This window comes from Spea bombifrons, chromosome 9 (assembly GCF_027358695.1).
Source record: "Spea bombifrons isolate aSpeBom1 chromosome 9, aSpeBom1.2.pri, whole genome shotgun sequence".
NCBI classification, from domain to species: domain Eukaryota; kingdom Metazoa; phylum Chordata; class Amphibia; order Anura; family Pelobatidae; genus Spea; species Spea bombifrons.
The window spans coordinates 13,032,050-13,102,506 of NC_071095.1; the positions used below are offsets into that span (position 1 = coordinate 13,032,050).

At 51.6% G+C, this 70,457-nt stretch overlaps 3 protein-coding genes across 4 annotated transcripts in view; 2 read left to right on the top strand and 1 right to left on the bottom strand.

Moving 5' to 3' along the window:
• The first annotated feature begins 7,732 nt into the window (after positions 1–7,732).
• SEL1L (SEL1L adaptor subunit of ERAD E3 ubiquitin ligase) lies at positions 7,733–16,924 on the top strand. Of its 2 annotated transcripts, none has more exons than XM_053475460.1 (21): positions 7,733–7,884; positions 8,420–8,448; positions 8,858–9,368; positions 10,077–10,244; positions 10,602–10,707; positions 10,844–11,006; positions 11,508–11,561; positions 11,639–11,698; positions 11,799–11,880; positions 12,329–12,483; positions 12,666–12,722; positions 13,019–13,087; positions 13,210–13,287; positions 13,415–13,477; positions 13,713–13,800; positions 13,900–14,048; positions 14,451–14,616; positions 14,944–15,018; positions 15,364–15,536; positions 15,874–16,002; positions 16,246–16,924. In XM_053475460.1, the coding sequence occupies exons 1-21, from the start codon at positions 7,797–7,799 to the stop codon at positions 16,480–16,482; spliced, it is 2,700 nt and encodes an 899-aa protein (XP_053331435.1). In that variant the 5' UTR covers positions 7,733–7,796; the 3' UTR covers positions 16,483–16,924. The 2 variants fall into 2 exon arrangements, with proteins under 2 accessions (XP_053331435.1, XP_053331436.1); XM_053475461.1 differs by having other exon boundaries at positions 14,947–15,018.
• Positions 16,925–20,734: 3,810 nt separating this feature from the next.
• On the top strand, positions 20,735–49,862 carry LOC128504283 (stonin-2-like). Its single transcript, XM_053474322.1, has 17 exons — positions 20,735–20,814; positions 27,982–28,106; positions 28,388–28,555; positions 28,862–29,041; positions 38,151–39,977; positions 40,347–40,549; positions 41,075–41,138; positions 41,543–41,751; positions 44,619–44,762; positions 46,125–46,226; positions 46,468–46,642; positions 46,781–46,845; positions 46,972–47,047; positions 47,372–47,505; positions 47,626–47,949; positions 48,039–48,128; positions 49,517–49,862. Exons 2-17 carry the CDS (start codon positions 28,037–28,039, stop codon positions 49,622–49,624), a joined length of 3,939 nt encoding a protein of 1,312 aa, XP_053330297.1. The 5' UTR covers positions 20,735–20,814; positions 27,982–28,036; the 3' UTR covers positions 49,625–49,862.
• Positions 49,863–54,261: 4,399 nt separating this feature from the next.
• The window catches only part of TSHR (thyroid stimulating hormone receptor), a 25,949-nt gene continuing 9,753 nt past the window's right edge, over positions 54,262–70,457 (bottom strand). The window contains exons 3-11 of the mRNA XM_053475033.1: positions 65,173–65,244; positions 64,902–64,976; positions 60,203–60,277; positions 59,877–59,948; positions 59,678–59,755; positions 59,342–59,410; positions 57,185–57,262; positions 56,189–56,377; positions 54,262–55,997 (exon numbers count right to left, since the gene is read on the bottom strand). Of these exons, the coding sequence (XP_053331008.1) occupies positions 54,605–55,997; positions 56,189–56,377; positions 57,185–57,262; positions 59,342–59,410; positions 59,678–59,755; positions 59,877–59,948; positions 60,203–60,277; positions 64,902–64,976; positions 65,173–65,244 (2,101 nt within the window). The 3' untranslated portion in view covers positions 54,262–54,604. The remainder of the gene's footprint in view (positions 55,998–56,188; positions 56,378–57,184; positions 57,263–59,341; positions 59,411–59,677; positions 59,756–59,876; positions 59,949–60,202; positions 60,278–64,901; positions 64,977–65,172; positions 65,245–70,457) is intronic.

The following is a 70,457-nucleotide window of genomic DNA, read 5'->3' on the forward strand; positions in this document are numbered from 1 at the left end:
TCCGGTTCCTCTTTTTCCGGTTAGTGGAAATCCCGGCAGCTTTTGATACCGTCGGGAAAGATTTTTCCATTTCACGCGCCCCTCTGACGTGTGCCATATCACTCTGCACCTGCACATAATACAGTTATCCCCCCCCCAGCGCTGCTGTGCGCATGCACAATAACGAAACGCAGCCAGATTAAGTTGCACGTCTTGGGAAGTGAGCTCCGTCGTTACGTTAGTCGGTAATAATCGCATTAAACACACATTTCTCCCCCTACATAAATCTGAAAGCATGTCGCGGGTCTGACATCCGAGATCTCGTCTGCTCCAAACACAAAAAGCTTTCAATCTGAAAAGCAAGGGAAAAATGACGCAGAACTTTTTATTTTTAATAGAATTTTGAACATTTTACTGAAATTTAGCTGTAGGAATTCCGCTCGGGCACAACGAGCCCAAATCATCAGACCGGTAGGAATCTTCTGTATGGAGACAAGCGATTTAGGCTGGGGTTCTTTAATAAGAAGGTAGCGAATGAGCGGAATGCGCCGTCTCCGTCTGAAAGAGTAACCTGGGAAATATCTGGGCGTTTTGTCTTTTGTTTTGCAGAAAGCGAGAGGTAAAACCTTACAAGTTACTAAGCGACACTTTCCATCCGAACTGCGGGAAGCAAAATGAGGAGCTGCGATCTGTGGGAGATGATTTATGGGAGAGGCGAGGGAATGAGCAGGGGGGTAAATGGTGCGCTCCTGCCATCTGGTGGAGATCACTCAGCATTGTGCGGTCTCAGTAAAGGGATGAAACTGAAAAGTATCCTGTTTATTATGAGCAATGGTTTGCTGGTCCATGAGTCTGCTGGACCACTGGTCAGATGGTCTGCTGGTCTACTGGTCAGATGGTCTGCTGGTCCACTGGTCAGCTGGTTCGCTGGTCTGCTCGGTGGTCTGCTGGTCCACTGGTCAGATGTTCTGGTGGACTGCTAGTCTGATGGTCTGCTGGTCCGATCCCCCCAGTAATAAAAAGTGAGATTCGCGGCCGACTCTCCCAGTGATCAGGGTTTATAAATTAACCGTGTAATTAATCCATTATTCTTCTAGCAATAGGGCACAAAGTCTGGGCTCCGCCCCCAGTCACGCCTCTAGCCCCGCCTCAATCCAAAGTGCCCCTCTTTGCCCCTGAAGGTAACTAAAAGGTAATGAAGGTAAATCTTCTGACGGCTCTTCCAGGCAGACGTTACACGCTCGGTATCCACGTCCTTTAATGTCCCTTTAAAGATGGCCCCGGTGGCCCCTCCATGCAGTGGCAGCGGAATCCCCCCCCCCCCGTTTCTCTGTTACCCCAGCTCCGTTCTGGCGAGTTCCCTTCTGGATTCTCCGTCACTCGGTTCTGGAGCCGAATCCGGAATATTAAACCCGCATTTCTGGAGCCGAGACCGGAGCGAAGACCTAAGGGCTGTGTGGAGTCATTCGCAGCGAAGCTGCCCCCCTCGGCACAGCGGCCATTTCTGGGGGGGCCCCGTTTTAACGAATATTAATTCCATATGCTGCGGCTTATTAATATCGTCCGCGGCTCTGCCTTCACGTATAAAATGCTGATTTATTGTTGCGCCACGAAGGCTGCCAGCGTTTAATTGCATGCAGGTTAATTGCTGGCATTCGGAGCTTTATGGCGGGATCAGTCCCTTTCGCTGCTCCGGTAATGAGTTTCTAATGGCTGCTCTGCCTCCCGGCCCCTCGGTGAGTAGAGCCCGAGGAGTCACGTTCTGTCTGCCTGTGAATCACCCATCTCAGGGCGCAGATGAAGGGCAGTGTATTTGCCCCTGCTCCTCGCTGCCTGCCCCATCCTGCCCAGGTCTGCTGCCGTGTTAGGGGTTGGTGGAAGGAGCTGCGTCTTGCATGTTGCATGGACTGCATGGGACCGGGGCCACTGCATGGCGCAGCGAGTCGCAGTGTCGCTGCAGACGGGGGGCAGGATAGTCGCAGTGTCACTGCATGCGGGGGGCAGGAGAGTCGCAGTGTCGCTGCAGGCGGGGGTGCATGAGAGTTGCAGTGTCGCTGCAGGTGGGGGCAGGAGAGTCGCAGTGTCGCTGCATGCCGGGGCAGGAGGGTCGCAGTGTCGCTGCATGCCGGGGCAGGAGGGTGGCAGTGTCGCTGCATGCCGGGGCAGGAGGGTCGCAGTATCGCTGCATGGCAGGGGCAGAAGAGTCGCTGCAGGCGGGGGGCAGGAGAGTCACATTGTCGCTGCAGCTGGGGGGGCAGGAGAGTCCCAGTGTCGCTGCCTGCCGGGCAGGAGGGTCGCAGTGTTGCTGCATTTCAGCATAAGGGAAGCCATTGTTTCAATGTATCCAGTGGACAGTTCCAGCTTCTCACCCAGTATTATGCTGCTATGTTTCCACCTGTGACCATGCAGGGCTGTAACATTACACAGTAAACATGCAGGGCTGCTGTGTGCATGAAGCGGCGGTTCTGACTCCCCTGCAGTCGGGGTTAATGGCGCCATTAGCCGAGATCTGAGGCTTCTTATGCTTTTTCTCTTCTCCTTTGATCCTCTCTCGGGACCCAATTAGCCGCGCATGCCGAGGGGACGCTTGGAACTTTCCAAAGCATTCCACAGTTACGTTTCCGAGCGGTTTATTCAGCCCCATCGCGCCTCCGTCCCGCCCCGGTGCGATAATTAACATCTTTAATCTACATAATTAAAAGCCACGTATGAATTATGGCAGATTAGGACCCCTGCCGGGGAGAAAGAGCGTGCCACAGTAACCCCTTCCATGCCGGACCCAACTGCTGCCCCCACTATTCCTTTCACCAGCCGAGAGGGGGCACCAGAAACCCCAAATCCTGAGGATCCTCCTTGGTCTCTGCTTGGCGATCCCGTGTTTGGGTTTATTTCATGCAGCGCTACTGCTCTAAGCGCAACGCGGTTTCCTTTGCGTCTCATCCTTGCTTTACGGCGCCGTTTGTAGCACCGCATAGGCGGCTGCACAGTGGCCCCTGCTTTTCAGTGGCCGTAAAGTGCCGTCGTGCTCTTACAATCAAAGTGGCAGAGGTCTCCGCGGATCCGACCCCCATCCGAGGAAGCCTCATTTATTTTTTAAATATTATGTATTTTTAATGGTTTTTCATTAAAAATAAAAGCCGTCGGAGAGAGGAGGTGAGAGGTGCAGCCGCCCGGTGTCGGCGATGAATTACTATATGTTTTATCTCTCTCTTTTACTCATTATAAGCCCCCCCCCGCACATCTCTCAGGCCGGTGAATATTTAATGACGCCGGCTGAGATGTGCATGCGCTGCCCCCGGAGACAGATTCTCAGCTTGTAAATGTTAGAGGTGGGTTCTAGAGGTGTCTTTGCTGAACAAATGACTTGTCAAACACGGCCCTCGGGAAGAAGCTGAACCTGGGCAAGAGAGACGCAGAGCTCTCGCTGCCACCGAGCACCTGCCCCGGGGGGGGGGGTATTTCTGCGCTCAAGTCTTCTATGAATTATTGCTTGGCTTTAATTGACATACGAGAGAACATAGCGGGTATTCTCTAACGGCATTTATTTTCTTCCATAGTCAACACTACGCCTGGCTGTGTTGAGCCAGACCGCAATCTGGTAACGAATGGGACGGCAGGACATCATTCCTTCGCCCGCGCGCCATCATTTTCTGTAAAATGTGTTTTTTTTTCTTTGGCCGCCGTGATATTCAGACTCCGGGAAAGTGGGTCAGATCTGCGCGGTTAGGAAGTCACGCGTGTGATTGGCGCAGAAATGTTCCCGTTTCCGCTGTGTTGCTGGCGTGCCGGCTCATTGAAGAGGAATGGCTGCTCCCAGCGTGATCCGTCACCGTATCCAGCCCGACCTAAATATCAGAGCGTCTCCGAGCCGCGCAGGCCGGGGCGTCTCTGGAACAGTCTTTTTATATCTGACTCGTATCGGCGGCCGTGGCGTCCAAAACGGGTCTCCGTCCAGAACGTAGAGAATACGAACCGTGTGTCCCGGCTCCGGGAGGATCTGGCTCGCAGGGTATCATCAGGAAGACCCCCCGAGGCCGTTCTAAAGCCCACCCTGCCGGAAGGGACCTGATTCTGTCACTAAGATGATGCTGGCTCTCCGCGTCAGTCACGGTGTTTACGTGGAGTGCGGAGGGCGAGACGTCTTACAGAGAGCGAGATTCCTTTAGACCGCAGAGGCACGGAACGCCGCATTACATGCCGCTGCCCTGTTTGTAGGATTTGTAGGACCAGCCTGGGGGGGGCAATTGCAGTTTGCCCCCTGGGACCAGCATTACTCAGTACCCCATAGTATCATGAGAAGTTAGGGACTCGTTCTCTAAACATACGAGATAAATGCTCTCCTCGCCTGCCGCTGCGAACGAGACGCTGCAGCCCCATTCATCCGCATCGTTCCCGTGATCCGTCCGCCTCGTAGGATCCGCCGACCGATGCGAGCCGTTAGATGCAGCGTTTATATCACGTATGGCGCAGGCTCGTCCGGGCCCTTCAAGGCATTTATACCGTCCACGCGCACACTACCCGGCTAGACTACTACCAGCACCCCCGCATACTGTAGCATTGGGTCGGAGGGACGAAGGACACCGGCTTACGGCATCCGTCCGGCGTGCCCGGCAGCCACTGATAGTAACACAGTAACGGCAGCAGCGGCAGGTCGGAGGCCGCGTCCGGGAATAGATATGGGGGATCCCTGGTTATTGAGAGCCCCCATTCTGATTCTCATTTCCTCAGCAGCGTCCCCTGCGGCAGCCGAGGAGGGGACCGGATCAAGCCGGTGGGGACAATAACCCAAATAACGGGACGGAGGCTGGTATTATCTCCCTCGATCTGCTCACTTCTGGGCTTCATCTATGTCATATACCGGGGGGGGTTGAATGCCTCCAAAGTATGCCGAGCGGCATAGAATTCCCTGCCGCTGCGCAGGATGCATCGCGACCGCTCACAAACATCTCTCCACGATGCTCCTTATAAAAGCACAACGTTTGCCTGCGTCATTCCATTAGAGTCTGTAAACTCGGGGGAGTTGGGAGGTATTGGCTGACGGTGCAGCCATCAATACCCTTTAATAACCGTGTGCGGCGCGAGAGATGACAGGCAGCCGAGTCCTTAGGAGAAAAGCAGAACTGAATGATTAACCCTTTGCAGTGATTTAAATCCTCTCGATGTCCACTGGGGACCCAGGAATGCAGTGGGGGGCCCATCGCGATGACCCCCCCCCCCGAGCTCCAGCTTACTGGTGACCATTAATGTTTACCCCACTCGGCTACGACTGGCTACATGTTACGCCGGGGATAGAGAGGAGGACGACAGCGAGCCGATGAAGCGTATGAATGGAGCATTATTTACACTCCGCTAATTTTAATTGTTTTAATTGTTTAAAGTGCCGCCCCATGCAGTGAACGAGCGGCTGTGACACGGCGACCGAAAGACAACCGCCCCGCGTCAGCAAGACAGCGAGATGGGGGGGGGCAGCCTTTAATATCTCATGGGTAGAAGCAGAGGGGTTTGAGGATTTTGGATCATTTTTGTCCCTTGCCTTAAACACTCCCATAAACCATTAAATATCAGACATCGTCACCAAATGTAGCCCTCGCCGCGGCTTCGATGACCCGGTGCGAAAATTGCTCGGGGCCCCCAGACTTCACCAAGCAACATGTCCCGCAGAGCTAACCTTAGCCTCCGAACTGCTTAGCAGTGCCATCTAAGTCCCCAAACAGCTTGTCTGTGCCATCTTAGCCCCCAAACAGCTCATCTGTGCCATCTAAGTCCCCAAACAGCTCGCCATCTGTGCCCCCTGTTTGTCTCTGCTATTGCTGTTCGCTGTGCTGTCGCTTCCCGCACGCTGAAATAATCAGAGATCATGCTTTAACCGGGGTCGTCTGGGGCCCCCAAGACTGGTGGTCTCGGTCCCAGTTGCGGCCCATGCAACCATGATTGTAACATCCCTGCTAACACCCCCGGATATTTCACATCCCGCACCAACTTGGGGCAAATGACTAAAACTCTCTGTCCATCTCTGGCTTTAAAAATAACCAAAAAAACTCTTTTTTATAAAGTCTTATATTTTCAGACTTTTGGGATTTCCTCAGTTTTGATGATCAGACCCCACTCCCCAGCGCAGCACCCTCTGTGTCATAGCCAGCTAGATCGTAAGTTCTTGGGGTGCAGGGAGCAGATAGTGTGAAAAGTAACGGCTGTGCCCTGTGACCTGCAGGTGAAATTCATCAGGACACATATCATTCTTAATAAATAGATAGTAGTAAATATCGGATCTGCCTCTTAGCAGACAGGTCCCTCTGCGGTTTACGTCACGTGACCGTTTTCTGAATACGGCCGACCTGACCTCACAACCTCAATCGGAGCGCCCCGGCTCACGGCTGTCACGATAACTGAGTTCCTCAGGTATGATATCTGGGCGCAGAAACCCACTTAGCAGCCGGACGGTGACAGCTGGCACTGAATGCTATTACACTCTGTAATGTCTCCTTCCAATTCAATCCCGAGCCCTGCGAGTCCTACAGGTGTCTGCGGCGTCTCCCAGCCTCCCAGCTCATCACGGGCTGTCACAGCAAATCAGTCTGCATGCGCAACAAACACAACGCAGACATGACTGAAGTTTAATGCGAAGGGGAAGAAGCCGAGCGGCGGAGCTGCAGCGCCCCCCGGTGGCAGAGGATCAGACATCGCCTTTACAGGAGCAAAGGGGACCTTTAAATACATAATATTTTCTAGAAAATACCTACTTTTTGGGGTTGGATCAAAAGAATACAAAAATATAGAAACCTAGAAAATTCCTCCACTTTTTTGCCCAAAATTAAAAATGATATGGTCGCTTCAGCACAGCGTTAACTAAATAAAAGGACCGGTCTGCGGCTATTAATAAGGGTTATTTTATTACTAAACATGGTGGCGTTTGCAGAAGATTTTACCCCATTACTGAACACGTGAATTATAGCCGTGGCCGAACGCGGGCGTAATATTAGCTAATAATAAAATAAAAAGTAAATAAACATCCTAAAAATGACTAACCAGCCTGAAAAAGAGACCAGAATAACCACAAGAGCTGGCATTTTAATGCGCTCCGTTTAGGCAATAAAGCTCGTCTTCACCAAATTTGCCGTTTCTTCCTTCTGGTAATAAAGACACGAAGGGTTAAACAAAATCCCCACGCGTTTCGCAAAACTGAATTTCCTCGATTTTATTTAAAATGCTTTATAAATTGTTGCAATTATTATTTTTTGTTTGTTTTTGAAACTATTTATATTTGGGAAGACGTTATTATGAAAGCTATTTATAAATATTTTGAATTGTTTCATTATTAAAGATATTTATAAACATTTAGAGTTGTTTCGTTATTAACGCTATTTGTAAATATTTGGAATTGTTTCATTATTGAATTTATTGATAAACATTTGGAATTTGGAAAAGTTATTGATAAATACTTGTTGTCATGGTAACTATCTTTAAATGTTTCATCATTTCTAAGCTTCCGCTTTTTATGAGCCGGGAACCCGCGGGGAACTACATTTCCCATTAACCGATTAAACGAAGGATGGGGGATAGGCATGCTGGGTATTGTAGTTTGTTTACTATCTTTAGCACTGCAGCCAATCAGTGAGGGCCATGTAGCGGAGTGCTAGTGACGCTCACGAGCTGCCGGATTCCTGCTTTGCCGCGTATGATTGGCTGAGTGGCTGTCCGGGACCTCTGATTGGTCCAGGTGGAGCAGGAACGGCCGCTGATTGGCTGTCTTCGGAGGATTGCCAAGGCCGGAGCCAGGGGCTGTCATAGTGAGTTGCTCAGCTCGGGGCTACCTGAGGATGGGAGGCCGGCGTGTGCGGACCCTGCTGCCTTTTGGCGGCTGCTTCGTGCTCCTGCTGCTACTCGGCTGCCGAGCGTCTGGAGCCGGTGAGTGTGAGTGGCAGGCAACGGGAGAGACAGCCCAGTAACTGATTGTGAGTGGCAGGCAGGGGGAGTGACAGCCCAGTGACTGAGTGTGAGTGACAGCCCAGTGACTGAGTGTGACTGAATGTGAGTGACAGCCCAGTGACTGAGTGTGAGTGGCAGGCAGGGGGAGTGACAGCCCAGGGACTGAATGTGAGTGGCAGGTTGAGAGAGTGTCAGCTCAGTGACTGACAATGACGCTCACAATAAGTGAGAGAGAGAATGAGTGTAAGTGACAGCCTGAGTGTGAGTGGCAGAGAGAGTGACTGAAATTGACGGTTGTGTGGCTGTGAGGGGTAGTAGTGAGTTGGTGATTGTGCAGCAGACTCCCTGCCCCGGGGGTGGTCTGTGGTGTGTGTGGGGCGTCTGTCTCTGGCCAGCTGGTAAGCCCCCCGGTCCCTGTAACGTGGGGTCCGCGAGCCTTTAGCCCCCACTCCTGGTTTTTGGGGATTTTTTGATATTTGAAATGGCACCTGAGATGTTCGCTGTTCTGTTGCAGATGTCGGCGCGGAGAGTGAAGAGACACCGGTGAGTCCCGGATTATACGATGTGTTTACATGTAGACCTAATCGTGGGGGCCGCTTAGACGCGCGCTGGAACACGCAGTGCAGACGTGTGATAACGTAACCCGGCCATATGGGATCTCCTTCACCGTAACGCACAGGTATCCCCTGGGGCTGAGAACGTGCTGACGCGTTTCACTTCCGCTTTATGGTGTTTGGTCCAAATCATTCCAGCAGGGATCCTGCGTGTGACACGTGATCCCGTTCCTGTATGTTAATATCATTACCACGTCATACATGTGCTGCAGACTGACTCCCACGCGTGGCGAGTTCCTTTATGTTACTGTATCTCCGTCCCACGTGACTCGGTTACTGGTTGGTGTTACTGGTGTGTACTGGGTATGTTATGTCTCTTTTGCTTTCTGTCCTGTAAGGTTCCAGAACATGCCGAATTGGAGCGGACGGAGTACCCCACGGGAGACCGGACGGACGATTCCCCGCTCCCCACGGGAGACCGGACGGACGATTCCCCGCTCCCCGCGGGAGACCGGACGGACGATTCCCCGCTCCCCACGGGAGACCGGACGGACGATTCCCCGCTCCCCACGGGAGACCGGACGGACGATTCCCCGCTCCCCACGGGAGACCGGACGGACGATTCCCCGCTCCCCACGGAGTCGGAAGAGACAGACGCTGATAAATCCTCGTGGGAGGAGAATGAGATTTCCAAGGAGAGCTCCGAGCCGCCGGTGTTAGAGGAGGAGGAGGGTGACTCGTCAGACGCGGAGCTCAGAGCGCGGCAGGACGGCACCGTTACAGAGGAGACGCAGCCCGTCACCTTCCTGGATCACTCCTTCCCTCCGGAGGGCGATTCTGAGAGCTCACCGCGCGAGGGAGAGGAACGCGGAGACATCGACACCACGAGCGCCGACGTGCAAGAACACGGTAACTGTAATAATAAATCACCGATCACTTTCAGAGTCTACGCACGCGTGGAAACAAATCGCCGGTGAATAACCCGGAGCAGAAAGCACTTTCCGTGGCTGAAGCCGAGCTGTAAAGAGACCGTCGGCTCGGCTGCGTTACTGAGTGCTCTGGGGCTCAGAGGTTGCGTCAGCCTCGTTGCTCTAATCTGAAACCTTGGCCGGTCACGCTTGGTGGTGCCGCGTCCCCGGGGGCGCCAGGTGGCGGAGGAGTCGCCGTTCCCTGTTAATCTCATTGGGCCGCAGCGAGGGCTTCCTGTAGTCTGCGGTCACCGAATGCTTTCGTCAGTCGAAGCGAAACGTTTTATTTGTGGCATCTTCCGATGTGGCTGTCATGGCGACCTCCGCTGTGTTTAGAGGACGCTGCCCTTTTTACTGTGGGCAGTATAATGATGAAAGTGGAGCAATCGGTTGCCACGGTGATTGCTTCGCTTTTAGAGTTTTGCACAAGCATCATTCTGCATAACCCCCTCACTCCGACATTCCCCATGCACATGCTTGTATAATTCAGTATAGTTCCTGGTTGTCGTATAAAGTATCCAGTTTTCTATTTATTTCTACATGTTCTGTGGCTGTAATCCCATAATGCACTGGGGCGGTACGAGTGAGAGACGTACCGTAAGAAATGGTCCCTTTTTATTCATCGTTTCGTGTTATCTCGCCCTCTCAGTGATCACGGCCATCGGAGGCACGTCATCCGGAGAGCCCTGCCGCTTCCCGTTCCTGTTTATGGAGAAGGAGTACGCGGAATGCACGACGGACGGGCGAGAGGACGGGCGGCTCTGGTGCGCCACCAGCTACGACTACAAGACTGACCTCAAGTGGGGCTTCTGTGAAAGTGAGTTTGTCAACTCCGGGGGGCTTAAAGGGGGTTAAGAATAATCGCTTCAGGTTTTCTGAAGCCTCGTGGCCGTGCCGCCCGTAGATCGGGATGCTGTCCCTGTACAGAGCGCTGCACACGTATTACCCCTAACCTACTCGCCACTCGCATACGACTCTGCGTAACCTTCACTAATATGTAAACTCTGACCCTGCATGCGCTGTTATCGGGGGCCGTTTGCCTGTAAAGCACCCTAATTCTGCTCACAGGATGAGAGGTTTGGTGTTGGGATTAGTGGCTGTCTTTTCTTGGTGTGTCTCTGACGTGTGCGTAGAAACTCTCATGCGTGTGTCACTCAGTCTGTTACCTCCGTAGCGGAAGAAGAAGCCATGCAGAGGCGGCGGATGCAAGAAGCTGAGGCCCTTTACCTGCAGGGAGTGAAACTTCTAAACGAGAGCTCGAAGAGGTCGCACAAGAAAGAGTAAGCTGTGTGCACCACAACCCTAATTAACCCCCTCTTATGTGTTTATTGCGGCCCCCATTGTAACTGCTTGGGGAGAATGATGTGTCTTACGTGCGTCACTGTTACGTGTTCCTGATCATGCCTTGTTGTGTAGGGCGTACCAGTACTTCATGAAGGCATCCGATATGAACCATGTGAAGTCCATGGAGAAGGTGGCCTATGCGCTGCTCTTTGGAGACCCCCTGAAGCAGAATGCACATCAGGCCAAGGAACTTCTGGAAAAACTCACAGAGCAGGGATCACCCAGAGGGCAAACGGTGTGTAAACAAGTGGGAGAGCGAAGTCTCTGGTGATTAAACAACGCGCTCGTTCCCAACCTAACCCCACGAGCTGCCGGGGAGTCTGCGGAGGGTTACGGTGCGACGTGAACCGCCGAGTGTAACGGGACTCTGCAGGCACTCGTTCCCTTTGGAGTCAGCCAAGTCTTTAACTTTTTGGGTGAATAAAAAGTTAACGTTAGAAGTACTGTGTACACAAATGTTGCCATGGTAATTAAAGTCCCAAACCATTGTCCCCTTTATTTGTATCGCCAACGCAGAGGTTAAAATGAGACTTTAGGTATCGCAGCTAGAGAGAGTCCCCTTTTTAACATGTACGGGCTCAAAATACATTGTTTTCAATAGGTTTAGGGATCGCCCATTGTCCTTAAGGGGTTAATATATGATTCCTCCGTGTTGTTAGCGTGATAACTTGTAGACCCGGATCCTTGAGAAACACGCGTGTTGGAAACATGACATTTCTCTTTCTGTGCGTTTCAGGCTCTCGGCTTCCTATACGCCTCCGGTCTGGGTGTGAATTCCAGCCAAGCAAAGGTAATTAAATATACGGACGAGCTCTGGGGGTATTTGGCGTAACGTGGCAGCTTCTGACGCCTTCCTCTTGCTTTCAGGCCCTCGTTTACTATACATTTGGAGCCCTGGGAGGGAATCTGATCGCTCACATGATTTTGGTAAGGCTTGAACCCTTTGTAAACTTCTAGACATTAGGACGCTTGAGTCTTCTGGTTCCCCGCCAACGTGCCTGTTCTCCCGTTTGAATTTTCTCCTCAGGGCTATCGATACTGGGCCGGGATCGGTGTGGTCCAGAGCTGCGAGTCGGCTCTAACCCATTATCGCATCGTGGCCAACCACGGTAAGCGAGCGTCTCCGTTAAACACGCATTCTGTGGGATGGGATCGGAATCGGGTTTAAGGGCGCTGAGTTATCGTAAATCTCTGGTTAATTGTCCTGCTCGCCGAGCTTGTGTCTCCCTGGCCGTACTGTGACCGGTGTCGCCGTAGGATAAGGCAAGATATCGGGAGCAGCAGATCATAAAGCTTTAGAGGCAGCCTTTAATTTACCTAGATTGTAAGTTCCTGCGGGAACAGGGCCCTCCATTCCTCTTGTATCTGTATGTCAATTGCGGTATTGTACCTGTCGTTATCTGTAACATTTTCATCTTTGTACAGCGCTGCGGAATCTGTTGGCGCTTTATAAATAAAGTATAATAATAATAATAAATAAAGTGATCTTTTTTTTTTAAATGAATGCTTTCGGTTGGTTGCGTTACCTTTTGAACATGTCTTCTCGTGTCCCTCCAGTTGCCAGCGACATCTCCCTGACTGGCGGCACCGTGGTGCAGCGCATCCGCCTGGCAGATGAGATCGAGAACCCGGGGATGGGCAGCGGGATGCTGGAGGAAGATCTCATCCAGTATTACCAGTTCCTGGCTGAGAAAGGGGACGTTCAGGCTCAGGTGGGCACCGCCGTCACATTGCGTGCTGGGGTTATAACCCTGCAGGGAGCTACTGGGGAGGGGAGAACTTCGACAGGCTATAAACGCTCTACAGAATGACCCTCGAACCTCTCAACGTCTGTCACCAAGCGGCACCGCGTCTTTATCTCTGTGTCGTAGTCAGAATGTTCTCTGTTCTGCAGGTTGGTCTGGGCCAGCTGCATCTGCATGGAGGACGCGGCGTTGAACAAAACCACCAGGTATGTCCCAGCTCCATGAAGCGCGGTTACACGAAACCAGGTTTCCCCTCTTCCCGTGTACACCAGCGTGCATGTCATGGGACGATATCGGTTATTCTGTAGCTGCCCCTAGAGTTACGTCCACGTTATGGAAGCCGAATCAGAAAGCGGGACTCAGGACCACATCACCCTTTACTGCAGCGTAATGGCTGTCAGACCGTCTGTCCACGGAGCCGTGGGTTGGATGGATTGTTTAGGCGTTCACAAGCCACACATGTAATGCCCGTCTGAAAACGTCCGCTTTTGGTTTCTTGCAGAGAGCTTTTGAATACTTCAATCAAGCGGCTAACGCTGGAAACTCCCACGCCATGGCTTTTCTCGGAAAGGTATCAGTTATCTAGGCCGTTAGCGTTATGCGGAATATTAACCAGTGATTTTGGGGTCTTGTTATCTACCCCTTTGAAATCCTGGGTGCCTCCTCGTGATTCTGTTTGTGTTTCTGTGGCAGATGTATTCGGAGGGGAGCGAAACGGTCACTCAAAGCAACGAGACGGCCCTCCAGTACTTCAAGAAAGCCGCGGATATGGTAACCGGATGTGTTGTGTTTTGTCCTTTTTCCGGGTGTTTTGATCAGTGGGTCGTAATTCAGACCCCCGGGATTGTTTTATCGTTCCTTCCTTGCTTACGTTTTGATTTATTTTCTTGGTGTTTAGGGAAATCCTGTTGGGCAGAGCGGCCTGGGCATGGCGTACCTGTACGGCAGGGGGGTTCCCGTCGTAAGTATCCAACCTGTTTGTAAAGACACCAATCTCATTTATTTATGATGGTGAAATACTGTATGAAATAGCAATAAGCGCGTGAAGACATAAACCGCCGTTATGAGACTAACCGCCCGCATTGGGGATGTTCAGACATTTAAAATGTGAGATTCCCGTCTCTGCCCCTGTGGGGGTATCAAGAATTCTTAATTTATTAAACAATATTATAAATACCCACTTCACCTTTCCACAGGACTATGACCTGGCGCTGAAGTATTTCCAGAAGGCAGCAGAACAAGGCTGGGTGGACGGGCAGCTCCAGCTGGGCTCCATGTACTACAGTAAGCGAACGTGGCGCAGCAGGGACGTGTCCGCTTAGTGCTGCGCTGTGTTTTTTGGGAGTCTGGGGGTAACACGAATATTCCGCCCTCTGTTTGCAGATGGTGTTGGAGTGAAGAGAGATTACAAGCAGGCCCTGAAATACTTTAACTTGGCATCACAAGGGGGTCACATTTTGGCATTTTACAATCTGGCTCAGATGCACGCCACGGGCACAGGGGTGATGAGGTCCTGCCACACCGCCGTGGAGGTAAGTGAATGACGCGTAATGCTGTACCGTGCCTCTTCTAAGGCTTACACCGGAAATATGTTTTATTATTGAAATTCATTGGCCAACGTGTCTAAAGCACTTGCCCAAAACCTCACGTCAATCAGCATCTGGCAGGAATCTGTATTCATGATAATAAGGCTGGAGTTTATATTCGGGTAGCTTTCCGAGACGGCTACATGGGAGGGAGTTTAAAAGTTTTCCCTTTAAGTGCTTCTGCTGGTTCCGGAAAGGATTTGGGGGTAGATGTTGCTGGCCTGGGCTACACGGCTTGCGAGGCACGAGAACGTACTTGTGGGGCTCCTCTCGGCTCTAATTTAAACAAAGCTTTTAATAAACGGGGGGTTTTCTTCTCTCTCTCTCTCTCTCTCTCTCTCTCTCTAGCTGTTTAAGAATGTATGTGAGCGCGGACGCTGGTCCGAACGCCTGATGACTGCGTATAACAGCTATAAGAACGGAAACGCAGACGCCGCCATTGTGCAATACCTGCTACTGGCCGAGCAGGGCTACGAGGTGGCCCAGAGCAATGCAGCCTTTATCCTGGACCAGAGTAAGGAGCCTAACCTTAAAAGAGGCTTCGCTGCCCCCCATGACGTGTTTTCAGAACTATTTACTGTTTCTAAGAGATGCGTTCAGTCCATTCTGGGCAGAATCTCTGATAATTCCCTGCTGTGTTTCTGAAACCTTTGCCTGCTTGATCTGAAGACAGTCTGCAGCACTCTGCTCTGACGCTTTAACACGTAACGGGAGGGATTCCAGTAACATGTAACCCACGTTCTTATCCTTCCTATTATCTTACGCTCCTTGGCAATAAGGGACCCGTAATGTGTTTAGGGTTTCCTAGAGGTTCATAGTTAACCCCCTATTTTTTTTGCAGAAGAGGCCAACATAGTCAATGAAAACGAGACGCTTCCCCGAGCTCTGCTGCACTGGAACCGAGCGGCTTCTCAAGGTCAGTCTGCTGCATAAAGCCAACGCCGACACTTTGAAACGTTCTCCATAAAGCTGGCGGGTAATCCAGGGGCACAATGCTCAGAAAGATCCTAGTCTGAAGTAGCTGGAACTGGCATTTCCAGTCTAGACGGCCTTTTTGGGTTGGATTAGTCTCTGCTGCCATATATTTTTCTGTTAAAACAACACAAATCTCCCCAAAATGTGTGAGATGCCAACAAACGATTAATGCAAACGTTAATTAAGGTTGAAACCAAAGATATTGGCGCGGGAAGGCACCGGCTGTCTCCCATTCGCTGATATCTGCCGAGTCCACGATGTCTCTGAGCTAACGCTCTCTTTTCAGGATATACCTTGGCCAGGATTAAGCTGGGCGACTACCATTATTACGGCTACGGGACAGAGGTGGACTACGAGACGGCCTTCATTCACTACCGCCTGGCCTCTGAGCAACAGCACAGCGCGCAGGCCATGTTTAACCTGGGATACATGCACGAGAAGGGACTGGGCATCAAGCAGGTCCGTCCGTGGGGAGCTGTGGGGGAATTACTGGGAGCCCCAAACATAAGGAGAAAAGCCATAAAGACGTCTCCCCAACGAATTATAAAGCGGGATAAATATTTCCTTCTGCAAAATAGGAACCCCCAGTAATTCACAAACTGGCCTTAGTTAAAGGTGCCGTTCCACCTATATAACTTTCGTAACTAAATTCAGCGTTACAAACCTTGTTCCCAATCTCCTCCCGTTAACTCATAATTTTTTTTTTGTTGTTGTGGCGAAAAGGCAGGCAGTGATAGGTTGTTGCCATAGGAAAAAAAAAAACCTTAAACTTTTGTTCTCGTGTCTCTCCTCGCAGGACATCCACCTGGCAAAGCGTTTCTATGACATGGCAGCCGAAGCCAGCCCCGATGCCCAGGTGCCCGTCTTCCTGGCGCTGTGTAAGCTCGGCATGCTGTACTCGCTGCAGTACCTGCGAGACCTCAACGTAAGTGCTGCTCTCCGGGGCTCTATTAGCTGTGGGGCGCTGGGAGTTGTGGGAATGATTGCTGTTACTCCTGCATTGATGCACAATGTACGTTGTATGCTGTTTGTACTCCATTGTTTTATGATATTTTAACAGAACTCTATAAGAGTCTGAAATCTATTTGTATTTATCGTGCCCATTGTTAACCCGTTCGCTGCCGGCGTCTGCCTCCCGTCTCTGACCTTCCATGTCTTCTCTCCGCAGGTGAAGGAAATGATCTCCCAAGTTGACATGGACCAGTTGCTGGGACCAGAGTGGGACCTGTACCTCATGACCATCATCGCCCTGCTGCTTGGGACCGTCGTAGCTTATCGACAAAGACAGCCGCAAGTTGTTCCGAGACCCCCGGCACCGGCTCCGAGACCGGCCCCCCAGGACCCTCCTCCCGCTGCTCAGGAACAGCCCCCGCAGCCACAGGAAGGCCAACAGCCCCCACAGTGATGCCTCGGGGGCTTCCTAGGACGTTACCTGACAGTTCGAGACTTTTATTCCAAAAGCTTTCACAAGACCGGATCTGGCTTACAACGAAACCACTTGGTCCAACGAGTGACTTCTCAGATGATGCAAGATTTCTGCATATTTTTTTTCCTTTTTTCTTTTCTTTGATGATTTACTGTATAGAAAGATGTCCAATGAGGGATCCCACTATTTATAAAGGACAGTTGTCTCTCGCCAGTCGCACGAACCACGTACGCAATGGCTCTCCTGAACTAGAACTGTTTTATTTTACTTTATACAGAGCCAAACCTGGAGCTTTTTAACTGAAAGGTGGGATTGGGCCAGGGTTGGTCAGGATGGTCCCAGCTGCTGCCCACAATCCTCGCCGCAGCTCTCATCCTCCAGCCTTATCCAAGAACACGCGACGGGAGCTTAGAAAGCGAAATCCTGCTTTATGATACCGATAAGATATGCCATTAGAAGAGCCACCTGCCCAACCTTGACCGTGTTACCGGCGGTGGAGGAGCGCCCGGGGACCCGCCATCTCCTCAGGGCTCCCGGTTATAGAAGAGCCTTTGAGCCCATTGGTCGCGGCTCGACGGCTGCAGCTTGGCATTGAGATGACGATTTGTGCGATTAATGCCTGAACTGTGAGTTTTCAGCTTCAGCGCTTTTAGTCTGGGGAGAAAATGGCCGGATTTATCGCGGGCCTGGCGTGTTTCGCTGTACGTGGCCGCAGAGCGTATGACCCGGTCGTGTTCGTTTCAACATTTTTATGCAAAGGAGAAATCCCTCTCCTCCGCGGTCAGATCCGTGATGGGATCCCGGGTGCCGAAAAGGATACGGAATTTGTTCCAGACGATTATTTCTAGAACTCTCGGGGAGTGCGACCTTTCTGAACGGTTACGCTCGCTGGTAATATACTCAGCGCTCCCCGGAGATAATCTCTTTAACCCTTCTCACGCTGGGAAGGTCAGCCGAGCCAACGTAAGAGGGCGAGCGACGCTCAGGGGAGGTCACGTGCGAGATGTAAATCATGACCCCTGCGTGTGAGTTTTATTTAAATAATAAAACATGAAAATAATCGAATGGATCCTTTTCTCCTGTTTCTTCTTAGCGTAAAGATTGTTTATATACCGGCACGGCTGTCGTCGGCTCGCGTTATTCTCCATTTATTGCCTCCTAAAACCGGCTGGATGTTCGCTTAAAAGATACAAAGTAACCGGTAACGCTACTTTTGTTACAGGATCGGAGAATAAAGCGTTATCTGGGTGGCCGATGACAATTCGTAAGTAATTGTGGCTACAAACCCGGTCATCCCAAACCGCGTCGGGTTATTTTGAGCCCCATTGGCTATAAACGCGAATATAAAAGTTTTATATAAAAGTTAGATGTTTATTCCCCGCCGCCATCTTGTGGGGATGTTTAATCCCCTCACTGGATTACCCTATACCGCCTCTGCCGGGAGACTGTTCCATCTGGTTGATGGAGACTGTTCCATCTGGTTGATGGAGCAGCGACCCTCGTAGGGCGTTCGTTTGGGTGTTCCAGTGACCCCGATGATCCCGGGCGGTGACCATCCTGTGAAGTCGATATAAGGAAATAATCCTCCGTTTTTTATTGCGGATTCTGCCCCGTCCTCATCAATAAGCGGGCCCCTCGGTCCCCATATGAGGGGTTATATGGGTGCTGTCTGTTCCATGGGCCGCCCGGTGCGCTCGCTGATGCCAAAGCCTTGGCGTTCTCTGTTCTTTACAGGATCACCCGCTTATCTACGCAAAGCCGAGGCCCACCGGATGCCTCCGATTCACACAGAGGGTCCCTCTTTCTGACCGCGCTGCTCCTGCTGGCTGCTCTGAACCAGTAATGGGGGCCCCTAGAGAATCCCACCAGCTAAATGTCCTGAACCCGCCTGATTACTGCCCCCCAGAGGGTCCCTGCTGAGTGTATGGGTGCAATAAGCGCCCAATAGATTGTGAGCTTCCAAGGGCAGGACCCTGTTCTCGTTCTAGTCAATGAAATGAAATTGTTAATCTTGTGCTCGTTGTAACAGATATTATTATTTTTTATTATTATTAATACAGCTTTGGGTGTTACTGTTGCAGTTCACCAGGTTACCCTGTAGGTGGCAGTATTCGTGAAAACATCTGATCAAAATACCACCATATACCAGTGCGCTGTACAGTTATAGTACGTCCTGCCAAGGAGCCCAGACAATGTACTGAGTGGGCACCATTCACTGAAAACAACTGCATAAGAAGCCAGCAAATGGAGCACAAAAAGGGTGTGATGTCCTTGCGGAGGAGAATATTATTGTATGCTCCAAACACTGCCCATGCGCATCTCTCACGCGCTCCTTTACAACACGGCGTCTGCTTTATTTCACCAGGACGTGGGGGTAACGCAGCCCCCCGCGTCACATAAGACCCTAAAACACAGGGGCTGGAGCAGTCGGTGGGGTCCATGTGTTTTTACCTTTAATTCGGCCTTTAATTAGCTTTTATTATCAACTTTGTTTGCAAATAACACATTCAATAACAATAATAAATAGTAACAACAATAACCAATAATAATAACTAATAACAATAATAAATAGTAACAACAATAACCAATAATAATAACTAATAACAATAATAAAGAGTAACAACAATAACCAATAATAATAACTAATAACAATAATAAATAGTAACAACAATAACCAATAATAATAACTAATAACAATAATAAAGAGTAACAACAATAACCAATAATAATAACTAATAACAATAATAAATAGTAACAACAATAACCAATAATAATAACTAATAACAATAATAAATAGTAACAACAATAACCAATAATAATAACTAATAACAATAATAAATAGTAACAACAATAACCAATAATAATAACTAATAACAATAATAAAGAGTAACAACAATAACCAATAATAATAACTAATAACAATAATAAATAGTAACAACAATAACCAATAATAATAACTAATAACAATAATAAATAGTAACAACAATAACCAATAATAATAACTAATAACAATAATAAATAGTAACAACAATAACCAATAATAATAACTAATAACAATAATAAATAGTAACAACAATAACCAATAATAATAACTAATAACAATAATAAATAGTAACAACAATAACCAATAATAATAACTAATAACAATAATAAAGAGTAACAACAATAACCAATAATAATAACTAATAACAATAATAAAGAGTAACAACAATAACCAATAATAATAACTAATAACAATAATAAATAGTAACAACAATAATCAATAATAATAACTAATAATAACAATAATAGAGTAACAACAATAACCAATAATAATAACTAATAACAATAATAAATAGTAACAACAATAACCAATAATAATAACTAATAACAATAATAAATAGTAACAACAATAACCAATAATAATAACTAATAACAATAATAAATAGTAACAACAATAACCAATAATAATAACTAATAACAATAATAAAGAGTAACAACAATAACCAATAATAATAACTAATAACAATAATAAATAGTAACAACAATAACAATAATAAAAACTAATAATAACAATAATAAATAGTAACAACAATAACCAATAATAATAACTAATAACAACAATAATAATAATAACAATAATAATAATAACAGATCTAAGCATTTCCTGGACAGTGTTTTAAGTAATCCTGCAATAGGTGACTGTGGCCCCTGCAGCTCCATTAATGAGAGGTGAAGGCCGAGGGGCCGGCATCAGATAACGAAGGCCGAGGGGCCGGTATCAGATAAGGAAGGCCGAGGGGCCGGCATCAGATAACGAAGGCCGAGGGGCCGGCATCAGATAACGAAGGCCGAGGGGCCGGCATCAGATAACGAAGGCCGAGGGGCCGGTATCAGATGACTTTTTACTAAATTAATCTTTAAAAATGTTACTTTTTAAGACCTTTCTGTAGATGGTGACGTCACTCATTAGTGTGAAATTAGTAAAAGAACCTCTTTAATAAAAATGTGTAAATTCACAGGTTTTTTGGCCCTTGTGGCCCTTTGCTTTGCTTTGTGCGGTGTTGGGCGGCTGTATGTAAATATACCGGTTCCCGTCTGTATAATCCCAGTAAAGTCTGCTGTCCCAGGATAGGAAGAGTTAAAACAGCAGGCGGCTGTCCCGACGTTACAAGGCAGCCAATCATCGAGCAGGGGGCGGGGCCTCCATGCTTCTTTTCACCCAAAGGCTTTCAGCTGCTGCGAGACCCGGAGCTTCTGATCGGAGCGGGGATTCGGACACTCATACTCCTATCACTGCCAGCCACTCATACGCCTATCACTGCGAACCAGGTAAGGATAACTCATACTCCTATCACTGCCAGCCACTCATATTCCTATCACTGCGAACCAGGTAAGGAGAACTCATACTCCTATCACTGCCAGCCACTCATACTCCTATCACTGCGAACCAGGTAAGGAGAACTCATACTCCTATCACTGCCAGCCACTCATACTCCTATCACTGCCAGCCACTCATACTCCTATCACTGCCAGCCACTCATACTCCTATCACTGCCAGCCACTCATACGCCTATCACTGCGAACCAGGTAAGGATAACTCATACTCCTATCACTGCCAGCCACTCATATTCCTATCACTGCGAACCAGGTAAGGAGAACTCATACTCCTATCACTGCCAGCCACTCATACTCCTATCACTGCGAACCAGGTAAGGAGAACTCATACTCCTATCACTGCCAGCCACTCATATTCCTATCACTGCGAACCAGGTAAGGAGAACTCATACTCCTATCACTGCCAGCCACTCATACTCCTATCACTGCGAACCAGGTAAGGAGAACTCATACTCCTATCACTGCCAGCCACTCATACTCCTATCACTGCAAGCCAGGTAAGGAGAACTCATACTCCTATTACTGCCAGCCACTCATACTCCTATCACTGCAAGCCAGGTAAGGAGAACTCATACTCCTATCACTGCCAGCCACTCATACTCCTGTCCCTGGGAGCCAGGTAAGGGGGCCCTCATACTCTGCCAGGCAGTGCCCCCCATATACTGAGCCACCCGCTGAGTGCCAGCAGTGGCCCCTGTAAGTCTCGCTCTCACTCCGGAGCAGCTCCCCCTGATAGGTCGTCACATTAGACGTCCTACTCGTTGTACCCACAGGGGGTAAATCACGGAGGCTTATCGGGGGCAAATTATTACTACTGTATTTGGTGCAGAAAAACTTGATTTGTTTTCCGAGGGAAAAATACGGAGCAATTTCTGCCCAAATCTATAAATCCAGCCGCGGGGGTCACCCTCCGAACACTCCAATCAATGAGCGTGCGCGCTGCACGTCGCCGCGGGTTACAGGTGTGTATATATATATATATATATATATATATATATATACTGAATATTGCAAGAGAAAGACAGCGGGCAGGACTGCTTCAGACACATCAGGACAGCTGGCAGCTATTTAATACCAGTTACTGGATGGGCTGAGCGACCGGAACACAGTGCCAGGCATGACACACGCATGACGCACACATGGACGCAATGTCACGCTTACCTGCCCACGTTATCACGTTCTTATCAGCCAGGTAAAAGCAATACAATCACACCCCGTGTCTGGCACCTGGGGCCCCGACATACACACCCTGTGTCTGGGGCCCCGACATACACACCCTGTGTCTGGGGCCCCGACATACACGTGTCTGGGGCCCCCGACATACACGCCCTGTGTCTGGGGCCCCGACATACACACCCTGTGTCTGGGGGCCCCGACATACACACCCTGTGTCTGGCACCTGGGGCCCCCGATATACACACCCTGTGTCTGGGGCCCCCGATATACACACCCTGTGTCTGGGGCCCCCGATATACGCACCCTGTGTCTGGGGCCCCGACATACACACCCTGTGTCTGGGGCCCCCGACATACACACCCTGTGTCTGGGGCCCCCGACATACACACCCTGTGTCTGGGGCCCCCGACATACACACCCTGTGTCTGGGGCCCCCGACATACACACCCTGTGTCTGGGGGCCCCGTCATACACACCCTGTGTCTGGGGCCCCCGACATACACACCCTGTGTCTGGGGCCCCCGACATACACACCCTGTGTCTGGGGGCGCCGACATACACACCCTGTGTCTGGGGGCGCCGACATACACACCCTGTGTCTGGGGGCCCCGACATACACACCCTGTGTCTGGGGCCCCCGACATACACACCTTGTGTCTGGGGCCCCCGACATACCCACCCTGTGTCTGGGGGCCCCGACATACACACCCTGTGTCTGGGGCCCCCGATATACACACCTTGTGTCTGGCACCTGGGGCCCCCGACATACACACCCTGTGCCTAGCACTGAAGGGGTTAATCGTCACAGTTGAGACGTTCCATGCGCGAGGGGGTTAGCCGGATGCCACAGGAACCATGGAAACCAAATGCTAAGCAACTGCGGCAAAAATCCTGAGCATCAGCTGAACGGCTGGGAAACGGGCCGTGTGGGGCAAATGTGTGCATTTGAGTCCGGTCTCTCTGGGGCAGTTTGCGTCTCTCTGGGGCAGTTTGCGTCTCTCTGGGGCAGTTTGGGTCTCTCTGGGGCAGTTTGGGTCTCTCTGGGGCAGTTTGGGTCTCTCTGGGGCAGTTTGCGTCTCTCTGGGGCAGTTTGTATTGTGTTCTCATGTCCCGTTGTGGCTGGTTCCATCAGCAGATCTGTTTTGGGCTGACCGTCAGTGAATTGCGAGCTCTCGGGTAACACAGTGACTTCTGCAGGGTCTGGGTGGGTTACATGAGGCGGAATTTGGTAAATGTTTCCTTTTTAGTTGAATTTAAGCCAAAATAGTGATGTTTTCGGCTGCATTTCAAGGACTTTAACTCTGACATCAGCAGTTGGCATGGAAACTGCACCAGGCCTAGCTCCATATGTACAACGCCAGAGTACTGCGCTACTGCAACAGCAGTATGCGAATCCCTATATACAGTAACTATATTATCCCCCATATACAGTAACTATATGACCCCCCTATATACAGTAACTATATATCCCCCATACAGTAACTATATATATCCTTCATATACAGTAACTATATTATCCCCCATATACAGTAACTATATATATCCCCCATATACAAGGACTATATGACCCTCATATACAGTAACTATATAATCCCCCCGTATACAGTAACTATATATCCCCCCATATACAGTAACTATATGACCCCCATATACAGTAACTATATAATCCCCCATATACAGTAACTATATCATCCCCCATATACAGTAACTATATTATCCCCCACATACAGTAACTATATTGTCCCCCATATACAGTAACTATATATAAATCCCCCATATACAGTAACTATATTGTCCCCCATATACAGTAACTATATGATCCCCATATACAGTAACTACATGACCCCCATATACAGTAACTATATGACCCCGATATATAGAAACCATGTGATCCCCTATATACAGTAACTATATGACCCCATATACAGTAACTGTATTGTCCCCCGTATTCAGTAACTATATTTCCCCATATACAGTAACTATATAGACCCCCATATACAGTATGCAGATATAATCCCCCCATATACAGTAACTATATATCCCCCATATACAGTAACTATATGACCCCCATATACAGTAACTATATATCCCCCATATACAGTAACTATATCATCCCCCATATACAGTAACTAAATGGCTCCCCATATACAGTAACTATATCATCCCCCATATACAGTAACTATATCATCCCCCATATACAGTAATTATATAATCCCCCATATACAGTAACTATATTATCCCCCACATACAGTAACTATATGATCCCCATATACACTAACTATATGATCCCCTGTACAGTAACTATATGACCCAGATATACAGTAAGTATATGACCCCCTATATATAGAAACCATGTGATCTGCTATATACAGTAACTATATTACCCCATATACAGTAACTGTATTATCCCACATATTCAGTAATTATATTTCCCCATATACAGTAACTATATAGACCCCCATATACAGTAACTATATATCCCCCATATACAGTAACTATATGATCCCCATATACAGTAACTATATATCCCCCTATACAGTAACTATATGACCCCCATATTCCGTAACTATATGACCCCCTATATATAGAAACCATATGATCACCCCATATACAGTAACTATATATTCCCCATATACAGTAACTATATGACCCCCCGTATACAGTAACTATATATCCCCTATACAGTAACTATATGACCCCCATATACAGTAACTATATGACCCCCTATATATAGAAACCATATGATCCCCCATATACAGTAACTATATATTCCCACATATACAGTAACTATATGACCCCCATATACAGTAACTATATATCCCCCATATTCAGTAACTATATGACCCCCCCATATACAGTAACTATATGACCCCATATACAGTAACTATATATCCCCCCATATACAGTAACTATATGACCCCATATACAGTAACTATATATCCCCCCATATACAGTAACTATATATCCCCCCATATACAGTAACTATATGACCCCCCATATACAGTAACTATATATCCCCCCATATACAGTAACTATATGACCCCATATACAGTAACTATATATCCCCCCATATACAGTAACTATATATCCCCCCATATACAGTAAGTATATGACCCCCTATATATAGAAACCATGTGATCTGCTATATACAGTAACTATATTACCCCATATACAGTAACTGTATTATCCCCCATATTCAGTAATTATATTTCCCCATATACAGTAACTATATAGACCCCCATATACAGTAACTATATATCCCCCATATACAGTAACTATATGATCCCCATATACAGTAACTATATATCCCCCATATACAGTAACTATATATCCCCCTATACAGTAACTATATGACCCCCATATTCCGTAACTATATGACCCCCTATATATAGAAACCATATGATCACCCCATATACAGTAACTATATATTCCCCATATACAGTAACTATATGACCCCCCGTATACAGTAACTATATATGACCCCCATATACAGTAACTATATGACCCCCTATATATAGAAACCATATGATCCCCCATATACAGTAACTATATATTCCCACATATACAGTAACTATATGACCCCCATATACAGTAACTATATATCCCCCATATTCAGTAACTATATGACCCCCCCATATACAGTAACTATATGACCCCATATACAGTAACTATATATCCCCCCATATACAGTAACTATATGACCCCATATACAGTAACTATATATCCCCCCATATACAGTAACTATATATCCCCCCATATACAGTAACTATATGACCCCCCATATACAGTAACTATATATCCCCCCATATACAGTAACTATATGACCCCATATACAGTAACTATATATCCCCCCATATACAGTAACTATATATCCCCCCATATACAGTAACTATATATCCCCCCATATACAGTAACTATATGACCCCATATACAGTAACTATATATCCCCCCATATACAGTAACTATATATCCCCCCATATACAGTAACTATATATCCCCCCATATACAGTAACTATATATCCCCCCATATACAGTAACTATATGATCCTTGCACGTCTGCTCCAGGCTTCCTTCCCCGTGCCCTGGCATTAACCCCTCGGGAGCCGGTATCCAGTCCTAGCAGCGAGGTTATTATTATATTGTCCTGCGTGTTATTGGCTCTATGAGGGGTCACCCCCTGGTTTATGTCGCTGACGTCTCCGCTTCCCCCTTTTTTAAACCAAAACTCCTGCAGCTTTCGGCAAAAACATCCTCAGTGACGTGAAAATAAAACTTCACATTTTTTTGTGCAAGAAAATCCTTGTTCATTTATTGTTTTACCCCTTGTGTGATTTTTAGGTTTTTCTCCTGGTTTCTTCCAGCGACGCGCAGAGAAAAAAATGCAGAGAATTTTCCGCTAATCTCTCCGAAAACATAATTACGGCTTTCAGAGACAATTTGTGGAGTTTTAATCCAACAAAAATCCAACAAATATTTACTGAACCTGCGGGCCGGTTACAGGTATCTAAGCGACAGAATGTGCGTGGCCTGTGAGCGTGCCCTCTGACTGTGAGCGTGCGCTCAGAGTGTGTGCTCTGTATCTGCGATGTAACGCGCTCTCTCCAGAGGGAGGGTGGATGAGGGCGAAGCTCTCGCTGTTTGGAGCCGCGGGTGACCAGAAATGACCCCGAGCTCCGGAATCCACAGAACGAGTGAAATCAGTGAGACGGAGATCCCAGCTTATATGCAGGCGTCACCCTATATACAGCCGCCACCCTATACGCAGTCAGGACCCTATATACACAGCCGTCACCCTACTTACGCAGCCGTCACCCTACTTACGCAGCCGTCACCCTACATACACATCCGCCACCCTACACGCAGCCGTCACCCTACACGCAGCCGTCACCCTACACGCAGCCGTCACCCTACATACACAGCCGCCACCCTATACGCAGCCGCCACCCTACACACAGCCGGCACCCTACACGCAGCCGTCACCCTACATACACATCCGCCACCCTATACGCAGCCGTCACCCTACATACACATCCGCCACCCTATACGCAGCCGTCACCCTATACGCAGCCGTCACCCTATACGCAGCCGCCACCCTACACACATAGCCGTCACCCTATACGCAGCCGTACCCTACACACATAGCCCTCACCCTATACGCAGCCGTCACCCTATACGCAGCCGTACCCTACACACATAGCCGTCACCCTATACGCAGCCGTACCCTACACACATAGCCGCCACCCTATACGCAGCCGTCACCCTACACACATAGCCGTCACCCAATACGCAGCCGTACCCTACACACATAGCCCTCACCCTATACGCAGCCGTACCCTACACACATAGCTGTCACCCTATACGCAGCCGTACCCTACACACATAGCCCTCACCCTATACGCAGCCGTCACCCTATACGCAGCCGTACCCTACACACATAGCCGTCACCCTATACGCAGCCGTACCCTACACACATAGCCGCCACCCTATACGCAGCCGTCACCCTACACACATAGCCGTCACCCAATACGCAGCCGTACCCTACACACATAGCCCTCACCCTATACGCAGCCGTACCCTACACACATAGCTGTCACCCTATACGCAGCCGTCACCCTACACACATAGCCGTCATCCTATACGCAGCCGTCACCCTATATGCAGCCGTCACCCTATACGCAGCCGTACCCTACACACATAGCCGTCACCCTATACGCAGCCGTCACCCTATATGCAGCCGTCACCCTATACGCAGCCGTACCCTACACACATAGCCGTCACCCTATATGCAGCCGTCACCCTATACGCAGCCGTCACCCTATACACAGCCATACGCTATACACATTTGGTTTGATGCGCAATCTCATCCTGTACTAATTATGACCCTTCATGTGACTCTAACGGGAGAAATCTCTGACCCTCCGGCAGGTGCCGCTGCCCGCCATGACTCTGCGCATGACTGGGTGAGGATGAGCCCCCGAGAATGACCTCATTGGCCGGAAAAGTCGCCGCCCACAAATCTGAGTGGGTTTCATTTAATGATGATTTCCAAGGTATGGAGAAGAACACCATCCCCTCCCAATACCCCCCAACCCTTCCCAATACCCCCCGATACCTTCCTGATACCCCCTAACAACATAGGGGTATTTATTGATCTTCATGGTTTTTAGCTCATGAATGTAATATTATTGTACAGCGCTGCGGAATATGATGGCGCTATATTCAATAATAATATTATACCCAAGCGTCAGCTCTAATGCCCCACATTTAAATGCCCCAGGCAGAGGTACGGGGGCATTTGAGGTCGATGTTAACCCTGTGAATCATGTTACAGATGGCGGTAAGAAGGACCATCGGAGCCGAGCAGCAGAGCTGCCCCGCGTCACGTCCTCGGGCGCAGATCATGGAGGCAAATCTCAGGAACCGGCTCAGGCGCTTTTACCCAGCTTGGTGCAGTTCAAGGAGCCTCCTTTGGCCGTTTCTCCGCCTGCAGCCAAGACGGGTGAGTCCTCGGGGGCCGTCACTCCCGTCAGCGCAGACACGGGGACTCCTCCCAGCGGTTCGCCTCGGATCCTCGGGGGAAATTCACTTTATCAGGAAAAAGTTTCCGTCATTTTATCCGTTCTGAGTCTGAATTCTGTGTCCGATCCGCTCACAAGATAGCGGTAGATAAGTGGAACAGCCTCCCGGCAAAGGTGGTAACAGTTGCTCCAGCGAAGGAATGTTGACATGCGCGGAATAGGCATATGGCTCCTGTATCTGAGACGGGCCCCGGGACTGGTTAAGGTTTGAGTGTTTATCGTTTCAGGGTCCCCATTATATGAATGTTTGGGGTGCGGCCCCCCGGAGACACCCCATCTGCCCTCACAGAGCAGCTCAGAGACGCAGTGTAATGACACCAGCAGCCTCGGCCCCTCGTACACCGACCTGCGGACCCTCCAGTCAGACGACGCGGCCAGCGAAGATGCCTCGGGGACGGGGTCAGCAGGTGAGGCGCCCACAACATGGTCAGATGGGTTTATTAGGGGGTAGATGGGTTTATTAGGGGGTAGGTGGGTGTATTAGGAGGTAACTGGGTCTATTAGGGAAGTAGATGGGTTTATTAGGGGGTAGATGGGTGTATTAGGGGGTAGGTGGGTGTATTAGGGGGTAGATGGGTTTATTAGGGGGTAGATGGGTTTATTAGGGGGTAGATGGGTGTATTAGGGGGGTAACTGGGTTTATTAGGGGGTAGATTGGTTTATTGGGGTAGATGGGTTTGTTATGGGGGTAGATGGGTTTATTAGGGGGTAACTGGGTTTATTAGGGGGTAGATGGGTTTATTAGAGGGTAGATGGGTTTATTAGGGGGTGGATGGGTTTATTAGGGGGTAGGTGGGTGTATTAGGGGGGTAGATGGGTTTATTAGGGGGTAGATGGGTTTATTAGGGGGTGGATGGGTTTATTAGGGGGTAGGTGGGTGTATTAGGGGGGTAGATGGGTTTATTAGGGAAGTAGATGGATTTATTAGGGGGTAACTGGGTTTATTAGGGGGTAGATGGGTTTATTAGGGATAGATGGGTTTATTAGGGGTAGATGGGATTATTAGGGGGTAGATGGGTTTATTAGGGGGTAGGTGGGTTTATTAGGGAAGTAGATGGGTTTATTAGGGGGTAACTGGGTTTATTAGGGGGTGGATGGGTTTATTAGGGGGTAGATGGGTTTATTAGGGGTCGATGGGTTTATTAGGGGGTAACTGGGTTTATTAGGGGGTGGATGGGTTTATTAGGGGGTAGATGGGTTTATTAGGGGGTAGGTGGGTTTATTAGGGATAGATGGGTTTATTAGGGGTAGATGGGTTTATTAGGGGGTAGATTGGTTTGTTATGGGGTAGATGGGTTTATTAGGGGGTAGAAGGGTTTATTAGGGGGTGGATGGGTTTATTAGGGGGTAGATGGGTTTATTAGGGGTCGATGGGTTTATTAGGGGGTAACTGGGTTTATTAGGGAAGTAGATGGGTTTATTAGGGGGTAGATGGGTTTATTAGGGGGTGGATGGGTTTATTAGGGGGTAGGTGGGTGTATTAGGGGGGTAGATGGGTTTATTAGGGGTAGATGGGTTTATTAGGGGGTAGATTGGTTTGTTATGGGGTAGATGGGTTTATTAGGGAAGTAGATGGGTTTATTAGGGGGTAGGTGGGTTTATTAGGGGTAGATGGGTTTATTAGGGAAGTAGATGGGTTTATTAGGGGGTAGATGGGTTTATTAGGGAAGTAGATGGGTTTATTAGGGGGTAGGTGGGTTTATTAGGGGGTAGGTGGGTTTATTAGGGGGTAGATGGGTTTATTAGGGGGTAACTGGGTTTATTAGGGGTAGATGGGTTTATTAGGGAAGTAGATGGGTTTATTAGGGATAGATGGGTTTATTAGGGGTAGATGGGTTTATTAGGGGGTAGGTGGGTTTATTAGGGAAGTAGATGGGTTTATTAGGGGGTAGGTGGGTTTATTAGGGGGTAGATGGGTTTATTAGGGGGTAACTGGGTTTATTAGGGGGTAGATGGGTTTATTAGGGGGTAAATGGGTGTATTAGGATGTGTTTTGCACGGCAGTGAAAGGATTAATAGAGTAGCCCTGTGGTGGGGCTATTCAGTGTTTGCCCCCGATCTCCCTCCCCGAGGGCCCCCAGCTCTGGTGAATGGGCTGAGGGAATTTGGTTGGGGGGGGTCCGCGGGGTCTCCTGGGTGACAGCTCAGCTCCTGTAACAATGTACTGGACGGAGGGGGGCTGGGAGCCCATGGGCAGGGACTTGTTGCCCCGTCACACGGTGAGGCGGATGCCCAGGGGGGCCGTCTTTATGTTCTTTCCAGTGATTCAGTAAGTAAATGGGTCACCCACGGCCCCGCCGTCTCGTCATTTCCCCCGGAGTCCCTTCTAGCGACAGAACGTGACAGCGGGGAGCGGCTGGCCTCATGTAATCTCCCTATGATTTCCCTCTCTGTATCAGCCTCTACCGCATCTGCTGGAAGGCTGTTCCATTTATCTACCACCACACAGTTGCCACATACTGTATTGCCCCACCTCCCCATATGTTACCCCTTCCCTGCCAGGCTGTAACTCTTTGAGCACCGGCTCTGTCTTTATTGGTAGTCCAGATGTGGCAGCTGAGCGGCAGGTGTGGAGCGGAGGTTGGGTGCAGATTACAGCCCCCCGGGGGGGGGGGGTCACATGTTGGCCTCAGCGTTTACTTAAAGGGGGGGGGTCATGTGACTGGTCTGGAGACTCCACAGCCTTCAGGATTAACTCGAAGAAGCCATGAAGCTCCCGCCAGGTAAGAGTCCGAATCCCGCAGATCTGTTTTTTATCTGAAAGGATCCCTTTTATTGGTCGGCATAGAAAAAGTCTGTCTGCCGGTCGGGCGGTCGGTCTGTCTGCCGGTTGGTCAGTCGTTCTGTCTGCCGGTCAGGCTGCCTGTCTTTCTGTCTGCTGGTCGATCGGTCAGTCGGTCGGTCTGTCTGCCGGTCGGTCATTCTGTGTTTTGGTCAGTCAGTATTTCTGCCGGTCGGTTGGTCAGTCAGTCTATCTGCAGGTTGGTCGGTCTGTCTGTCTGCCGGTCAGTGGGTGTGGCGGTCAGTCTGTCTGTCTGCTGGTTGATCGGTTGGTCTGCCGGTCGGTCAGTCTGTCTGTCTGTCACTCGGTTGGTCTGTCGGTCACTCGTTTGGCCTGTCTGTCACTCGGTTGGTCTGCCAGTCGGTCAGTCTGTCTGTCGGTCACTCGGTCGGTCTGTCTGTCTGTCACTCGGTTGGTCTGTCGGTCACTCGGTCGGTCTGTCTGTCGGTCTGTCTGTCGGTCACTCGGTCGGTCTGTCTGCTGGTCAGTCTGACGGTCACTCGGTTGGTCTGCCGGTCGGTCATTCTGTCTGTTTGCCAGTCAGTCTGTCGGGTGTCGGATTCCCGGACCCAGTTTGTTGCTTCCTGTTTCTGCTTTTGCCTCATTCCCCTCCCTTCCTGGTTTATTTGCCCCGCACTGGGTCGGACGTCGGTGCCGTCTGCTGTTTTGTGCCAGGAGGTCGGCCCCCGTCGGCCCGTCTAGTCTCTGCTGCATGAGACTCGCTCTGACCTCACAGCCTCCAGCACTGGCTCCTTGCTGAGCTCCCTCTGCCCTATTTGCCCCCGTGGATCCATACTCCGTGCTCAGACCCCGCTCTCCTCTCCTCGTCTCGTTTTCTCTCCGATTGGTTTCTCTTTCACTTCGTTGAACGAACTTTGCAAAGAATCTCCCAGGAAACGTTTGAATCTCTTCTATGTATTAGCGTGTGAGGTGCGTGTGGGGTCCGTGTGAGGTGCGTGTGGACGTCTGTAGTATGTGGTGCAGAACATGCGCCTCTGTCTCTCATTGTCTCTGTCCTCCCCACCCAGTTGAAAGGCCCAGTAACTCCCAGTGAGTGACAGTCTGCGTTAGTCCTGCTGAGACACGCACACAGCGCTCTCCTCTCCCGGCAGCGCTCTCCTCTCCCGGCAGCGCTCTCTTCTCCCGGCAGCGCTCTCGTCTCCCAGCACGCAGGGTGAGTCCGGCGCATGCACCGCGCGCTCGGAACCAGCAGAACCAGTCGCTGGGATCTCTGCTGTACTGGGTCCCATTAACCGGGTGGGGGGAGGGGGGTTATGGGGGTCAGAGGTGACTTTTTGTTGTGTTAGGAGGAGGAGGTGCGGAGTTCACACTCAGCCCGGCTGAGTACTGAGTATCTCTCTGTTAGAGAAGCGTGGTGCTGCTGGGGTTATACTCGCATGTAGAGTGTCAGCTCCTATGGCAGAGTCTGTGAGCGCTGGGTAGATGTGGTAGATTGCGGGCAAAGCGTTAATCACAGCCACCCCCCCCCAGTGCTGTCAGTCCTGCATTCAGTGGCATCGTAGATGGTATCCTCAGCGAGCTGGAGCGTAAGCTCTGCAGCCGAGCACCGCAGGGATAGACGGAAACATTTCGGAAAGAAGTTTGCTGATCGTTTTACTGAATTCCCGGCAAATGTCGCCAAGAAAAGAAAAGAGGACAGGCGGGAAGGGGTTAAAGCGCTTGTTGTACGGCGTCGCACAGTTGAGCAGACGGTGCCCGGCGGGTATATTTAGATTGTGTATTTTCGCCCACGCCGCTCCTTCTGGGGGGTGAAGGCTGCTTGAAGTGAGTGTTAATCATCTCCTTGAGATCAGATGAGAGGGAATGCGGAGCCTCCCGGCCCACAACCGGTTAGGTGAGTTTCCTGAGACCTGCAGAGAGACAGCAGAGAGACGGGCGAGAAGCGGCAGAGACTGCAGAGAGACGGGCGAGAAGCTGCAGAAAGACAGCAGAGAGACGGGCGAGAAGCTGCAGAGACTGCAGAGAGACGGGCGAGAAGCTGCAGAGAGACGGGCGAGAAGCGGCAGAGACTGCAGAGAGACGGGCGAGAAGCTGCAGAAAGACAGCAGAGAGACGGGCGAGAAGCTGCAGAGAGACGGGCGAGAAGCGGCAGAGACTGCAGAGAGACGGGCGAGAAGCTGCAGAGAGACGGGCGAGAAGCTGCAGAGAGACGGGCGAGAAGCGGCAGAGAGACAGCAGCTCCCGTTGGTGACGCTGGAAGAGACCCGAGCACCTGGTGGCAGGGTGACCAGCGAGGTGCCGGCCAGGGGCCACAGCAAGCTCTACACCACTGTGCTCACCGACCACCCCCAGTAATGTGAACTGAAAATAAAAAATGCTGCAGCCCCCCAAACGCTGCAGCTTCCACCCGCAGACAGTTGTTTTGGGTGCATTTGGTGTAAGTTTCTGTAACTTGCACGAGTATCTAAAGCTGCGCATGGGGCGTTCCGCATTCCCCCGCGCGGTGTTCCGCATTCCCCCGCGAGCCGTTCCGTATTCCCCCGCACGGCTTCCGTATTCTCCTGCGGGGCGCTCCGTATCCCCCCACGGGGCATAATCCCTGGTAAAGCCGGGGGTCCCGGTGCGGCCGGCTGAGTCTGCTCCGTGCACACGCGAGACGGGCTCCTGCAGGTCTCTGGGGCTCATCTTCTCCGGACATTTCTGTGAAGCTTCCCTGCAAGTTCCCACAGATCTTACCCCCTGGGGCAGTTTTGTGCGGTTTGCGCAGGAACAATAGGTGCACAGCGCGTCCGGGGAGCCCTCGTTTAACTGTTTCTGTGTTTGTCACCTTAGAGGTAACAGCGGGCCGGCACCTGACACGGGGGGGGGCCTTTGGCCGATCTGTGTTTTTCTGCCCCGAATCGCGCCCGTTCGGCGTTCCCAGATCCCTCTGGAATGCGGGAGAGTTTCCCGGTGGTTGCCGTGGTAACCATTGTCAGCATCCCGCAGCCTCTCAAACACCCTTTGTCTCCCAGAGCCCAACAAGTTTGAGATGTTTTCCTTGGGCTGGATGGGACAGAGTTAGGAGCGGAAAATACCCCCAGAAACCCGCCGGGGTAACTACGGGGGGCAAATTGTCTTTTAACCCCTTCTGCACCAAACAGCATTGGTGGTTACACCAGGGAAAGATGTTAATGGTGATCCCTGCGAGCGATTACATTCGTTTATATAGCGCCAGCAGATGCCGTAGCGCTGCTACAATAGGGGAGAGTGAACAGTAATGGAGGCGAGGGCTCTGCTCCTAGGAGCTCACAATCTATTGGAACGTTTGGCAGCCGGTTTGCGCGCCTTGAATCTCTCAGGGGTTTATTCACTTAACAGGGAACCGCGGGGCGAGTCGCCCCTTCACGAGGTGTGAGGTCAGACTCAGAGTTCTTTGTTTTGCCCCTTTTGCCCCGGCCGGTCTCTGGGAGGAGAGGCTCCAATGGAATATTACCCCTTCCTTTGTGTTTAGTGCCCCACACCCCATGGAGCGAAACTACGAGCTTATTAGACAGAGGGTATTTAGAGCGGGTTTGCCTGCTGTCTCGTATACGGATTGCTAGCTCTTGGAGCGAGTGCAGCCTGGTGCCCACAAACAGAATGTTTATCACCGAGCCGACCCCGGCACAAGCAGCCCTGTGAGGGCCCGCAGACCCCGCTCGGTGTGGGGGCACAAACATTTCTGCTGGGTAACAAAGAGTAACTCTGTGTGAGTGACGGGGGGGGGTGCGGGGGCACAAAGGAGGGGCAATTCCCTTCTCCTGGCTCTGTAAACAACGGAATATCATTAAAATGCCCTTTTTAACCATTTAGGTGCCACAGGAAAGGGCCTTCTGATGAATTAGTAACGCAGTTGCCGTGACGGCTCTCTCGGGTTCGTGAGGGGGCAGTTGGGGGCTGTCGCAGTCGGAATTTGCCCCGTGGATCAGTGCAATGCCTTTATTATTCTGTAATCTCACAGATTTTTTTGCCCCCTCTCGTTTTTTTTCTCCTGGAAATCTCTGCCGGTCGGCTGAGAAGAGCGGAGGTAGAATTCAGGGCCTAATTACCCCCCTCAGGGGCTGTATAACTGTTCCGGGGTAACCAGTTTTATTATTGCGTTCTGCCCCACAGTAACCCCCGGGCTCCCCGCCCTGCCCCCCCTGATGGCAGCGGCCAGTGATTGGGGGTAAAGTGCGGAGATAGCGGCTGCGTTGGATCTGCGCGCTTCCTGCTTTTGTTCTTTCTTGGCAGAGCGGCTGCCGTGACAGACGGAGAATCTCGGGGTCCCGCGGGGGGCAAAGACGAACAACACTGCAGGGTATGGGGCCTCTGGCAGCGGGCGCGGTTAGACATTGCGATTGCCCCCAGCTCCAGTGAAGAGGGGGTATTGATATGCAAATGAAATCTTGGGCATTCCTACTGAAGCCACGTAAGCCACGTTCAGATCAGTGTTTACTCTTAGAGGGCCAGACGAGGCGTAGAGATGACTGCCGTAACTCGCACCCCCCCCGCGCTGTTTCCGATATATGATATTTATTGGTTAAGGACGTGGTACGGCGCCGTGGAATATGTTGGTGCCTCCGTTGATTAGCGATGTGGTTTCCCGGTGGGGTTCTGACGCACGGAAGCGGTTGGCAGAGATGTCGTCGGCTGAGAGTTCTCACCGTCTGGTTCCCGGCCCTCCCGTGGCCTTGTCCCTAATCTCCGTGTCCTTGTATAAAATGTCATGTCTCTGGGTGCAGATCCCCTCGCTGAAATGTTGGAAATGTACTCGCCAGCAGAGCTTACAATCTATGGAGGTGGTGAGGAGACAGGAAAGGGTCGGATATTACCTGCCTGCAGCACGTGGCCCGTGGCTACTGATCCGCTTACAGCCCGAGACGAGGAGCCACTTGGGGTTCAGCTTCTAGATCATTGAGCCGTAAAAAAGCCCTCAGGAAAGTCTGCTGGGGATTGGAGCCCCTGCTTTGCCCTCGGGCAGAAGCCGCGGTGACCCCCTGGCTGGGGCAGGAGCCGCGGTGACCCCCTGGCTGGGGCAGAAGCCGCGGTGACCCCCTGGCTGGGGCAGAAGCCGCGGTGACCCCTGGCCTGTAGCAGTTTTATTGAGGCAGGTGGGGCAGATGCTGACTGGGGAGGAGATCCAGCATTCAGTGGCGCCCCCCGAAGAGCCGTGTTGTAAATGGACGTCACTGCCGGCACTAAGGTCGTCCGAATACCCACGGCTGAGGAACCCCTGTACCCAAACACGCTAAGGACACACGCGTGGGTGGCGTACATATAATAAGACGCGCGATATATACTTTAACACAGCAGGTGCTGAATCTCTGGTTAAGGGGGAGGTTTAATGGTCCAAACAGAAAATGGCGCGCTGTGCGTGGGCTCTGCCCGTCGGTACCGCCGGCTCCACGGCACCCTCTGCGTTAACCTGACGATCTATTTATAGCGCGTGGGCAGATTGCCAGCCGGCGCTGACCCCCTATCGAGGTTTACGAACAGGAGCAGCTGTGCCCTCTCCCCGCACTTGGCTCGGCTCCCCTCCTGTCAGTGAGTAACGCGCTGGCCCAGAGTACTCGGAGTTACTCTAAAGACCGTATCGCTGGGTCCTCTGGCCAGGAATCCAAAGTAATGACATAGTTCTGGACATAGTGAGTCATCCCGTCCTGTCAGTCATCCCGCCCTGTCAGTCATCCCGCCCTGTCAGTCATTCTGCCCCGTCAGTCATCCCGCCCCGTCAGTCATCCCGCCCTGTCAGTCATCCCGCCCCGTCAGTCATCCCGCCCTGTCAGTCATCCCGCCCTGTCAGTCATTCCGCCCCGTCAGTCATCCCGCCCTGTCAGTCATACCAAAGTGTCGGTCATATTAGCTCATCGTTTTTTTGACATCATATTGACTCCAGATTAACCCCTACATCACCAAAAATCAAGTCAACGCTTGTTAGTGGTGGTCTCCATCCTGGCAGACCCCGGTCCAGACGTTTCATCGGAAACCTTTCCTTACAGCTTCTTCTCCCCGACTCCACTCTCCGCAGGAGCGCAATGCGCGGGCCGGATACATTGTAACGAAAGTATCTGCTGCATTACGGCATCCGGCGTTCTACGCGAGGCTTCAGAGGTGCGGAGCGGTGGATTATTGGCATTTAATAGAAAAGCCTTTTATTCTCTCTCGCCTGCACTCATTAAAGGGTTAATTCTGATAGGAAGCTGGAAGAGATCCCTGGTAATGAGGATGTTTACAGTCTTCGTGGCCCGGCGTCTATCACTCGTTGAGTGAAGTGTGAGGAGGGTTTCCTCTGTGGTTATTATCAGGGCTGGCAGTCTCGGCTTCTGTCGCAGTCTTCCTGATTCCGCCTGGGAGAGGTCACGGCGTTCATCCTCTGGGAATCTGCCGCCCTCGCTACCAGGCGAGAATAACCACAACGTTTACACAATATGTCCCCAAAAAATGCTGTTCTTACGCCAAGCAGTTATGGACGGACAACCTCTGGTACGGCGGGTGCTGTGGGCTACCACTCCCATGACATTCAGCCATACTTCTAGTCCTTAGCAGCTGAGGTGCCCTGAGCTGTATGAGCTCCTTTCGTCAGCAGATATCTTCATGCGTTTTGCTAAAAGGGATGGGCGAGTCTCAAAGTGAGTGCTACCAAGACATATTTCCGAGTAACCGCTGGCGGGATCTGTTACCGGATGGAGTAGACTTTGTAGAGGTATTTTAGGAGAAATCCTCGTATTTAACACATTTTAACATGCGCCCCCCCCCTCTTATCCCTACAGATAACTCCTCATGTTTCCAAGAAGATGAAGAGTTAGACATGGAGCCTATCAACTGGCCAGACGGCTCTTGCACAGTCAATGGGCACGGCGATACGGCTACAAGATCTCAGTTCCCCAGTTGGGTCACCTTTGAAGATGAAGTTGTTCCACTATCCCCGAAGGAGACTCCCAAAAAGCTGCCGGAGAGCCCACAATCCCCTTTGACCCCAGATTCTAGTTTACGTTCCCCCGGGTCCTTCAAGAAAAGGGAGAGGCCGAAGAGCTCGCTGGTTGACCTATCAAGAGCTCAAAGGCTTAATTTCTCCTCCTTGCACAGGCAACTGTCCTTAAATTCCACCCCGACTAAAGCTCCCAATCCATTCCTAGACGAGACTTTGAAAGATGTCCAGCCATCTCCAATCAATCCATTCAGCGCGTTCTTTGAGGAGAAAGAGAGACGTTCCCGACAGTCTTCTGTGTCCAGTGATCCAAACACAACAAGAAGAGACTCCATCTTGATGCTAACGGAAGAACTCGACACCGACCAGTTTGAGGACTACAGAAAGAAGGCCCTGCAAGCCAGTGCTGTAGAGCAGCTCAAGCAGATTCAAATCGAAGATCCCGATTCCCCCAGTAGCCCCACACTGCCAGATGACTCGGCCAAATTCGATGAGCCCGTTGGCCCGCGTCTGAACTTTACCAAACCTCAGCCGAAGGATGGCTGGGCTATGATGTTGAGGATTCCAGAGAAAAAGAACATCATGTCCTCTCGACACTGGGGCCCCATCTACGTTCAGCTTACCGAGGCCGGATTCCTGCAGATGTTTTATGAGAAGGGACTAGAAAAGCCTTTCAGGGAATTTAAGTTGGAGATGATCCACGAGATATCTGATGCCAAACTCCAGAACTATGACGAGAATGGCAGGATTCACACTGTCCGAATCGACCGCGTTTTATACAAGGAGAAGCGGAAGTACCAGCCAATGCCTTTGGTTACTCACGCAGGAGAGAGGGAGCAGGTAGTCAAGCTGGGGACAACAAACTATTCAGACTTTATTAGTTTTATCGCTGCCATCGAGGACGTCCTCTTCCGGCTGCCAGCCATGGTGGATCTCAGTACCGTCCACCAAAATTACATTGAGGAGGAGATCACCGTGGACGTGAAGGACGAATTCTGTGGCATTTTGAGCAAGGGCGACAACCAGCTTCTTCAGCACTCCATCGTTACTCATATCCATGTCCTCAGCTTCATTTCAGGGATGACCGACTGTAGGCTCGGCCTCAACGATGTTCTCATCAAAGGCAATGAAGTTGTCTCCAGGCATGACATCATGCCGACCACCACCACCAAGTGGGTGAGACTTCACGAGTGCCAATTCCATGCGTCAGTGGATGAAGAAATGTTCCACAGCTCTCGAGCGATATTATTTACCCCACCGGATGCCTGCAGGTTTGAGCTCATGAGATTTCAGACGGTGTTTTCCGAGAAGACTTTACCTTTCACACTGAGGACGCTGGCCTGTGTGCGAGGTGCTGAGGTTGAACTACAGAGTTGGCTGGTGATGTCTTCGGGATTCTCTTCCAACCGAGACAGCCTATCGCAGGTCCCCTGTGAAAACGTCACCATTCGACACCCGGTGCCAGCTGAGTGGGTGAACTATTTCCGCAGGGATGGTGTTTTGGGGGAGAAATCTCTGAAAGCAAAGGTTAACAGGGAAGCGAGCTTTGGTTCGCCCAGCTTTTCTGGGTCTGAGCCGGCCATGCGGGTTACTCTGGGAACTGCAAAATATGAGCATGCTTACAGCGCCATCGTGTGGAGGATAAACAGATTGCCTGATAAGAACTCCGGTGAGATTATTTGAGATGCTGGATGTGTGGGTTGCTAGATGTGGGCTGCCCTTTGGGGGGGTTTAATTTGCTTATCGAGATGATTCCTGTAATAGCACAAGTGACTTCTTCCCAACTACTGTCCCCCTTTCTCCCCCAGGTCCCCGATATGAAGTCTTTTGTCTTTTTCTTTAACCTTTTTACCTTCACTTATCATGATTTTGGGTAAGGGTGACGGGTTTAATCCAGACACCCACTTTAACCCTATAATACTTTGTCAGAAGGCTTGGCAGCAGAGGGGGGTTAATGTTTGTTTGCTGTCCCTGCCAGACAGCAGGTTGGCAATACTGTCAGCAGGTCCTGACCTGTCCTTCTCTTTCTTTCCTTCAGTATGGGGTCATCCTCACTGCTTCTACTGCCACCTCGAGCTGGGCTCAGACAGGGAGGTCCCCCCAAAATTTGCTCGTTATGTGGAGGTGGAATTTGACATGCCCTCTGCTTCAGCCTCCAAAGTAGCCGTGCGCTCCATATCACTGGAAGGCAAAAGCTCTGTCAAGAAGTGGGTGAATTACTCAGCACATTATTACTGCAAGGTAAGATGCAACGGAGCGGACACAGCAACCCTCACTCCAATACAGGGCTTTGACATTGTAATATCACTTATTGATAAATACCCCTTGGTTATGGTTGAATTGAAAGTACCACAAATAACAAATTAACATTAATACTCTGTGTGCCACATATTTTGACAGTTTTTGCGCCATCCAGTGGCCAAACAGATGTAATGCAGACTGTTAACCTTAATATAACATTAAAGATTAAGCACCTAGTGACTACCATAACGGCATAGATGTATTGATCGGTCGCCGTCTAGTGGCCACTATGGTGTAATGCACTTAAGTGATAATATTGCCCTCCATAGGAAACAATGTATTCGGGGGAAGATGCTGCCGCCTGCTGGCCATGCCCAGCACACCAGGGATACACATTCTGTTATTAGTAACTAGGACGTGTTTATTAATAAAGGGCGAGTTGTGCTTTTGCTCCCCAAAGAGACACCTCCTTACTTAATCCAGGGCTATGTGTTTACATTCTGTTTCTTTCCTCTCTGTCAATAGGTGGAAATAGAGCAGAAGAAGTCTCTGAACCAGGACATGGACGGAGAAGATGTGGAGAACCCGTGTGCATGCGCAGCCCAGTAACATTTCTGGATGGGGATTGTGAGTGACAGTGGGAGACTTGTCCTATAGAGGACTCCGCACAAATCTGGTCCAAACCGCTATGAAGGTGAAGAAGCCAGACTCCCAAAAAGACGCTCCAGCGCATCCTGCCTAATGACTTTGGGGCGTTTGGCCGCCATGGACTTGTTTACATATCAGGGGCGCCGCGGACACCGCAGGGCTGTCATTTTGGTGATGGGGGGACGACGACGACGACATTGGAAGCGTGTTTGTGTGGAATGTCCGACGTTTCCCCCCCCCCAGCTGAGTAGGGGTTATACACGTTGCCCCTGGGCAGTATCTTCCTGTACAGGAGTCCGCGATGAGATCCCCGTGCATGCGCAGCGTTACATTCTAATCACGCAGATCCGGTAGCCGTAGACCCTGTACTGGTCCTCGCTGTGCTTCTTGTGGCCGCACAGCAATGCTTTCCTGTTTATGGTAAAGCAGACAGAGGGGGTCTTCGCTGCGGGATTAGAGGGGCTGATTTTAATGTTAACGACCCCCGCTCCAACTCCAAGGCCGTGGGGGAGCCTCCTCAGCCGCTTGAGGACGTTTTCCGTTTCTGGGAACGGGTTCGGTTTGCCCTAAACCCGCCTGTGGTGGTAGCAGGGGCACTGGGGCACTTGGCAGAGCTTTTAGTAGTTATTCACCCCTCCATTCCCTAAAATTACGCGCCAAATCCGGACTCAGCTCCTCGTCTGTTCTGGGGGCCGCATTCACGGTGAGTCCATCGGGTTCAGATCTCCCAGAGACCCCGAGAAGCTCTGATCCCTTTCAGCACGTGGCAGTTTATTACCCAGAAGGGGCAAAAATCCTCCACGACTTCACAGTCCCTGCAGTTACCCCACCCCGGGGCAGCGCATTCCGAGCTCTACGGCCCTCACTGTGGTTTCTCCAATTGCAATCCAAGGCCTTTTATTTCTGCTCTGCCTGGGGGGGCATAAAAGGGTAAAATCTGTGCGTTAATCATAAAGGGGCAGATAACGCGGTGAAGATTATTGCACAAAGTCTGCAACGTTTCCATTACGTGATTTAACCCCCCCCCCGGCCAGCTCCTGACAGCCCTCCACTTGACCAATGAGCCGCCTCTACTGGCCCTCAGGGGCCACGCAGTCCTGGTCAGGCGAGCGATGCCACAGGGGTGGAGCGTAAATTCTGAATGGGTTTTCTGATGCAAAATGCGGCTCCACAAGAGGTTCTGCAGCAGCCTTCACACCTCCGGCCCCCCCCGGCCCCCGGCCTGTCTCTCTTACTCTCCGGTAATCCTGTGGGTTGATTTTGCACTATCCGGTGCGTCGGCTTGTTTTCATGCTGAGCGTCGGACGCCTCCTTTATTGGCGGAGGTCGTCGGTTATTCACCGCGTTCCGTGCCGCCGCGGCCGGTCTGTAAAGGGTTATTCAACCAAAAGAAACGCTTTGCTACTATTTTATACGCCGCCATGGCTGGATACTAGCTGGGCGTCGGGGCAAAGAGGGGACCCCCGGCTGGGCGTCGGGGCAAAGAAGGGACCCCCCGGTGGGCGTCGGGGCACAGAGGGGACCCCCGGCTGGGCGTCGGGGTACAGAGGGGACCCCCCAGCTGAGCGTCGGGGCACAGAGGGGACCCCCGGCTGGGCGTCGGGGCAAAGAAGGGACCCCCCGGTGGGCGTCGGGGCAAAGAAGGGACCCCCCGGTGGGCGTCGGGGCACAGAGGGGACCCCCGGCTGGGCGTCGGGGCAAAGAAGGGACCCCCCGGTGGGCGTCGGGGCACAGAGAGGACCCCCGGCTGAGAGTCGGGGCACAGAGGGGACCCCCGGCAGAGCGTCGGGGCACAGAAGGGGACCCCCTTGGCTGGGCGTCGGGGGTCAGAGGGGACCCCCCAGCCGTGCAGGCATTAAAGGGAAATGAACGCAATAAAGCGGCCTGCGTTCCTCTGCTACACTTTCTGCTCTCGGATGTCTCGCTGTGGCAGGACACACTGCAGCAGGGAAGGGGTTAATGGATCTTACTACTGTAATTCTGGAATGTAAATGTTTATTGATAAATAAAGAGGTGATGCTGACGTGACATGCGTGTGTCTGTCTGTCTGTACATGCGTGTCTGTCTGTACATGTGTGTGTGTCTGTACATGCATGTGTCTGTACATGCATATATCTGTATTGTGTCTGTACATGTGTCTGTACGTATGTCTGTATTGTATGTCTGTGTACATGCGTGCGTCTGTATTGTGTGCCTGTCTGTACATGTGTGTGTGTCTGTACATGCATGTGTCTGTACATGCATATATCTGTATTGTGTCTGTACATGTGTGTGTGTCTGTACATGCGTATATCTGTATTGTGTCTGTACATGCGTGTGTCTGTACATGCATGTGTCTGCCTGTCTGTCCATACGTGTGTCTATACATGCCTGCATCTGTCTGTACATGCGTGTGTCTGTACATGCGTATGTCTGTATTGTGTGTCTGTGTACATGCGTTTGTCTGTATTGTCTGTCTGTACATGCGTGTGTCTGTCTGTATTGTCTGTCTGTACATGCGTGTAACCGCGGGCAGTCTGTGACGTGTGGTGCCCCAGGGGTGAACCAATCAATCCTCCTCTCTGCCCTCCAGCAATGAAAGGGTTTGTTCTAAAACACACTGGGGACGGGTCCTTTGCATTAACCCTTCGATGTCTGAGTGGGTTAATCGCCGGTGACCGGCAGCCCCCTGGATCCTGAGGTTGTAATAAATCCCTCTGCAGGTTTCAGGCAGATCTGCCCCGTATCCACGGTTACCTGAACCCCACGCCAGAGATACCCCACCCGCCGCTCCGTCCATGACCCCAGAGGGGGCAACTGTCCAGGGGGCCACACAGGGGCTGGGTACTCCTCATTGCACCTGCTTATATATTGGTCACTGTTTAGGTCATTACCTCAATACCGGCTTAGTGTCCTGGTTTAGTGTAGCCAGTCCCTCTGTGCTCATCTCCTCCCCTGATGCCCCTCTCTTCTAGGAGGTCAGAATGTTTGCTGGGTATGAGGGTATCGCAGGGTTCTACAGCCCTAAAAGCCCCGATAATGTGTATAGAAACAGCAGGAAACGGCTTTATAAATTAAACGGGGCAAATAAACCTATCATTCTTGCGGCAAGCGCCCCGCCCCTTCCCCGCCCACCACAATGTCGCCTGCAGGTCCTGCCTCTCACCGCTCAGACTACATATCCCATGGTGCCCCGCAGCTGGCCCCGCCTCCGATTATACGCTCTTATCGCGCGGTTTCCCGCCCCCGTAACTAGGAGTCTCGGCAGCTCGGTGACGGTATATAAAGGAGAGAGCGGCGGCTGAGAGGAGCGCGGGGAGCCTACCCTGCACCGGACAGTAACCTACGCCCGGCAGGCCCCCAGAAACCACTGCCCCACTACCTCTAGCTCTAAGTACCCCCGGGGGGCAGGTGTGCGTGTGCCAGCCACTGACCGTATCAGGTTTATTGCCCCCCGCGCGGTGAGGGGCGGAGGGTGTCTGAGGTAGTTGTTTTTGGTCTGAGGGCAGAGGGGGTATTTAGGGCAGGAATACCCCCAGTTACTAAACTGTTGGAAATGGCGGCCGCGGCGAGCGCCAACCCCGTGGTAAGGACCCCCGGGCTGTTAGCGACCCCTGAAAGGGGCATTTGAGGGGTAGAGAGGAGGGCTGGGAGTTTAATCCGCAGCTAACGGGGTACTGAGTGTCTGGGCGGCCGGGACCCCCTGGGGCGGGACATCGGTCTGTCTCGGGGTTTTCTTACCCCTTATTCTGGCCGGGCAGGGTGTCTGGGGGCAATAAAGCAGTACGGGGGCAGCTGCAGCCTGTGCTGGGACTCGAGTATTGCAGTAGAGACGGCCTTTCCCCCCTTCCGCAGGGGTATTTAGTGTCTGTCGGGTTCATAGTACACGGTGGGGGGGTAGATGGGGCACATTATGTAACCCCGCCAGGGCTGATGCCTTTTTGCAGGCCGTGTGTGGCTGGCTGAGTGTGATGGGTGCGTTTTGGGCGTTACAGGGTTAACCGAGTCCCATTCGTTACTATGAGAGGCGGGAAGGTGCTCGGTCCATGTGCCCCAGAGTGGGGCAGCAGGCAGCTCTCCTCTGCCCCTATCATGGCTGCCGTGCCTGTAGCCAGCACTATATAGTCAGCCTCGTGACGTCACCCCCGCTCTCTCCCCTCCCACCTCTTTTATGAGGCTTTAAATAGGAAGCAGCCGCAGGGGGAGGGCAGAGCGGCCTGAGAGCTGCTACCAGCCGCAGCCTGCAGTGTGTGCTGCCCGAGCGGGAGACTGCCGAGTCCTGTGCCGAGGAGGGAGGGGGGGCTGCCGAGTCCTGTGCCGAGGAGGGAGGGGGGGCTGCCGAGTCCTGTGCCGAGGAGGGAGGGGGGGCTGCCGAGTCCTGTGTCTGGGAGAGGGAGGGGAGACTGCCGAGTCCTGTGCCTGGGAGAGGGAGGGGAGACTGCCGAGTCCTGTGCCTTCACTGTGCCCAGCGCTGGGTTCTAATACAGAGCCGGATAACATGCTGTGACCTCTGTAGTTAGAGGCCACGTTGAAGTTAATGCTGCGATGATGTCACTAGGGGGTCGCCGTCCCCTGGGGCGCATTGTTTCCTGGCCGCTGTCATGGCGTCAATAGGCAGCTCGAGATCCCAACAAAAGTGTGCAAAGAATCCGGGGCAGACCATGGGCGTTGGGAGTAAATGTGCTGGGTAGTTTCCTGGGCCCCTAGCAGTTGGCGTGGTTACCGTCAGATTGTTGCAGACCTGCCGGTCCCACGCGGATTGCATGTGTGTTAAGTGGCTGCGCTTTTCGGTGCAGTGGGGTCTCCCCTTGGGTCCTGGGCTGGCAGGGGTTGTTGCGCGGCGGCGGGCGTTTCATGGGGCGACGGCCGGCAGGGAGTGGTGGGTGTTATGGGGGGCGGGCGTTTCGTGGGGCGACGGCCGGCACTCATCACGCGTTTTCTCCTGCAGCCTAAACTGTACCGGTCGGTGATCGAGGACGTTATTAACGACGTGCGCGAGCTCTTCCTGGATGAGGGAGTCGATGAGCAGGTCCTGATAGAGCTTAAGACGGTAAGAGCGCTCCTCGCCCCCATCCGCCGGGGACCGCTCCTTGAATCCCCTCCGTCCCCGGGGGTCCGCTCCTTGAATCCCCTCCGTCCCCGGGGGTCCGCTCCTTGAATCCCCTCCGTCCCCGGGGGTCCGCTCCTTGAATCCCACGTCCCCGGGGGTCCGCTCCTTGAATCCCTCCGTCCCCGGGGGTCCGCTCTTTGCCCGCCGGGGTCACTCTTACGCCGCTGTCTGATCTCCGCAGCTCTGGGAGAATAAGCTGATGCAGTCGAAAGCGGTGGACGGGTTCCACTCCGAGGAGCAGCAGCTTCTGCAGTCGCAGCAACAGCAGCATTCGCAGAACCACCACATGCAGCAGGCGGTGGCAGCCGCTCACCAGGCGCATGCGCAGCAGGTTCTCATTCCTGCCACGCACCAAGGTCAGCGCTCGGGGGGGGCACTGCTGTGCAGAGGGGGCTTTTGGGGGCATTTTGTATCCTCGTGCTCCGTGTTTATAAATCTTTGTGGTTTGGAGAACGCGTCGTCGCTCTGTCTAATCGCATGTTATTTTTCTGCAGCCCCCCAGCAGCAGGTACTGGTGCAGGACTCCAAGCTGATCCAGCACGTGACACAGCAGGGAATGGTACGTAATGGGCTCATCTGGCTGTACTCGGGCCCCTGGGTCCGTTAAGCCCCCGCCTGTCCTTGCCGTTTTGTTGCGTTGAAACATGCGACTTTAGGTTTTGGTAAAACTCCCTGTCTGTTGCAGAGCGCAGCGGCTACCGCTGCCACCCTGGCGCTTCCCACGGGAATGACTCCGGTGCAGCAGCTCATCACGAATTCAGGTGGGTGAAGTTCTTGTCTTGTCTTGCCTCTCCGCCTCCCGACCCCCCAGCTGCAGCTTCGGCCCTTGGTGTGTCCTGGGTCCCCTCAACATCCGGACCGGCAAAGGGTCGAAGCAGCGGGCCCATGGTGACTGCGGGGTATCGAAGCTCCCGGAGGGCTGTTCAGAATTCCGGTAAATTACCGGATGTCATGGCTGCTCTCTGGCTGCTTTTTCTGAGCCTCGGTAAAACGTTGTCTGGGGGTGTAAGACCCCGAGGGCCGGGCGCGCGGAGTCTGCTTCGGGTTCTCCTGCGTGCTTCACTCCATCATCGCTCATCTTCCAGGTCAACTCTTACAAGTGGTCCGGACCGCGAATGGAGCCCAGTACATCATCCAGCCCCAGCAGCCCATGGTCCTGCAGCAACAAGTCATCCCCCAGATGCAGCCTGGGGGGGTCCAAGCGCCGGTGATCCAGCAGGTACTGAGAATGGGGGTGGGGGGATCGTGCGGGTTGCCCCCGCTGGGTCTCTGGTTCGCCTGCTGTTCTGTTCAGCCGCCTGGCCGCCATGTCTGTATTTAACTGGCTGTTTGAATGCAGGTTCTGGCGCCTCTCCCCGGGGGTCTCTCCCAGCAGACCGGAGTCATCATCCAACCGCAGCAGATCTTGTTTACAGGAAACAAGGCTCAAGTCATCCCCACCACCATGGCGGCCACGCAGGGGTCTGCGCAGGGGCAGCTCCATGTGGCCGGTCAGCAGCAGCCCCAGCAGCAGGGGCAGCAGCAGCAGCAGGCTCCTCTGGTCTTACAGGTCGATGGGGCCGGGGACACCTCCTCTGAGGAAGACGAGGAGGAGGATGAAGACTATGACGACGAGGAGGAAGAAGACAAGGAAAAAGATGGTGAAGATGGACAGGTGGAGGAGGTAACGATAACCAGCTCGCTCATGCTGCTTGTTACCCCTCGGCGCGGGGATTCCTGCCCTTTCAGGGGGTAACATTTCCTTTGTTTCAGGAGCCGTTGAACAGCGAGGACGATGTGAGTGACGAGGAGGGCCAGGAGCTGTTCGATACGGAGAACGTGGTCGTCTGCCAGTACGATAAGGTCAGTAACCGGGGGTCTTTCTATTTATTTGTAGCCGGTTTCTGGGCTCGTTCCGGATGATTCTGATTCCATGCGTAACTTCCCTCGTGTCGGATTATGCACGGACAAGCGGAACTGCAGCTTCTGCCCATTGAGGTGAACGGCAAGACTGGAATCCACCCCCCAGCAAGGATTTTCAGAGTCCTAAACGGGGAGGCTGTTCCTGCGAGGCGGGATCGAGGTCGGGTCGCGCTGTTAAAGTCGGGTTTGGGTGTTTTTCATAAAGTGTGCTGGGGGTGGAGGGTCCGTGTGCTCTGCGCATGGAAACCTCCTCCTGAAACCCACAGCATTAATACCAAGTGATCGCTTTATGGCGGAGGGGCTCTCTCCTGCCTGAAGGGCTGCCGGGTCCTCTTGGGGTGTCCCCTCGATCTGGGGTTCTGCTGATTATGGCACCCCGTCCTGTTTGTTGCCCACCTGTGCTCAGCCAGTCACTCCCCGGCAGGTACCGCTGACGCAGGTAGTTTACTGGGTTTGGTCGAGCTGAAGTCCGGGGGGCTCCATGGTGAAGTTCTGGTGGGTTTTTGTCGAGTGATTCAGTTTTTTTTTCACTTGCGTTTCCTGAATCTGCCCACTAGGTGGCAGTTGTGGCTAACGTGTGGCATCTTCCTGCGCAGCGTGTTAATGGCTGCGCCCCTCGCTGATGGATAAGGGGGGCTTCATTCTTCCTATTAATGGCCAATAAAGTTTGTACAGACTGAGCCGGGGCTGCGCTCTCCTTCTAATGAGGGTCCAGGTCAGAGGTCTCCAAGCTGCGGCCCCTCCAGCTGTTGCAGGACTGCTGACAGCTGGAGGGCCGTTTGGGGACCCCTGGACCGGGTAAAGGAGTCCTGCGTTGCGTGGAAGTATAACAGAATGGTATTTTTATCGTTGCCGTGGCGTTTGCAGCACAGTGTGCTTCGGGGAGAGCGGCGTTTAAGCCGTCCATGCGCAGCTCTTGCCATAGAGGAGCATGTAAGAAAACCTCTAGGACGCAGAAAGCGCAGGGCGTCTGATCAAGGAACCGTATCGTGCACTTCAGGGTCTGCGGCTGGGCCGGCCAGCGGAGTGAAACGTCCCGAGACTCGCTGCTTGACTTCTGGAGACTGTTTATTCGGTTAATGAAGCCCTTTTCCCAGGTCTGACCGGCAAGGCCCCTCTGCCCCCGCAGTCTCACCTTGGGGGGGGGGGGCTTCTAGCGGAGGGCACTTGACGGCACAGACCTCGCTGGCTGCGTGTAACACTCGTCGTGTTCGTTCCCCCTGTCGCAGTTTGCGGCAGAGACCCTCTTTTTTTTTTTTTTTTTTATGCTAATTGGTGGATTTCACGTTTCTGAAGGATTCTGACTTTAATTTTTTTTTTTTCCGTAGATTCACCGGAGCAAAAACAGGTGGAAGTTTCACCTTAAAGACGGCATCATGAACCTGAACGGCCGCGACTACGTCTTCTCCAAAGCCATCGGAGATGCTGAATGGTGAGGAGCCGCCTCTGCCGGCTGGCCGGGCTCCCCCCAGGACCCCGAGCCAAACACCCGAAAGCGGAGGACTTTCCTGCAACCGATCACAAGAGACTGACCCAAAGTGCCCAATAATTCCCCCCCCCAGGGACTGGGAGCCACAGAATGATCCAAAGGATGTCATGTGACTCGTTAGACTGCCCCCTAGGGGCAACTCACGATACTGGACAGAGCGGACGACTGCGGTGACTGTTTTTAAATGAAGATCCAAGTTTTATGTCTCTTACGGTTTCGTTCCCCTTTGATGCGCGAAAGGCTTTCCGCAGACCCTGTGCTGACCTCGCGTGGGGGGCTCCCTTTGTTTTTTTTCGCACCCTGTGGCCTTGCTCCATTTTCGAGGGCCCCTCTCGTGTCTGGTCTGCACTCCCGGCTCTCATCGTGGTACTTCTGTTTTTCGTGGATGTTGGCTTTCAGTATTCTGCGGTTCTCTGTGCTTTGGGACGGTCCCGTTAGTCTTGTGTTGGCATATAATATATATTTTCTTTTAATCTATATCCAATCCCCTGTTGGCGCCACCGGTTAACTGTTTAGTCGCTCAGCCCCTTGCTTGTCTCCGGCTGCCACTCGTCCTGTCCGCCTCGGCCTGTCACTCCCGGGGACTGAAGCTCTCTGTAGAGGGGTCCGGCCTGTTTTAGACCCCCGGCAACTCATCAGATACATTGTTACAGCTTCCAATTTTGGATCTTAATGCCCCGACGCGCATGTTTATGCCTCATTTCTCTGGTGGGCTTTCTACGAGCGCATTGGAAACGTAACATTTTATTTAAATTTTTTTTTTTTTTTATGCTTTATTTTTTTTATGCTTTTACTTGGTTTTCCCGTCTGGGGTTTAAGAGCCGCTGGGCTGCAAAAATGGGACCAAAGGTACCTCTCACTGTGCCTTAAATAGGTGGTTTCCATCATTCTGTTTTTGTGGTGACTGGTGACCCCCTGTAGTCCTCTCGTCACAGAGACCCCCTCGATATCTTGGCTGCTGCGGACCTGCAGTTCCTGTAACCCCTTCCGTACCGTCGAGCGAACCCGCGCCTGCTTTTATTTTACAGACTAGAACCCCGTAGTTTCAGGTTTTTTTAATGTGAAAACCCCCTTTTTCTGTTCTGCGGAATCTGGATGTCCCGGCGCCGTCTCTTTATACTCTATAATGGGACGGGCAGCGCTCTGGCCGGCTGAGCTTGTTGGGAGTTATGGTGGCTGGAGCTGCCCCTGTACATACGGTTCAGTGAAAGGGTGCGGACAGAGATATTTATTATACAGTTTGTAAAAATTCTCTACAGTTGCAGAGCGTTTTGCTTTTTCTTTTGTCTTAAAATTGTTTTTAGAAGCCGCGTTAGGATCTGATTTTAGAGACGTTTTGATTGGTTACGTTTTAATATTTTACCTTTGCAAATTCCTTAATTAAAGTTATTTTAAAAAATTCTTCGTGTGTCTCCTGGACTCTGAATGCGTTTTCTGACCGTAACGCCGCCTCGCGCCGCTCCAAAGCGATTCACCGAACAAATCCTCTGAGTAATTAATTAGCGTTTAGAAGAGGAGCTCGTGCTGGGAATGGCTCTGTTTCTATAGCACCAGCAGAGGCCGTGGCGCTGTTACGATGCATTTATTTATATAGCACCAGCAGAGGCCGTGGCGCTGTTACGATGCATTTTATTTATATAGCACCAGCAGAGGCCGTGGCGCTGTTACAATGCATTTATTTATATAGCACCAGCAGAGGCCGTGGCGCTGTTACGATGCATTTTATTTATATAGCACCAGCAGATGCCGTGGCGCTGTTACGATGCATTTATTTATATAGCACCAGCAGATACCGTGTCGCGCTGTTACGATGCATTTATTTCTAATAACACCAGTAGATGCCGTGGCGCTGTTACGATGCATTTATTTATATAGCACCAGCAGAGGCTGTGGCGCTGTTACGATGCATTTATTTATATAGCACCAGCAGAGGCCGTGGCGCTGTTACGATGCATTTATTTCTATAACACCAGCAGAGGCCGTGGCGCTGTTACGATGTATTTATTTATATAGCACCAGCAGATACCGTGGCGCTGTTACGATGCATTTATTTATATAGCACCAGCAGATACCGTGGCGCTGTTACGATGCATTTATTTATATAACACCAGCAGATACCGTGGCGCTGTTACGATGCATTTATTTATATAACACCAGCAGATGCCGTGGCGCTGTTACGATGCATTTATTTATATAGCACCAGCAGAGGCCGTGGCGCTGTTATGATGCATTTATTTATATAACACCAGCAGATACCGTGGCGCTGTTACGATGCATTTATTTATATAGCACCAGCAGAGGCCGTGGCGCTGTTACGATGCATTTTATGTATATAGCACCAGCAGATGCCGTGGCGCTGTTACGATGCATTTTATGTATATAGCACCAGCAGATGCCGTGGCGCTGTTACGATGTATTTATTTATATAGCACCAGCAGAGGCCGTGGCACTGTTACGATGCATTTATTTATATAGCACCAGCAGATGCCGTGGCGCTGTTACGATGCATTTATTTCTAATAACACCAGCAGATACCGTGGCGCTGTTACGATGCATTTATTTATATAACACCAGCAGATACCGTGGCGCTGTTACGATGCATTTATTTATATAGCACCAGCAGATACCGTGGCGCTGTTACGATGCATTTATTTATATAACACCAGCAGAGGCCGTGGCGCTGTTACGATGCATTTATTTATATAGCACCAGCAGATGCTGTGGCGCTGTTACGATGCATTTTATGTATATAGCACCAGCAGATGCCGTGGCGCTGTTACGATGCATTTATTGCTAATAACACCAGCAGATACCGTGGCGCTGTCATTAAACGTTACGCAATATATTTTTTTACCATAAGATGGTAGAAGCGGCGGATTGTAGTATTTGTATTAACGGGTTCGCCCTCCTTTTTTTTTAACAAACTAATTCTGTAAGTGTTATGATTTAGTGGAGGCGTGTGAAAAGTATTAACCCCTTCACAACCAAGCCTACGGGCTCACAATACGTTGTCCTTCAGGGGTTAAAGATGTGAAGTGTGGGAAATGCCGGAGCGCCTCTTTCTCTAGACGGAGCTGGAGCGCGGGATCGGGATGCGGCTCTCGTGTGAAGGGGGCTTCATTGTCCGGGATGATCCCAGGATGCTCTGGGGTCCGGTCTGAGGCTGAGAAACTCCTGCGCTCTTTTCTTCGGGACGCCACTTACAGACAAAGTGGAGTCCGGATTTAGAAACTCCTTTTAACGGGAGAAACAGATGAGTTCCTGTTTAATTCACTCGACGCATTCCTGCGCGGTACGGCGGCCCCGAGGAATTAACCCGATCCCCGCCGACGGCCGGGTCGAGACAAACATCCAAACCGAGGGCGAGTATCGCTTTTTAGCAATAACCTTTTCAGGCCGTTTTTTTGTTGTTTTTGCGTTCGGTCCGTTATTGATGGCGATGGAGGGACGAGCTGAGAAAGGGGGCACAGAACGGCACTTTAAAAACAAGCCGCCGTAGAAATAATCCCAAATTTAAACCCAAATTCCACCTGCGCCGGTTCAGGCCGCTTCACGTAATAAAAATAAATGAAGCGTGATATCAGCTTCCGGATTGCGGGAATGAAGATGGGGAGCGGCGGGTCTGTCGGGGAGAGAGTTTATTTAAAATAATCAGCACCCGACGCGTTTCACAATCTGCACATAGCTGCAGTTTAATGTTAAATGAATAGGAGAGAGCGTGGCAGCTGCAGTTTACTGTTGATAAATGTAAAATAATGCACTTGGGATGTAAAAATCTCAAAGCAGAATACAGCATCGGGGGCTGTTCTGTCAGGGGTTCGGGGTAATTATTTCTGAGGACTTAAGTCAGCAAAAGCAAGCAAGGTGCTGGGTGTATAGCAAGGGCTAAAGCCGCGGCTGGCGGGCTTTTCAAGGATTTGATAACACGGAGGGATCAGCGGCGTCACCACAGCTGCTGTTGGCTAAGATTGAACGGCGGCTGGCTGGGCATGTTAGGAGTTGTAGCACTGAAGCGCTAGCACTCTAGATGATGCGTGTCCTGGGCCGGGCTTTCTCTGATCTGTGGCAGATCGTGGGTTAATTTGGTTCACACGCCTGAATAACCCGGTGATCACTGAACACGGCTTGGCTCTCCCAGCCTGACGTCACGGCTGACGCTCCTGCTGCGGTATCGCTGCGTATCGGGGCCGGCCCTGAAGGAATCCAATTAACTCATCAGATAATTGCCAGGGTGCAGCCCGCAGGTGCAGAGAGCGCGGCCAGAACGCAGCCTGCTTCCCTGATCACGCCACAAACTGCAGGTGGGACTCGGAGCTCTGCAGGCAGCTTCACACCCTCCGTCTTGCGCCAGACGCTGCGCTAAGCTGGGACAGATTCACCTTTTTACACTAAAATCAGCAGATATTTGGAAAACAAATTGATTACCGTTAAACGTCCTACTCTGTGTGACGGCGTTTCTAACAACCCGACGGCATCTGGAAGACGATGTATGATCTGATTCACGCTTTAAATAAAATCCAGCTGGGGTCGGCGCGGGTTTATTCACTAATTAGGCGGCCGTGGAGTATTTACAGTGAGTAATGAGCGCTCGCTCGGTGTTTTTGTAACAGTTTGATCCTCCTTTATTCACGAGAAGTAACAGGGGTCTCGCGTACCGATCCTCATCGCGGGAACCTGAGGATCTTTTAATAAACGTAAGACGGAAAAAACCCAAAGAAATGAAAACACAAAACGAGGAACCGTTCAGTCGTTAAAGTTCTAAACATCTAAACACGAGCGGCCAAGGACCGCCGGAATCCCGATACCCCAGTCCATGACTACCTAATGCTCTGACTAGACTTGTTTGACAAACGCCAACTAGCCCAGGAAGCCCACCGTGCCCCCCGATCACGGCGGTAACGCGAGCCGCTGTCGGGCAGACGTCTTGCTACAGCGCGGTGAGTCTATAGTCTTCCAGGAGCAGAGTGCTTTGCGTGGCCCCTACGGGCTGCTCCTGCTTGGCGATGTCGGGGATGCTCGCCACGGTCTGGCCGGTGGCTCCGCTCCCCCGGTGAGCGTACGAGCCGATGCTGTTCTTGGCCGACACGGTCTGTCCGCGGTAAAACTGCGCCTGGTGCTCGCAGATGCCGAACTTGCTGAGAAGGATGAAGACGTCTCTGCGGAAGGCCTTGGTGAGAATGGCGTAGAGGAACGGGTTGGCGCAGGAGTTGAACGGGTAGAAGAGCACCAGCAGTATCTTGGAGTTGGAGACGGTGATCAGCGGCTTGTTTATGATGGCGGACAAGGCGTAGAAAGAGATCGGGGCCATGCAGATGAAGTCCGTGAAGATGAGGACGGTCATGCGCTTGGCGATTTTGGTGTCTTTGTCCCCAGACTGGTACTGCGGGTTGCGGACGGTGATGTAGATTTTGACGTAGCATGCGCAGATGACGACGAAGGCCACGATGTTCAGCATCAGTACGAAGACTATGTAGGTCTGGGAGAGGGCCGACTCCGTGTCCATCGGCAAACAGATGCTGACTTTGCTGTAACTACTTACCCCGATCAGGGGCAGAAGAGCGAGGAAGAAGCTCAGGCCCCAGCCAACCAACATGATGAAGGCCGCGTGCCTCAGGCGCATTTTCCGGTCCAGGCGCATGGCGAACGTTATGGCGTACCAGCGCTCCAGCGTGATCATGGTTAGGGTGTACACCGACAGCTCGCTGGCAAACACGGTGAAGAATCCGGCCACGTTACACCCCGGTCCCGTCTGCCAGTTTATCGCATGGTTATAATACTCGGATCGCGTGTGCAGGTCTACGGAGGCGATGAGCAGCAGGTAGATGCCCATGCAGAAGTCGGCGAAGGCCAGGTTACACATGAGAAAGCGCGGGACGGTCAGCTTGTAATGACTGGTGACCAGGACGAACAGGACAAACGTGTTGCCCAAAATGGCCAGGAGGTTGACGAACCAGACCACGACGCGCAAGAAGTTGTATCCCATGATGTCCTCGCAGGGGTTGAACTCGTCCGGCTTCGGGCTGCACACCAGGTCCTCGCTGACTCCGCAGATGATGTAGTCGTAGTGATTCTCGAAAGCTGGGATGGTCTCCCCCTGCGCATGTTTGATCTCCTGCCCGAAGCCGATGTCGTCTTCTCCTTGGTCCTCAAAAAAGACCGAGTAGTGGTGGTTGTGGAAGTCGTTCATCTTGGCGTTTTCCGTCTGGTCGGAGTCGCCGTCCATGTAGTCTTGGTAGTAGGGTCCTACGAAGGGGCTCAGCGAGCGCTTCCGGTACAGGCCATGGAGGCTGCTCTGGTTGCAGATGATGGATTCCAGGTAGCTGCGTATAGAGAGTAAAGCCGGTTACTGAACTGCTCTGCAACGGCCGCCGAACCGCGTTAATGCAAACTGCGCTCAAACCAAACGTTACCCCTCCGTCTATCTGCAGAAACTACCTGGAAGGAATGAAGCTGGAAATGAAGTGAATGAATGATGAGATCCCGGGTGAGGCTGCAGACGGCGCCCGCTTACCTCTTCTTCTTGGTCCAGTTTGTGAAGGCGCAGCAGTGGCTGGGGTAGGACAGATTGGCCATCGTCAGCTGCACAAACGTCTTGATGGGGGGCAGTTTCTTTAAGGACCAGGCATTCTTAGCCACCAGGTGCTTGAGGCTCTCCAGGCCCTTGGCGGGGAGGGACGTGATCGCGGTCTGGGACACGTCTCTGAGGGAACAGAGCAACGTTAAAGGGAACAGCCGACGAGTTCATTCATTAGAGAGTATTGTCTGAAAGGGACCGCCGAGGCTTTATCGATACGCCTGGTTACACAGAGATTATAGGTGAAGCCGCAGCCGCCCGATTTACACGACCGGGGCCGGTGGAGCGAAGGGCTGAGATTTCCAGATAGATTTATATGGAAGTCATTTATACCACCTTTTAATTCATTTGTTTTCAACCCTTTGGGGCTCATAGGGTTAATCTCTGTGTCGGGGGCTTCTATAGATATCGATCACAAACTGAATCATCGGCAGAACGTGCCAGACAGATGCGTGCGCCGGCGGCTGCAGCCTCTCGCCGTCAGATTGCTGAAACCTCCACGGATCGCAGAATCTGCCGCCAATTCACCCCCTGCCGGCCGCTCTTAACCCGTTCACCGCTGGCTGACTATACAGACATGAAACCCCCGATAAAGCGCGGCTTGGAAAGGCTGACGAAGAGTCCGGGCGGCGACATCGTGGCGCGCCCCGACCGGCATCCGTCAAAACAAAATTCCTATGTAAGCAACTCGGCGTTTGTCTTATTTTGGGGGCATTTTTGCGAATTTTCTTTGGCATCGAGCGCGACACAAATACAGCGAATTCAAAACAGCTGCCACAATGTACCCAAAGTGTACCCACCGTCTGTAATAACGACATTTAGCTCTACGCCGAGGCTGCGCTCGTGCCCCCCGTTATCACATGCAGCCGCAGCCTCTCGCCCCCCTCGGGTACGTCACCCCGGGGCGCAGCTTTCAGGTAATATTATACTCACAGCATGTTGGGTCCACTCAGGACCCCCATGAACACGTCTTCTCGAAGCCCGTCCAGGAGGTTGTTATTGTGGAGGTCTCTGAGGGAGAGAAGAAACGAAGCGTCAGCTCTTGGCCCGCACCTTGCGAGCTGCGCTGGGAGATTCTCGGGGACGGCCAGGGCTCGCTCTACTAAATACACAAGCGGAAACCAAACACTAATCTGAAGGATCGCTGCTGGCCACGAAGAGGGGCGCGGGTAATTAGCGATCAGACCCGCTGGCTTAGCCCGGCTTGTTCCTAGACCACAGAATGTGTCGGCAGAGATCGGGGAAAGAGAGAGCGTTTGGACGTCACGCTCTTTGTGCCGCGTCTGGCGGATGGAGCCGGGCGGGCGAGACGAGCTGCGGTGGCGGAAGAAGAAAGTGAAAAAGACTAAGATTTACAAGCCCCCCACAGCCCCCGATGCCAGGGTTTTACCCTCCAGGGGTAAGTGCGGTCGGTTCCTGTAGGTGGCCCCCTTAGGGGTCATCACCGGCATGTGAAATTACACAGTATGGGGCAACAGGGTGATCTCGACATCCGATACACCCCCAGGGTCACAGGGAACGGTCTGGCTTGGGGTGATGGGATTTTATTTGTTAGACACGAGGAGTCATTGACCTGGGCGGCCGCGCTCTGATCTCGTGTATAAATAACACTCTCTCCTGTGGCCAGAAATATGCCGATCTGTCTGTCTCGGGATGTTCTCTCTCTCCAGCGTCTTCTTCCCCCGTCAGGAATTTTCCGTGGACGGAGATCGGCGGCTGTTTGGATAAAACCGCGCGTCGTGCGAAGGGGGTCCAAGCAGGTATTAGCTGCGAAACGGAGGTGGAAAGTGTCTGGGATACCTTACACCGCGAGGGCGGCAGAAACCATCGTACGCCGTACCCGGCCAAAAACAATCGAGCAGATAATCTCTCTATTAACCAGCGCACCGCTGGCTGACACTGCACTCACTGGTGGACCCGGGGCAAGTGAGGGCAGAGGGAAGTAGACTCTCATTATCTCACATGCACTGGGGCTCTCTCATTCCCCCGCGTGCCCTGCCAGATTATCACTGTTACCCCGCGTGCCCTGCCAGATTATCACTGTTACCCCGCGTGCCCTGCCAGATTATCACTTTTACCCCGCGTGCCCTACCAGATTATCACTGTTACCCCGCGTGCCCTGCCAGATTATCACTGTTACCCCGCGTGCCCTGCCAGATTATAACTGTTACCCCGCGTGCCCTGCCAGATTATCACTCTTACCCCGCGTGCCCTACCAGATTATCACTGTTACCCCGTGTGCCCTGCCAGATTATCACTGTCACCCCGCGTGTCCTGCCAGATTATCACTGTTACCCCGCGTGCCCTGCCAGATTATCACTGTTACCCCGCGTGCCCTGCCAGATTATCACTGTTACCCCGCGTGCCCTGCCAGTTTATCACTGTTACCCCGCGTGCCCTACCAGATTATCACTGTTACCCCGTGTGCCCTGCCAGATTATCACTGTCACCCCGCGTGTCCTGCCAGATTATCACTGTTACCCCGAGTGCCCTGCCAGATTATCACTGTTACCCCGCGTGCCCTGCCAGATTATCACTGTTACTCCGCGTGCCCTGCCAGATTATCACTGTTACCCCGCGTGCCCTGCCAGATTATCACTGTTACCCCGCGTGCCCTGCCAGATTATCACTGTTACCCCGCGTGCCCTGCCAGATTATCACTGTTACCCCGCGTGCCCTGCCAGATTATCACTGGGCCCTGTCCCGTTACTCCTGTTCCCCCGTGTGCACCCCCCCCGTTACTCCTGTTCCCCCGTGTGCGCCGGCCCCGTTACTCCTGTTCCCCCGGCCCCGTTACTCCTGTTCTCCCGTGTGCCCCGGCCCCGTTACTCCTGTTCCCCCGGCCCCTTTACTCCTGTTCTCCCGTGTGCCCTGGCCCCGTTACTCCTGTTCCCCCGGCCCCGTTACTCCTGTTCCCCCGGCCCCGTTACTCCTGTTCCCCCGGCCCCGTTACTCCTGTTCCCCCGGCCCCATTACTCCTGTTCCCCCGGCCCCGTTACTCCTGTTCCCCCGGCCCCGTTACGCCTGTTACCCCGGCCCCGTTACTCCTGTTCCCTCGCGTGCCCTGGTCGGTTTCTGTCTGATACTTACACTTCATCTAGTTTGGTGCCGTTGAACGCGCGTCCCTCCAGCCGGGTGATTCCGTTGTTAAAGAGTTTACTAAGAGAAAAGAGATCATTAGTATTCACGGCTCTCGCTCGGGTGAGATGATCAGATTTCTTTTAAGGAATCAGAAGGTTTCTCATGAATAATTTAATTGAAAAAGGTGTTTTTACAGGCAGGGCAGTAAAGTTGAGGAATTCGCTGCCATCACATCCGTGTTCAGATGTTTTGTTCTTTTCGATGCTAGCCACGTGGTGTGATGGGTCATACTGGGTGGACTTTTTTCCTGTTATTCTAGTAAGGATTACGCAGGGAAGTACTTACAGGGTGAGGAATCCCTGCCCCAGCCCTACAAAGGCATTGGCTGGTATGGAGGTGATGTGAGGGTTATCGATGATCTCCCTGTAGAGACATGAAACACAGAAAATGACCATTGCGACTCACACATCACGCACACGTTAAGGCTGGGGCTCATGGTTCTGCCTGTGTTGTTTTACACGCCTGCAGCACGCTGAATACTCACACAAACACGTTATCACTGGAGCGGATCTTGGTTAAATCTGGAAAAACGGAGAGCCCGGTGTTTAAAATTCCTCTAAAGAAGAAAAGGAAGGTTACGAGAGTAATAAATTCTCACACGCGTGGGGGGGGCATGGTTGGTGTGTGGGGGGTGGCAGGTATTCAGGGCTATGGATGGAACCAACAAGGCGTCCGTTACACCCAACATCAAACGGCCCCAACGTGAGCAGATCGGAAAGCGCCTCGATGGAGACAGTAAACATTACTATTTAATTGACAGAAGATGCGCCTCCCATCACTCACAGCCAGCGAACCCCCCGCTATACTCACAGGTATTTCAGTAAAGGGAGGTCCTCGAAAGCATCGGGGTCGATATACATTAAATTCATGACATTCCGGATTTCTCTGTGTAGGAAAAATCATAAACAACGATTAACAATTTTCCACGGCGCACAGTATACAGAGTATATATATATATATATTAGAGTGCATACATATGCACGAGAGAGAGAGAGAGAGAGAGAGAGAGAGAGTATATAGAGCATATATAGAGTATACAGAGTATACAGAGTACGGTATATACAATATATATATATATATATATATACACACACACACACATATTATACAAGTATATATAGAGTTTACTGACCGGAAGTCAGTGAGTGTGTGTGTATATATATATATTATACAGAGTATATATAGTATACAGTGTATATACAGCATGTATATATATATATATATATATATAATAAACTGTATATACTCTGTATACTATATAAATATATATATACTCTGTAAACTATATATACGTTATATACTCTATATACTCCGTATAATGCTCTGTATACTCTGTAAAATATATATATACATGCTGTATATACTCTGTAAAATATATATATATATATATATATATATATACACACACTGTATACTATATAAACTATATATGATATATATATATATTCTATACTATATATACTCTAAATACTATGTATTATACTATGTATAATATATAGGGTATACAGAATATATATATATATATAGAGAGTTTATATAGTATACAGAGTATACAGAATATATATATATATATAGTATACATATAGTACACGTTTGGCTGATAACCGCCCGCACCGCCGTGGCTTGAGGTGACGTACAGATAATGCAGCCCATATGTGTTTACATAGAGACAGGACCGTCTCTGCCATAACCCCAATGATGTCACAGGGCGTTGCGCCTCTCGCCCCGCTGACCTCGCTGCGCGCTGGATGAGTCCGTCTTTTGTCTGATAAAAATTTAGCTTTGGACACAAAACACTGGAAATTTCTTTAATCCTGATCTGAATCGCATCTAAAAACATCGTCTGTAACGAGTTCTAACGCGATCGCAGAACTAGGATCTGGAGTCTGCAGTGATGGGAGGGGTTACAGGGAGTGATGGGAGGGCTTACAGGAGGTAATAGGAGGGGTTACAGGGAGTGATAGGTGGGGTTACAGGGAGTGATGGGAGGGGTTACATGGGGTAATAGGAGGGGTTACAGGGAGTGATAGGTGGGGTTGCAGGGAGTGATGGGAGGGGTTGCAGGGAGTGATAGGTGTGAGGTCTCCGGGTATGGTTGTGCACTGTCTGTACGTTTTGCAGTCTGATAACACCCTCTCTCTCTGTCTCTCTGGCGTTTGCTCACATTTTGGGCGAATTGTCTATTCTGCTGTTATTTCTGTTATTTTCGCAGATTTTCCGCAGCCTGACCCAGGATGAAGGCGAAATGTGTCAGCCTTTCTCAGGTTTCGTTAATTGCCCCGCGAGCCGCCAGGTTAGTCCCTGCTAAACATAAGCTCTCGCCCACGTATTTATTTCCATCTTCTCTCCTTACACAAAGTTTTCACAGGGCCGCTGCTTAGAATAACAGGTCCTGGCAATTAGCGCAAAGCTCTTCTCACGTCCTGCCAGCCGTCCCGCCAACTCAGAATCCCCTGCCAGCAGCGGGAAAGCATGCGCAGCCCCGGAGCCGCAGCGGGCCGCGTGTGAGCGTCTGAACGTGAGCTTCACATAATATAAACAGGGCAGCCGCTCAGCCGACTCCACCAAAATTAACACTTTTATGATCAAGAGTCAGGCAAAAAAAATAACCCCTTTCTCTTAAATGCAAAAAAATTATAAATAAAATATTTTAATATATTTTTATTTTCAAATCAAAGCCAGAATTCAACATATATCACACTATCTATCTATCTATAGCCCGGAGCTCCTTACTGCGCATGCACAGCCAACAGTATACTTCCAACAACCCTACGGGAGGTTTTTGGACGGATCACAATCTGCCCCCGTTGGGTTTAATGAATGCGTTATGCCCCCAGCGGAGCCCGTCAGCCCTGGGCAGGTAGGCTTTAGCAGAGGCGGCTGGCTCTGGGCACTGAGACTAAAACCTTTGCAGAGCTCGCGGATCTCCCATAACGCTCCATAATCTGCAGTCTTCTAGTGTTCTTGGCGTGTTCGTGTGTTCATCCCAACAATACAGGCTTGGATTAACGATGAAAGGCCGGGGCTCGATGCCAACAATGGCAGCAGCGCGGTTTACAGCTGTAACCTTTGGGAATGTGGAGAGGTTTGCCGGACAGACTCCCACATCTCTGTGTTGCCATAACAAGGTAAGAGGCCCTGGGCCCAAAGCACCGCTGTCATATCAGCTTCTCCCTGGGGGCTCCGAGCCGATCGAGTGTCTGTCCGTCCCAGTCCTCGAGTTTATACACAGAGACCGAAACACACAAAGCGTCTCTTCTGCGCAGGAGAGCCCTTCAGACTCCACATGCAGAGCGTCTGCGGCACGAATGTCTTTCCACTTGGTAAACAATTAAGACGCTTTAATAGAACAGATGGGAATGCTGGACCTGCGTTTAAATGTATTGGCTCAGGTGCAATTATCCCCCATCCCTGGTTAACCACTCCTTTACGAACGGTTTGTTGGGTTTAAAAAAAAATAAAAAACACAGTGAAGTCCAGGCTGGGCAGGCATTGAGCAGGTTGGCGCGTTGGCAGCGAATTTATACCCCAAAGTTTATATCGCTCTGCCAGGAAGTGCCGACACTTACAATACGCTACCAGGAAAGGTCTATGTTTACACTGCGCTACCAGGAAAGGTCTATGTTTACACTGCGCTACCAGGAAAGGTCTATGTTTACACTGCGCTACCAGGAAAGGTCTATGTTTACACACTGGCGCTACCAGGAAAGGTCTATGTTTACACACTGGCGCTACCAGGAAAGGTCTATGTTTACACTGCGCTACCAGGAAAGGTCTATGTTTACACTGCGCTACCAGGAAAGGTCTATGTTTACACTGTGCTATCAGGAAAGGTCTATGTTTACACTGCACTACCAGGAAGGGTCTATGTTTACACTGCGATGCCAGGAAGGGTCTATGTTTACACTGCGCTACCAGGAAAGGTCTATGTTTACACTGCGCTACCAGGAAAGGTCTATGTTTACACTGCGCTACCAGGAATGTTTTATGTTTACACTGCACTGCCAGGAAGGGTCTATGTTTACACTGCGCTACCAGGAAGGGTCTATGTTTACACTGCGCTACCAGGAAAGGTCTATGTTTACACTGCGCTACCAGGAAAGGTCTATGTTTACACTGCGCTACCAGGAATGTTTTATGTTTACACTGCGCTACCAGGAATGTTTTATGTTTACACTGCGCTACCAGGAAGGGTCTATGTTTACACTGCGCTACCAGGAAGGGTCTATGTTTACACTGCACTACCAGGAAAGGTCTATGTTTACAATACGCTACCAGGAAAGGTCTATGTTTACACTGTGCTACCAGGAAGGGTCTATGTTTACACTGCGCTACCAGGAAGGGTCTATGTTTACACTGCGCTGCCAGGAAGGGTCTATGTTTACACTGCGCTGCCAGGAAGGGTCTATGTTTACACTGTGCTACCAGGAAAGGTCTATTTTTACACTGCGCTACCAGGAATGTTTTATGTTTACACTGCGCTGCCAGGAAGGGTCTATGTTTACACTGCGCTACCAGGAAGGGTCTATGTTTACACTGCGCTACCAGGAAAGGTCTATGTTTACACTGCGCTACCAGGAAAGGTCTATGTTTACACTGCGCTACCAGGAATGTTTTATGTTTACACTGCGTTACCAGGAAGGGTCTATGATTACACTGCACTACCAGGAAGGGTCTATGTTTACACTGCACTACCAGGAAGGGTCTATGTTTACACTGCACTACCAGGAAAGGTCTATGTTTACACTGCGCTACCAGGAAAGGTCTATGTTTACACTGTGCTACCAGGAAGGGTCTATGTTTACACTGCGCTACCAGGAAGGGTCTATGTTTACACTGCGCTACCAGGAATGTTTTATGTTTACACTGCGCTGCCAGGAAGGGTCTATGTTTACACTGCGCTACCAGGAAGGGTCTATGTTTACACTGCGCTACCAGGAAAGGTCTATGTTTACACTGCGCTACCAGGAATGTTTTATGTTTACACTGCGCTACCAGGAAGGGTCTATGTTTACACTGAGCTACCAGGAAGGGTCTATGTTTACACTGAGCTACCAGGAAGGGTCTATGTTTACACTGAGCTACCAGGAAGGGTCTATGTTTACACTGCGCTACCAGGAAGGGTAATTATACTTTGTGCATTTTAAAAACATTTTGTAAGAGATGCTGCTTAAGAAATATTCATTCTGAACTAGAGCTTTCTTGAAGCTATACATTTTACTATACGATGCTCAACATTAAAAGTTTATTGGAGCAATTCCCAAGGGACATGTGATCTACACGGTAATCTAGATGGGCCAAGTGATACATTTCAACATTCAGAAAGTAACATTCCCTGTTTGAGTTAAAATATAATTACGTTATTGACATAATTCTCTCATCATCAAAAAAGGCGGCTGGGATTTGTGAGCACTGCAAATCTATGTAACACCCCAGCAACACACACAGAAGACGACGAGGTGACTCCTGCTGGAATCAAGCATGGGGTAGAGCGCAGGGTGCTACTCACATTTGGGTGACACTCCTGAGTCCCCGGAAGGAGCCGGCTTCCAGTCTCTGCAGCTCTGTGTCCAAAGAAATATAACTGGAAAGGAAACACGAAGAAGGTCAGTCCTTCCGCTACGTATAGATCAAACCCCACCACCACCACCAATGCCTGGGCATATGGCACAAGATGGATAAATGCCCCAGCGTGGTGCTGTTAGTATGCTAATGTCTCTCTGATCTATGGAGGGTAGCGAAGGATAAAATGCTCTTTTTATTGCTGTTTTGGGACTCACATCCTGGATATGTTGGGCAGGTAGGAGAACGCTCCGGGGGGTATCGTCTTGAGGTAAGTCTCCATCAGCCTCCTGCAAAGACGGAAAAGCCAGTTCAAACGATGAGTTACAGTATATTATTCAAACGTTACCAGAGATATACCAGAGAACTGACCCTCCGTGCCGTATCCCGATACCCGACCCTCCATATCCCGACAGCCGACCCTCTGCGCCGAATCCCGACCCTCTATATCCCGACAGCCGACCCTCCGCGCCGTATCCCGACACCCGACCCTCCATATCCCGACACCTGACCCTCCATATCCCGACAGCCGACCCTCCGCGCCGAATCCCGACAGCCGACCCTCCATATCCCGACAGCCGACCCTCTGCGCCGAATCCCGACCCTCTATATCCCGACAGCCGACCCTCCGCGCCGTATCCCGACACCTGACCCTCCATATCCCAACAGCCGACCCTCCATATCCCGACAGCCGACCCTCCGCGCCGAATCCCGACAGCCGACCCTCCATATCCCGACAGCCGACCCTCCGCGCCGTATCCCGACACCCGACCCTCCATATCCCGACACCCGACCCTCCATATCCCGACAGCTGACCCACCGCGCTGAATCCCGACACCCGACCCTCTATATCCCGACAGCCGACCCTCCGCGCCGTATCCCGACACCCGACCCTCCATATCCCGACAGCTGACCCTCCGCGCTGAATCCCGACACCCGACCCTCTATATCCCGACAGCCGACCCTCCGCGCCGTATCCCGACACCCGACCCTCCATATCCCGACAGCTGACCCTCCGCGCCGTATCCTGACACCCAACCCTCTATAGCCCGACAGCCGACCCTCCGCGTCGTATCCCGACACCTGACCCTCCATATCCCGACACCCCACCCTCCATATCCCGACACCCCACCCTCCATATCCTGACACCCCACCCTCCGTGCCGTATCCTGACACCTGACCCTCCATATCCCGACAGCTGACCCTCCGCGCCGTATCCTGACACCCGACCCTCTATATCCCGACACCCGACCCTCCATATCCCGACAGCCGACCCTCCGTGCCGTATCCTGACACCTGACCCTCTATATCCCGACAGCTGACCCTCCATATCCCGACAGCTGACCCTCCGCGCCGTATCCTGACACCCGACCCTCTATTTCCCGACAGCTGACCCTCCGCGCCGTATCCCGACACCCGACCCTCCATATCCCGACAGCCGACTCTCCGCGCCGTATCCCGACCCTCCATATCCCGACAGCCGACTCTCCGCGACGTATCCTGAAAACCCGACCCTCCATATCCCGACAGCCGACCCTCCGCGCCGTATCCTGACACCAGACCCTCCGCGCCGTATCTCGACACCACCGTATCCCGACACCCGACCCTCCGCGCCGTATTCCGACACCCGACCCTCCGCACCATATCCCGACACCCGACCCTCCGCACCGTATCACGACAGCCGACCCTCCGTATCCCGACACCACTGTATCCCGGCCCCTCGACCCTGCGCGCCGTATCCTGACACCCAACCCTCCGCGCCGTATATCGACCCTCCGCGCCGTTTCCCGACACCCGACCCTCTGTGCCGTATCCCAACAAAAGACCGTCTGTTCCCTAAATGCACGGGTCGGTGCCCTGTAGGAGCCGCGGTGCTCGTAGGGCACACAGGAGGGTATCAGGGCTGATTTGCAGGCGGCTGCGCAGTTCTGGATCAGCACATCGCAAGCAGATGAACAATTACACAATCCATGCGCAGTTACGGGGAGCGAAATCCGGGATCAGAAAACACTCGGGGAGGAAATTCCAGCCGCTCCAGCGAAAGTAAATAGTGAAGTCGGCTTCTAACCCGCAGCAGAACATCGCACCTGTCCGCCCGTCGCACAATAAGCCGGACCCAAAAATAAGAGACACGTAATTACCTCTAGAATGCGAGCGCTGTCTCCGGAAAGCCGTCTTTTACACGCGTGCAGCTGCGTGTTCCTGCCGTGTGTGAATTAAACATGTCATTGGGGCCAGGTTCATACCCCAGCTGCCAATCCGGCCCCCGGCGGCCCATCTAGTCGCCCGTTTATCCCGCTGTAAAGACTGAAACCTTAATCAGTCGTTGGTCTCGTCTTAGATTCAGGAGCCGTATGTCTATCGCATGCATGTTTAATCCCCTCACTGTATTACCCTCTACCACTTCTGCTGGGAGGATGCTCCACCTATCTAAAGTAAAATGTCCTTCCATTCTATTCTGAGCCTCTGGGGTTAGATTCCGGTCTCTTGTGACTTTTCTCCTCCTTTCACATAAACTTCGCAGACATTAAAGCCGTTCTATCGGCCTTCAGAGGACTCGCTGGGGAGAGCAGGAGACCCGCGCTTGTTCCTGAGGATGGCGCTGCGCGACTTATGGGCCCCTGATAGTGTCACCCCGTGTGCTGCTGCTTAAGAGGAAGGTACTGGATGAGGATTGTGGGAATTGTAGTTTAATTAGCAGACCTGCTGCACTAATATTCTAGACCATTAAGGGTTAATTACACAACATGCTGAGCTCCACCGACCAGCAGAGGATCTGCTTCTTGGCCCAAAAAGCGGCGGTTTTATTGTAATTTGCACAAAAAACTTCGGAACAAGAAAAACACCCTCAGCCATCGCGCTGCTGCCAGCCCCCCCTGCTACAAAAACAGAGCGTCTGGTCCAGGTAGAGTCTGCGGTAAGCCAAGCAGTGCGTGAACTACCCCAGATTGTTTCCCCCAGTGGGGTTGTCAGCAGAGTACCCCACCCCAGTGATCAGTGTTTGGGGTTGTCTGCAGAGTATTTCCCCCCAAGTGATCAGCGTTTGGGGTTGTCTGCAGAGTATTTCCCCCTCAGTGGTTAGCGTTTGGGGTTGTCTGCAGAGTATTTCCCCCAGTGATCAGCGTTTGGGGTTGTCTGCAGAGTATTTCCCCCCCAGTGATCAGCGTTTGGGGTTGTCTGCAGAGTATTTCCCCCAGTGATCAGCGTTTGGGGTTGTCTGCAGAGTATCCCCCCCCCCCCAGTGATCAGCGTTTGGGGTTGTCTGCAGAGTACCCCCCCAGTGATCAGCGTTTGGGGTTGTCTGCAGAGTATTTCCCCCCAAGTGATCAGCGTTTGGGGTTGTCTGCAGAGTATTTCCCCCCCAGTGGTTAGCGTTTGGGGTTGTCTGCAGAGTATTTCCCCCAATGATCAGCGTTTGGGGTTGTCTGCAGAGTATCCCCCCCCAGTGATCAGCGTTTGGGGTTGTCTGCAGAGTATTTCCCCCCCAGTGATCAGCGTTTGGGGTTGTCTGCAGAGTATTTCCCCCAGTGATCAGCGTTTGGGGTTGTCTGCAGAGTATCCCCCCCCCCCAGTGATCAGCGTTTGGGGTTGTCTGCAGAGTATTTCCCCCCCAGTGATCAGCGTTTGGGGTTGTCTGCAGAGTATTTCCCCCCCAGTGGTTAGTGTTTGGGGTTGTCAGCAGAGTACCCCACCCCAGTGATCAGTGTTTGGGGTTGTCTGCAGAGTATTTCCCCCCAAGTGATCAGCGTTTGGGGTTGTCTGCAGAGTATTTCCCCCCCAGTGGTTAGCGTTTGGGGTTGTCTGCAGAGTATTTCCCCCAGTGATTAGCGTTTGGGGTTGTCTGCAGAGTATCCCCCCCCAGTGATCAGCGTTTGGGGTTGTCTGCAGAGTATTTCCCCCAGTGATCAGCGTTTGGGGTTGTCTGCAGAGTATTTCCCCCAGTGATTAGCGTTTGGGGTTGTCTGCAGAGTATTTCCCCCAGTGATCAGCGTTTGGGGTTGTCTGCAGAGTATTTCCCCCAGTGATTAGCGTTTGGGGTTGTCTGCAGAGTATTTCCCCCAGTGATTAGCGTTTGGGGTTGTCTGCAGAGTATTTCCCCCCCAGTGATTAGCGTTTGGGGTTGTCTGCAGAGTATCTCCCCCCCCAGTGGTTAGCGTTTGGGGTTGTCTGCAGAGTATTTCCCCCAGTGATTAGCGTTTGGGGTTGTCTGCAGAGTATTTCCCCCCCAGTGGTTAGCGTTTGGGGTTGTCTGCAGAGTACCCCCCCCAGTGATCAGCGTTTGGGGTTGTCTGCAGAGTACCCCCCCAGTGATCAGCGTTTGGGGTTGTCTGCAGAGTATTTCCCCCCCAGTGATTAGCGTTTGGGGTTGTCTGCAGAGTATTTCCCCCAGTGATCAGCGTTTGGGGTTGTCTGCAGAGTATTTCCCCCCCAGTGATCAGCGTTTGGGGTTGTCTGCAGAGTATTTCCCCCCCAGTGATTAGCGTTTGGGGTTGTCTGCAGAGTATTTCCCCCCCAGTGGTTAGCGTTTGGGGTTGTCTGCAGAGTATTTCCCCCCCAGTGATCAGCGTTTGGGGTTGTCTGCAGAGTATTTCCCCCCCAGTGGTTAGCGTTTGGGGTTGTCTGCAGAGTATTTCCCCCAGTGATTAGCGTTTGGGGTTGTCTGCAGAGTATCCCCCCAGTGATCAGCATTTGGGGTTGTCTGCAGAGTATCCCCCCCAGTGATCAGCATTTGGGGTCAGTGATGAGGACACCGCACGCCGACGTTAACCCTTTCCTCCTCAATCTTCTGCCTTTTTTTTTTTCTGTTTTCTGTAATAATTTCCTATAATATTAAATCTTCTGATTTAAAAAAATTCTGTTTTTGTATTTTTCTAATAAAAAAACATCCCGGGAATAAAAGGAGAGGAAATTTAACACCCGCAGAGCCTACAGGAAGAGATGTGGAAATGAGCAAAACAAGACCATATGTGTGCGCGGCGGAGCCGTCGGGAGGCAGCGTGCGTGCGCGGCGCTCGGCTGCCCTCCCCACAAAGCTCTTATTCAGAACGGGGGCTTCGAGGGGCCCGGCGGCCAGCCAGCCGTGCAGAGAAATCAGGGGAGCTCTGACAGACTCAAATAAACACCCCTCGCCCGCCATGACAGGGGGCCGGGTGCGCATGAGGAGCCCCGCCGCCAATTCACTCCGGACTACACGGCGCAAACACGTGGCGCTCTGGGTCACGCGTCGAGCTGCTGGGGCCACAGAAGTCTTTTTTTCAAAAAGGGTGCATTTCTGTGACGTCACTATAAATATACCCATATTATGATGCTTTGTGCCGCGAGGCAGGACCCCCGGGGGTTGGCTGTACGGGGGGCACGAGCTGTCTGCTGCCATCTAACGGAGGAACGCGGTACTGAGGCTTCTTTCACAGCCACACGCGTGTCACCGCTCGCTTACATGCCCAAGAAACACGTTTAAGGGATGCACTGCGTGACGCCGGAGAGAGGGGGGGATCACGCTAAC

What these genes read in the sequence shown, in the direction of transcription:
- SEL1L (XM_053475460.1), top strand. Translation starts at nt 7,797, where the DNA reads ATGGGAGGCCGGCGTGTGCGGACCCTGCTGCCTTTTGGCGGCTGCTTC. An exon ending in GCGTTGAACAAAACCACCAG is followed by an intron (nt 12,723 to 13,018) that starts GTATGTCCCAGC and finishes GGTTTCTTGCAG; the next exon opens with AGAGCTTTTGAATACTTCAA. An exon ending in AGCCTTTATCCTGGACCAGA is followed by an intron (nt 14,617 to 14,943) that starts GTAAGGAGCCTA and finishes TTTTTTTTGCAG; the next exon opens with AAGAGGCCAACATAGTCAAT.
- LOC128504283 (XM_053474322.1), top strand. Translation starts at nt 28,037, where the DNA reads ATGACCTCATTGGCCGGAAAAGTCGCCGCCCACAAATCTGAGTGGGTT. An exon ending in CAGCACATTATTACTGCAAG is followed by an intron (nt 40,550 to 41,074) that starts GTAAGATGCAAC and finishes CTCTGTCAATAG; the next exon opens with GTGGAAATAGAGCAGAAGAA. An exon ending in TCGTCTGCCAGTACGATAAG is followed by an intron (nt 48,129 to 49,516) that starts GTCAGTAACCGG and finishes TTTTTTCCGTAG; the next exon opens with ATTCACCGGAGCAAAAACAG.